We start from the raw sequence: 60,948 nt of genomic DNA on the forward strand, positions 1-60,948 counted from the left end.
TCACTGGTGTGAGGCGGTATCTCATTGTGGTTTTGATTTGTATTTCCCTGATGGCCAGTGATGCGGAGCATTTTCTCATGTGCGTGTTGGCCATGTCCTATGTCTTTCTCTGTGAGATTTCTCTTCATGTCTTTTGCCCATTTCATGATTGGATTGTTTGTTTATTTGGTGTTGAGTTTTAAGGAGTTCTTTATAGATCTTGGAAACTAGCCCTTCATCTGATACGTCTTTTGCAAATATCTTCTCCCATTCTGTAGGTTGTCTTTTAGTTTTGTTGACTGTATCCTTTGCTGTGCAAAAGCTTCTTATCTTGATGAAGTCCCAATAGTTCATTTTTTGCTTTTGTTTCTTTTGCCTTCGTGGATGTATCTTGCAAGAAGTTACTGTGGCTGAGTTCAAAAAGGGTGTTGCCTGTGTTCTCCTCTAGGATTTTGATGGAATCTTGTCTCACATTTAGATCTTTCATCCATTTTGAGTTTATCTTTGTGTATGGTGAAAGAGAGTGGTCTAGTTTCATTCCCTTTCACTATTAATAAAATGTTATTATTAATTGGAATGAAGACCTTCTCTCTTTTCTGGAGGTTAGCCTTTAAGGCAGTAGAAATTCCAGATATTCTGTACAAATCCAGCAACTCTTATATAATCAAATAAAACTCCAAAACTGCATTAAGGGATCAGCAGAGGCACCTCAGCTGGGCCCAGCTGGGTGTTTGGATCCTTCCTCCAGAACAGTTGGACACAGGAGCACCAACTGCCAGGAGACGGGGTAGCCTCAGTCTCACCTCCATTCCTTCCTTGCCATCACCACCACAACAAATCGGTTCCTGTTTTGTTTCCTACATGAGCTCCCAATTGAGGCAAAACTAGTGCGTGATGTGTCCCAAGGAAAGATCTTGTCTAGTGTCTAGACCCACATGGCACCATATGTCATGGAGGATAGGCCAGGAAAATTTTTCTGATTCTTTCCAGCTTCCCTCTTCTCGGTAGATTAATATTGCTTTTGGTACAAATGAAAGGGTTAAAATAAAGCCACTCATTTTTATTGCCTTTACGTTGCATTGAATGCAGAGGGCACTGTCTACAGCTACTGAATCTTGGCTACACCAGTGTCTTCTAAGTCTACAGTGTTGTTTACCTGGTGATGACAGTATCCAGTGACAGCCCCACTGCCAGACAGACCACACACACTGTGACTTATGACTTACATGGTAACCCTGACAACTGGCTGCAAGCAGATGAGATGCTAACCCTGTGGTCCATTGATGACCACATCAACGATCCTGTGGGACCAGGATCAAAAAGAATCTCTGGGAGATCTGCTCTGAGGAAAGAATATTCTCCCGCTCCATCCCCAGTCCTACCTGGATGCCTCTCACATCAGTACTGGCTCAGTCTCGCTACCCCCCCTGTGCTGAGAGTTAAAATAACCTCCCGTTCACATGTATTTAAAAATATATATGACCTATATCGCAGAACTACGTGTGTGTACACTAATTCATATCCTCAACATCACTCTAGAAGATGTAGGTTATTTACACTCCTTTGTAGTAAAGGCTGAACCAATAGCCCTCTTGTATCTTTCAGAAAGAACATGCTGGAAAGCGTCTTATGTCAGAAAAAATCTATAATTAAATAGAATGAGATTAAACCACATGAACTGGGCAGCACGGGTGGCTTAGCGGTTTAGCAACCGCCTTCGGCCCAGAGCCTGATCCTGGAGACCCAGGATCAAGTCCCACATCGGGCCCCCTGCATGGAGCCTGCTTCTCCCCCTGCCTGTGTCTCAGCCTCTGTGTGTGTGTGTGTGTGTGTCTCTCTCTCTGCCTCTCATGAATAAATAGATAGAATCTTTTAAAAAAAATAAACCACATGAATTAATCTTAAACGTCATCACACAAAAAAATGTGTTGCCATAGCACCAGGAAATCCTAACCTTTCTCTCAGGAAATGAAAATGAGGTTTTCATGTTCTATGTTCTTGTCCTCATGATTTCCTATTGTTAAAGAAAGTGAACTTGAAACAGAGGTGAAACGTGACATGGACGGTCCGTCCCTACCCACACTGTGAAACTCAGTCTTTCCCAAACTGCTCCATGATGCTGGTAATCCCACCACTGAAAGGAATTCATATGCTAGATGTTTGGATTCCTCCTCCAGTATTGTAATATAAAGGCAAAAAACATATTTAAAATCCAAATTGGCTTTCAGGGCTCTTTCTTGTGGCTACTGGCAGATTTCATATTGGGGGTAAAGAAATCTCTATACTGATGTTAACCCTCCCAGAGACTAGAAGGAAAAGTTGAAATGAATAACATTTTAAGAAATCTGCCAAGTCTCCTCAGCTGTAAAGATGCTCATTTAGGGGTAAGGAGTACTGTATATTATGGGGGGGTAGGGGTGGGGAATGGTAAGTAGAAGGGCAGAAAAGAGGGAAGAGACCTTTGGGAAGAAGAAGATGAGACATCCTCAGCCCTCCTCCCCCAAAGACTGGTTGCACCAGGTGCCTTGTGTATATGATGCCTGGTGGTGGAGTGAGGGGAGCAGGAGCCACATGAGTGACACAAGCCCAATTCTTCTATAATGTCTCTTATAACAGACAGAAAGGAGAAGGTGAAGATAGTAAGACAAAGACCTAAGTCACTCCCTCTACCTCCAGAATCGTCACAGCTTGGAAAAGGGATGAGGACCCCAGAGCACAGGGACCTGTTGATTTTACCGTGCCTCAGCCAAATTCTACTTAATTAAACCAGGTCCCAATATATAGGCAATCAGAAGATCATCCCTAGGAGGAAATATCACTCTACCTTCTAGTTACAGAAGTTGGAGTCCAGTGTGGGGAGCACTTTTTCAGCAGATTTGGTAAGGCCAATAACAACCTCTTACGTGTTCCTAGTATGTATGAAGCATTCAACACAAGCTACATCCCCTTTGTTAACACTTTTGATCTTCAAAACAGAAAAGGAAAACAGGGTAGAGGCTAGTTAGCAACCCAAATCAAGGATACAGAGGCAATGAGCCTGGAAAGTTACTCACAGATAGAGGAGCACCAGGCTGATAGCCAGAAGAAGCCAGGTTTCTGTGGAAAAGCTTGGGATCAAGTCCATGACCACTCGTCCTCTGTGAATTCTCTGTACTTTCACTCAGCGGTGTGTGCTAGTCTTTGCTGGCCTTTTGTGCAGAGCTTCATTCCCACTTGTGGGGATTCAGTGAGACTGGAATATATATATACAGAAAGGGGGCAGGGCTGGAGCTACAGCCACCAGAAGGGTGACATGTGCTCCACCAGCAGGCAACCCCCCAGCCATGAGCATTGGCAAAGTAAGGTAAACAATTCCATTTTGATCTCCCATGAGTTCATACTCTGTGGAAATCAATAAACAACTCAGTGTCATCAGTAATCTCAAAGGTTACAGAAACTCATTAAAATCACTGTCCTTAACCCTCTAACCTGTCCTTGTCACCATGGTTCCCTGCACCCCTAAATATTTGAAATCCTTCAAACAAGCTAGGTCTACACATCTTTACCCATGTACTTTCCTCTGCCTACAAATGCTCCTGTGCCCCCTACAAGGATCCTACTCATCCTCCCACCCGGTTCCAATGGAATCCCCTCTGTTAGAGTCCTTCGTCACCAACTTACTTGAACAGACATAAGCACTTCCTTCTCTGGGAAATTCCTATTACCCCAACCCCAGTTCTATTGCTACCCTTTCTACCTTTGAGCCCCATTATGGTCTCACACCTATTTGCTTTACAGATAGAGAGCTTCTCAAGGGTGCAGTCTGGGTGTTCATCGACATTATGTCCCTAGTCACCTGCAAAGTGCTGTATGCTCAGAAGTTACCCAGAAAAGTTGGTAGAGTTGAGTTGGTAGAGGTGAAACTGCTAGGTTCCCTGTGTCCTTTCCATGTGGATCATTGGTGACCAGGCCACATTCCTGATGGGAGAGATCTGAGAACATAGCATCTGGAAATTGCACCTGCTCATTATCATCACTCTGACCCATGTTCTGTGTCTGCATGGCCTGAGAAACTGTGGATTATGTGGCATGACTCTGGAATCCCTGGGACAACACAGCCCTACAAATAGATAATTAAGAAAGAAGTGGCTGCAAGCTTGAATAGTAACAATGGGACCCAGGAAAAGTAGGAGAGAAAGTCCCAGGAATTCTGAAATATTTCTGCCCCTTTTGGTGCCTTCACTGGGCACCATTCAATAGGGTCATGATATTCCCTGTTTATAGATGTGGCAACTGAGACTCAGTGACTGCAATGAGCTTTCCAACAACCCATTGATCACAAGAACAAATTGTAAATAAGCAAACATGAAGAGAGACTGGAAAGTCTCCTGGGCTCTGAAACATCAGTATTCAATGCTTGCCCTTCCCTGGTAAGGGTCACTACATAAATAGTGAGATCCAGGCTGCAACAGCAAAGTGGTTAAATTTGTGTTCCTACCTCCACGGTGACCTGAACAGCAGCTATCTTGTGGGTCTTCCAGGACAAAGGACTCCGCCTCACATCAGCAGGAAAGACAGATGCTAGTCAAGATGGTAGTAAGGGTATTGTTGGGTGGGATCTGCCTCCCTATGTTCCCCAGCAGAGTACACAGAATACATGCAAACAAGGGAAGATTCCTGTCATCTGATAATCTGGACAACTTAATTCCTTCACATAAGCACAAAGCCTTTCTTATTTTACTTGGAAACCAAACCTCTGCGGAAACTAATATGCTCCAAAACCCATGCTCCACTATGATGATTTGTAACTAAGCCTAATATGAGCATCTACCTGCCCTATTTACCTCTGGTTCTGATCTAGCTGCTTGGAACCTGTCCCTGCAGTGATATGCTCGTCATTGCTAGGGACTAAAATTCAGCTGGCACTGAACCAATGCATATGCCCTTGTCTACACGGGGAAATAATAGAAGCATGAACTTTGTGTCCCATTCTTCTCCAGAAGGGGACACCTGACATGATGATATTTGCATTCTCAGAGCCCTGCAGAATGTGTGAAGGAAGACACTGTGTGTTGGAAGAATACCCCACGCACCCCGTGGCTGTCATCTACTCCTTCCTATACTAATACTCTCATCATGTACTTTCCATACTCTGCTCTAAATTCATGGGGTAGGGGGCACCTGCGTGGCTCAGTGGTTGAGCACCTGCCTTTGGCTCAGGTCATGATCCCGGGGTCTTGAGATCGAGTCCCCCATCAGGCTCCTCGCAGGGAGCTTGCATCTCCCTCTGCCTATGGCTCTGTCTCTCACTCTATGTCTCTCATGAATAAATTAATAAAATCTTCTAAAAAATAACATAATAAATTCATGGGTAAACATATAACTAAGACCCAGACATCATTCAGGTTGAAATTAGAAGAATCTAACATAATTATAGTACAGCCAAGGAAAAATAACTATCCTCCCTCCTTAACAGTGAAGGATTTATCTGCTTTCTCAGTTTCCCTAGGTACTGGACAAAACTGAATCTCAAATACCACTCAGAGAAATCTTAGGGCCCTGGCCATCTAATATTCCCATCCCTTTATATCTTGAGCCCATGCGGCACCTCTTCTCAGAATCTGGACCTGATTTCTACTGACCAAAAGAGAACTGCTCACAGCACAGGAGCCAGTGTTGCTCTGGAATGATTTGTGCATTAAATTCAAATTGCACAGATCATAATCTTGAGTGTGCAAAATGTGCAAAAAAGAAAGATTCTGTGTCTGTTCTTAAGCTGTCAAGCTCCCATTCTTCCCAGTAAGGCCAAACTTGACTTTGTCAATTTTCGATACCTAGGTGGTATCTGAGTTTTGGTGGCTGGGTCCTGTACTTTGGTGTGGAAGTGGTGATCTGTGGACAGTCCCAGCATTGGAGGAGGTGGGCTCCATTGTCATTAGATGTTGATTGGGCTCTACATCTGCTGCAGTAAATCCATGGGCCCAGCACTAAATGTTAAAAAGTCAAAATTCTTGTCTAATAAACCCAACACTCTAAAAGGATGAGAGACACTAAACAAATAACCACACAACTACTGAGCTATAAATCAAAACCTGCTATAAAGTAATGGTATTTGTGGGCAGCCCAGGTGGCTCAGCAGTTTAGTACCACCTTCGGCCTGGGGCATGATCCTGGATACCCAGGATCAAGTCCCACATTGGGCTCCCTGCAGGGAGCCTGCTTCTCCTTCTGCCTGTGTCTCTGCCTCTCTCTCTCTCTCTCTCTCTCTCTCTCTGTCTCTCTTTGTCTCTCAAGAATAAATAAATAAAATCTTTTAAAAAAAAAAAGTAATGGTATTTGTTATATTGGTGACTTTGTCCAGCCAAATACCTGACCCTCACTGGCCCTTTAGAAATGTTCATTCAGTATGAACTCATAAACAGTTCAACACATGGCTGACAGAGGACAAGAGTTATAGAGTAACCCTAAATTATGCAATGTAGTCTGTTTCAGCAGGAAGAGGTGACATGAGTTCAAGTTTTAGTTCAAACATAATAAAAGGTTTAGAGTTTGCTGGATGTGGACTGCTTACTCTTTTCCTTCTTAGTGGTTGTGCTTAAATGGTTCTTACCTCTTGTCTATGAGAGGTATTGAGGTTGTATATGTTTAGAGACTTCATCATGGATTCTAATTGGAGCCTGCAGTGTTTATCCAGCTGTGTAAACAGGGAGAGGAACAGGACCATCACACCTCACTTCTCTCTACCCTCATGGGATATAACACCATAGGATGAGAACTCACTTGTCCTCCTTCTGGTGGGAAGAATTTGTCTCTAAATGGTTCCCTAAGTAGAGTAGAGTGCGTTATAGTTCAATAAAAGCTAAAACCCTAAAAAAACAAACAGCAGCAGTAAGGAGAGCTCATATCTTCCTTACAAATACAATGTGTTTATAAAATTTAGTTGGGACTTCCAGGTAGAATCAGGACAAGAGAGGAGAGTGAAGCATTCCACTTGAGGGCCAAATTGCCAAAATCTAACTAATCATATATATGATACACTTGATTTGAATACAATATTTTTAAAGTCAATATTAAATCAATAAGGGTTAAAATACCAACATTTTAAATAAAGACACGTTTACTAGGTGAACTTAATGTGAGTATTTCAGTACAAAAAAACAACGAGAGGGAGAAACCTAGGGAATAATTCCAGGAGTTCCACCAATAGGAGTTAGTGACCAATAGCAGTTTCCAGACAAAGAATAGAAACAATGAGAACACGGGACGCCTAAGTGACTCTGACTGTTAGTGTCCGACTTGATTTTGGCTCAGGTCATGATCTCAGTGTTGTGAGATCAAGCCCCATGTCTGGCTCCCCGATGGCATGGACCCTGCTTGGGATTATCTCTCAGCCTCCCTCTGCCCCTCCCCTTACTGCTTGCATGCATGTTCTATCTTTGTCTCTCAAAAAGAGAAAGAAAAAGAAAGAAAGAAAGAAAGAAAGAAAGAAAGAAAGAAAGAAAGAAAGAAAGAAAGAAAGAAAGAAAAAAGAAAGGAGGGAGGGAGGGAGGAGGAAGTATGAAGGAAGCATAAGTGGTGAAGCGCATTCCTTCCTCACCGCCCTCCTCCCTACCTCTCCTCCCCTCCCCTCCCTCCCTACCTCCCTCCCTCCTCCCTCCTCCGCTCCCCCTCCTTCCCCCTCCCCCTTCCCTCTCCCTCCCTCCCCCCCCCTCCCTCCCTCCCTCCTCCCTCCCTCCCCTCCTCCTCCCTCCCTCCCTCCCTCCCGCCCTCCCTCCTCCTCCTTCCTTCCCTCTCCTCCTCCCTCCCTCTCCCTCCCTCCCTCCCTCCCTCCCTCCCTCCTCCCTCCCTCTCCCTCCCTCCCTCCTCCCTCCCTCCCCCTCCTCCTCCTTCCTTCCTCTCCCTCCCCTCCCTCCCTCCTCCTCCTCCTCCTCCTCCTCCTCCTCCCTCTCCTCCCCTCCTCCTCTCCTCCCTTCCCCTCCCTCTCTCCTCCCTCCCTCCCTCCCTCTCTCCCCATCCTCAGAAAGAAAAACACAAAAATTAAAAGTAGGAGACAAGAAAATATCTCTGGACTCAAGCAACAGTCTCCAGAAAGAAAGGTCAATATACAGCGTTGTCCAATATACAGCTCCAGGACACATGGGGCAAATTACATTTAGATATAAATTTGTTAAAACTATATAAAATCAGAAATGCAGTTCCTCAACCACACTGGCCACATTTCAAGTGTGCCATAGCCTCATGTAGCTGGAGGCAAGCATATTGGATAAGACACATAGAGAACATTGCATCATTGCAGAAAGGCCTCTTGTGAGCCCCTGGATGGCTCAGTCAATTCAGTTTCTGACTCTTGGTTTTGGCTCAGTTGCCATCTCAGGGTCGTGGAACTGAGCCCTCAGTCAAGCCTGGCACTCAGCAGGGAGTTTGCTTGGGATTCTCTTTCTCACTCTCTTTCTCTCTCTGAAAAAAAAATGTATTAATTAAAAAAAAACTCTTTGATAGCTCTGCCTAGAATAATGCATGACAGGAGAAACACGAAGGCACACCTCATGAACTTTCAGAACACCAAGGACAAAAAGAAGATTCCAAATGTTTGCAGAGAGAGTGAGGAGAGCAAGACACAGGTCCCATGCAAAGAATCAGAAACCAGAAGGGCACTGATCTTCTCAACAGTGATACTAGATACAAGTCTCTATGTCTTCAAGTTCACAGAGAAAATTCCAGCCCACCTAAAAGTCTATACTCAAATCATCCATCAAGTAAGTGAGTAGAGCAGAGATATATTCAGACATGCACATACTTAGGAAAAACTTACTTCTCTGCATCATTCTTCTGAAAACAACAGGAAGTCTCTGCCAAAATGAGGGAGAACATCAGAAAGAGATCAGAAAGAGTGAGGCACCACTAGTTTTTTTTATAACCACTGTAGTTAGTACTGTACAACTCTCTAAAGCATGTACATCTATACATTTGATTTTTAAAAATAAATTTTTAGCCTCAGACCAGGTATCAGCTCCTCTCAACCCTCTTTGGTGACAAGTGTTCCTTCTCTGTACTCTCAAAGCATCATGCCTGACCTTCCACCATACTGAAACTGTCTATTCCTGGGTCTGAATTTTCCCCACCAACAGGGCCCATTTGGACCTGATCTGGAGCACTAAGTAAAAAATGTTTGTGGATCTAAACAAAAGCCGGAGCAAGAACCTTCCTGGTGACCTCTAAGGCATGTTTGAGGTTCAGATGATCTTTAGATAGCCGGTATTGGGAAATGCCCAAGTGACAAAATGATAGAGCTACTTGGTGAAGTCCATGTGCTGTTTCCAATATATGTTTCACAAACAGTCACAATGTTTTACTGAAGGCCAACTATGAGTTCAGCAGTGTGTAGTCTCCTCGAGGATAGTTGTGGGGTCAACATTAGTCACAAAGCCATCCCTATCCTTTGGGGGCCTATGGGCTCCAGCCCAGCATTGGAACTAATGAGCTTGTCTGAAAGCAGCTCAACCTAGTGAGTGAGGCCACAGGTCAGACGGCTCCATCATTCCCATTCTCTTACCTTGAGCATGTCATTAACTTCTCCATGCCTCAGGTTTTTCAGAGGGTTGTTAGGAGGATTAAATAATAAATCTGTAAAATTAAGGCCTTGGACTCAAATAGTGAGAGTCTTTCCAGCTCTCTGATTCTTTCATCTTTGTTAATCAATCAAGTGTGTTATGGTTCCAACTGCAGAAATGAAAGACACACTGCTTCTGAAAACAAACAGATACTGAAAGAAAATGTAACCTTTTAACTTTTCATCTTTGACATTATTGTCCCCACGAGATGTTTCCTGTGGTGACAGTGGGGAGGGAGATTTCTTGTTCCCATAAAACAACTTCTTGGTCTCACTTAGGTAATGAGATTTTCCAAGTTCAGTCTTTCTGATCTTATCCCCCACTGCCCTTTCCCTGCTCCTCCCAGAATGAGCTCAGGATGTTCCTGGCTGGGAAGGTGGGCCTCAGAACCTCTCTCTGCCCTGGGCCTTACAGTGACACTTGCTTCCTGCTCTGGTTCTACAAAGGTCCTTATGATCTGTGACTATATCCGTGGTTCTATCAGTCCTGGGAGTTGCCCCCGCTGACCTGGGCCCTTCTCACTGGCACCCAGGATCCAGCCCCACCCTCCACCCAGCTTTGATGAGAGTGCAGGATCACTGCTGTAGGTCTCTTTGTCCTCCTGTGGTGGTCATGTACCGGCTCACAGACTCTCCCCATAGATCCTGGTGTAAGCTGAATTGTGTCCCCTCCCAATCTGTATGTTGATGTCTAACTCCCAGCAATTCAAAATGTGACTGCAGTTGGAGATGTGGCCTTTAAGAAGGAAATCAAAGTTAAATGAGATCTCTAGCATGGGCCCTAATCCAACATGAAGAGATAAGAACACAGACATCCACAGAGGGCAGACCATGTGAAGACACAGGAAGAGGATGGCCATCTGCAAGCCATGGAGAGAGGCTTTGGAAGGAGCCAAACTTGCTGAACCCATAATCTTGGACTTTCAGCCTCCAGAAATGTGACAGAATAAATTTCCATTTTTGGAGCTCCCCAGTTGGTGGTACTTTTTACAATAGGCCAACAAACTAAAACTGATCCATTCTTCTCTCGTGGGCTAGAGCAGGGGGCATGAGGCTCACTGGTTGTACAGTAATTATGTTTCAGTCTCTCGAATTAATTTATGAGATCCTCCTGGGTAGGAATCACAACTTCCTCATTTCTATATTCTTGGGGCCTAAGAGTGCTGTAACTGGCATGGTAATTTCAAAGGCAAAAGATGGAATAATCTTTTTTTGCACAATCACCTTCAAATATCAGTAAAATGGAGAGTACAGAAGTCACATACTCTGTAAACAGACCCACTAATTAACCATCAGTACCAGTTCTGGTTGCATAACAGAAAGGGTCATGAGGCTTAAAGATGTTATCCCCTTGCAAGTCACTGGAATAGGGAAGGTCAAGCTTTGGCCCATGTGGCCACAGCCTTGACAACATTGATACCTAGAGTTGATGACTTCAAGCCAGTACTTCCCTCTGGCTCTTAATTCAAGATGAGTCAATTCACCAAAACTGAAAGACATTAAGATCTAGCATACTCTATCACTCTCATTTTTCTGTTAGAGATAGAGGCATAACTCCACAGAAATGGAGAAAACACTAAAGTGGCCTTTTGGAAAAGCCTGCCAAAGCACTAATTATGCCCACAGAATGGGGGCAGTGGAGTGGGCCAAGAAAGGACAATGCAGGGGTTAGTTAGGTGTCAGGGCAGGATATAAGCCCTGATTTAAAATAGTAAAGTGCGTTTACAGAAATATCCTTCTTCATATCACAGAGGTAAGAGGTGGGGGAAAAACTGAAATACCAGAAACTATCCTCAGGAATCCAGTGACTGAGTCATTCAGCAAATGTTGATCTGTGCTAAACTGGGTGACTTCAGGGCAGCCCAGGTAGCTCAGCAGTTTAGCGCTGCCTTCAGCCCAGGGCATGATCCTGGAGACCCAGGATCAAGTCCCACGTCGGGCTCCCTGCATGTGTCTCTGCCTCTCTTTCTCTCTGTGTCTCTCATGAATACATAAATAAAATTTTAAAAATAAAAATAAAAAATAAACTGGGTGACTTCATTTGCTTCTGTAACTCACAAGAGCCTGCTCAGGAAATGTGAATCTCAGGGACAACGGACAGCAGTGTTAGTAGCTTGCCTCATGCCTGGAATCCCATCAGAGCATCATCTGCATTAATACCTTCAGTCCTCACAAGTTCCCCCAATAGGTGTTATTATCATCTCTGCATCACAGATAGGGAAACTGAGGCTCCCCAGGTGGAATAACTAGATCTTCCAGCTCTTTTTGGCAGAACTGGCTAATGAATCCAAGAAGAGTCTGCCCCTCAACCAGCAGAGTCTACGGGTGGCGGGAATCTTCATCCTCCCAACAGAATAGCTGCTTTAACCTTAACCCTTTATGTGTATATACAAAAACCCCATATATACACACACACAAACACACCCATACACACAACACACTCCCCTGTACACACACATCTTGTACATACAAATGCACACAATCCTGTAGACAGATACACAAACCTATACACACACACACACACCTGTACATATACACTCACCTGGACACACACACATACAAACCACCACCACCACTTCTGTCCCTGCCCAGCAAGCCCAATTGACAGTCAACCCTGGACAGTCTGCAGAGTTCTTTGCTGTGGCATCCAAGAGTTCCCAATTCCTCTGTTTCTGTATCAGTCATTACGCTGAAACAAACATGTGGTGTGTGTGTGTGTATAATGAGTGCAATGACAGCTCAGAATATATTCACAATGATCTTGCTGACTTCAATGATGTTGAAAGCAGAATAAATATAAATCCAGAATAAATATATATAAATATATATTAAATAAATATAAATTGTATACACACACACACACACACACACACACACAATGGAATATTACCCAGCCATTAGAAAGGACGAATAACCTACCATTTGCTTCAACGTGGATGGAACTGGAGAGTATTATGCTGAGTGAAGTAGGTCAATAGGAAAAGGACAAACATGTGGTTTCACTGATATAGGGAATATAAAAAATAATGAAAAGGATTATAGGGGAAACGAGAGAAAATGAGTGGGAAAAATCAGGGAGGATGACAGAACATGAGAGACTCCTAACTCTGGAAAATGAACAAGAGGTAGTGGAAGGGTGGTGGGCGGGGGGATGGGGTAACTGGGTGACAGACACTGAGGAGGGCACTGGATGGGATGAGCACTGGATGTTATACTATATGTTGGCAAATTGAACTCCAATAAAAAATATACAAAAAAATAAATTAATTTAAAAAATAAATAACTGAGTGGAATAAATCAATGATTTTATCTCAGAATCTTTTGGTGAGGAATTCAGAAGTGACTTGGTTGAGTAGTTCTGACCAGAGTCTTTAAAGCCATAATCTGCATGCTGGACCGAGCTGGAACCCACTTCAAGGGTAACTCACTTATGGGCCTGGCAGGTCAGCACCAACCATGGCAGGATATCTCCAGTGCATGGTATGTGGTTGTGACTATCCTCACAACATGGCAGCTGGCTTTCCAGAGCAAGTGACCAAATAGGGCAAGGTGGAAGCATCTTTGTCCCTTATGAATTAGCCACAGTCACACTCTGATATGTCCACAGTATCCCCCCGATTACCAGGCCAGCCCTGTTCATGGGGTGGAGAATATATACCATGAGGAAAGAGACACTGGCATGCTCTTCAAAGCTGGCTACGCCTACAACCACAATGTTGCTCTACTGAGAGGTAAGCTGGGGGCACAAAGCCTTGATATGAAGGAGACCCTGCACTTAACAGGTGCCCAGTAAAGTCGGCCCTCTCCCTTCTTCCTTTTGACCTGATCCATGAGACTTTAAGGGCCACCCCTGCTTAGACACCAACACTCCTTTCTCTGACCTCACCCACAACCCCACTGCTACCCCCATGACTTACAGGAAATAAAAGGTGATAACTTCCAGTTTCCCACAGTTGGCAACTCTCTTCTGGGTCCTATACATCTGGCTGCACTGAAATGAAGGAGGGCTATTCCAGTGATTTAATGTGGCATAATAACCACCCAAAGGATTGGATAATCTTTTATTTTACTTACGAATCTGGGGTTGACTGGACTCAGTGGGGCAGCCCTTACTTGGAGTCTCAGGTGTTTGCAGAAAGACGAGGGCTGAGGTCATCCTGAAAGCTCTCTTCACAAGTCCCAGTTGGATAGATTCAAACAGCTGGGCCTGGAATGCCTCGAGCTCCCCAGATATTTGTCTTACTAGATACATACAAAGATGATAGGTGGGTAGATAGATAGACAGATAGTTAGAGATAGACATGACAGATAAAAGGGTGAATATGGATAGATGATAAAGAGATAGAGATAGGTAACTAGATGATAGATATGGAATCCTATATACTTACATAGAGACTTCCACTAAAACACTTACAAAAAAGGATTTGCATCTTCAAACAAGATTCTATAGAGAGGACAATTATTGACTCTCTTCTTCTGCTGGGTGTAGGAACTTTCTTTAAAAATAAATTTGTTTTTATTGGTGTTCAATTTACCAACATACAGAATAACACCCAGTGCTCATCCCGTCAAGTGCCCCCCTCAGTGCCCGTCACCCATTCACCCCCACCCCCGCCCTCCTCCCCTTCCATCACCCCTAGTTCATTTCCCAGAGTTAGCAGTCTTTATGTTCTGTCTCCCTTTCTGATATTTCCCACACATTTCTTCTCCCTTCCCTTATATTCCCTTTCACTATTATTTATATTCCCCAAATGAATGAGAACATAAACTGTTTGTCCTCCGATTGACTGACTTCACTCAGCATAATACCCTCCAGTTCCATCCACGTTGAAGCAAATGGTGGGTATTTGTCGTTTCTAATGGCTGAGTAATATTCCGTTGTATACATAAACCACATCTTCTTTATCCACTCATCTTTCGATGGACACCGAGGCTCCTTCAATAGTTTGGCTATTGTGGACATTGCTGCTAGAAACATCGCGGTGCAGGTAACCCGGCATTTCATTGCATCTGAATCTTTGGGGTAAATCCCCAACAGTGCAATTGCCTGGTCATAGGGAAGGTCTATGTTTAACTCTTTGAGGAACCTCCACACAGTTTTCCAGAGTGGCTGAACCAGTTCACATTCCCACCAACAGTGCAAGAGGGTTCCCCTTTCTCTGCATCCTCTCCAACATTTGTGGTTTCCTGCCTTGTTAATGTTCCCCATTCTCACTGGTGTGAGGTGGTATCTCATTGTGGTTTTGATTTGTATTTCCTTGATGGCCAGTGATGCAGAGCATTTTCTCATGTGCATGTTGGCCATGTCTATGTCTTCCTCTGTGAGATTTCTCTTCATGTCTCTTGCCCATTTCATGATTGGATTGTTTCTTTCGTGTTGAGTTTAAGAAGTTCTTTATAGATCTTGGAAACTAGCCCTTTCTCTGATACGTCATTTGCAAATATCTTCTCCCATTCTGTAGGTTGTCTTTTTGTTTTGTTGACTGTATCCTTTGCTGTGCAGAAGCTTATTAATCTTGATGAAGTCCCAATAGTTCATTTTTGCTTTTGTATCTTGCAAGAAGTTACTGTGGCTGCATTCAAAAAGGGTGTTGCCTGTGTTCTCCTCTAGGATTTTGATGGAATCTTGTCTCACATTTAGATCTTTCATCCATTTTGAGTTTATCTTTGTGTATGGTGAAAGAGAGTGGTCTAGTTTCATTCTTCTGCATGTGGATGTCCAATTTTCCCAGCACCATTTATTGAAGAGACTGTCTTTCTTCCAATGGATAGTCTTTCCTCCTTTATTGAATTTATCTGTTTATCTGTTTTTGTGTCAGTACCACACTGTCTTGATGACCACATCTTTGTAGTACACCCTGAAATCCGACATCGTGATGCCCCCAGCTACGGTTTTCTTTTTTAATATTCCCCTAGCTATTCGGGGTCTTTTCTGATTCCACACAAATCTTTAGATGATCTGTTCCAACTCTCTGAAGAAAGTCCATGGTATTTTGATAGGGATTGCATTAAATGTGTAAATTGCCCTGGGTAGCATTGACATTTTCACAATATTAATTCTGCCAATCCACGAGCTTGGAATATTTTTCCATCTCTTTGTGTCTTCCTCAATTTCTTTCAGAAGTGTTCTGTAGTTTTTAGGGTATAGATCCTTTACCTCTTTGGTTAGGTTTATTCCTAGGTATCTTATGCTTTTGGGTTCAATTGTAAATGGGATTGACTCCTTAATTTCTCTTTCTTCAGTCTCATTGTTAGTGTAGAGAAATGCCACTGACTTCTGGGCATTGATTTTGTATCCTGCCACACTGCTGAATTGCTGTATGAGTTCTAGCAATCTTGGGGTGGAAGCTTTTGGGTTTTCTGTGGACAGTGTCATGTCATCTGTGAAGAGGGAGAGTTTGACTTCTTCTTTGCCAATTTCAATGCCTTATATTTCTTTTTGTTGTCTGACTGCTGAGGCTAGGACTTCTAATACTATGTTGAAGAACAGTGGTGAGAGTGGACATCCCTGTCTTGTTCATGATCTTAGGGGAAAGGCTCCCAGTGTTTCCCCATTGAGAATGATATTTGCTGTGGGCTTTTTGTAGTTGTCTTTTAAGATGCTGAGGAATGTTCCCTCTATCCCTACACTCTGAAGAGTTTTGATCAGAAATGGATGCTGTATTTTGTCAAATGCTTTCTCTGCATCTATTGAGAGGATCATATGGTTCTTGTTTTTTCTCTTGATGATATGATGAATCACACTGATTGTTTTACAAGTGTTGAACCAGCCTTGCAATCCAGGGATAACCCTACTTGGTCATGGTGAATAATCTTCTTAATGTATTGTTGTATCCTATTGGCTAGTATCTTGTTGAGAATTTTTGCATCCGTATTCATCAGGGATATTGGTCTATAATTCTCCTTTTTGGTGGGGTCTTTGTCTGGTTTGGGAATTAAGGTGATGCTGGCCTCATAGAAGGAGTTTGGAAGTATTCCATCTCTTTCTTTCTTTCTTTCTTTCTTTCTTTCTTTCTTTCTTTCTTTCTTCTTTCTTTTTCTTTCTTTCTTTCTTTCTTTCTTTCTTTCTTTCTTTCTTTCTTTCTTTCTTTCTTTCTTTCTTTCTTTCTTTCTTTCTTCTTTCTCTCTATCTTTCCAAACACCTTTAGTAGATTGGTATGGTTTCTTTAAACGTTTGATAGAATTCCCCTGGGAAGCCATCTGGCCCTGGAATTTTGTGTCTTGGGAGGTTTTTGATGACTGCCTCAATTTCCTCCCTGGTTATTGGCCTTTTCAGGTTTTCTATTTCTTCCTGTTCCAGTCTTGGTAGTTTGTGGCTTTCCAGAAATGCATCCATTTCTTCTAGGTTGCCTAATTTATTGACATATAGCTGCTCATAATATGTTTTTAAAATCGTTTGTATTTCCATGGTGTTGGTGGTGATCTCTCCTTTCTCATTCATGATTTTATTAGAGTCTTTTCTCTCTTCTTTTTAAGAAGGCTGGTTAATGGTTTATCTATCTTCTAATTCTTTCAAAGAACCAACTACTGGTTTTGTAGATCTGTTCCACAGTTCTTCTGGTCTCTAGTTCATTGAGTTCTGCTCAAATCTTTACTAATTCTCTTCTTCTGCTGGGTGCAGGATCTATTTGCTGTTTTTTTCTCCAGCTCCTTTAGGTGCAAGGTTAGCTTTTGTATTTGAGTTCCTTCCAGTTTTTGGATGGATGCCTGTATTGTGATATATTTCCCCCTCGGGACTGCTTTTGCTGCATCCCAAAGATTTTGAATGGTTGTATCTTCATTCTCATTAGTTTCTATGAATCTTTTTAATTCTTCCTTAATTTCCTGGTTGACCCTTTCATCTTTTAGCAGGGTGGTCCTTAACCTCCACGTGCTTGAAATCCTTCCAAACTTCTTCTTGTGATTTAGTTCTAATTTCAAAGCATTATGGTCTGAGAATATGCAGGGGACGATCTCAATCTTTTGGTATCGGTTAAGACCTGATTTGTGACCCAGTATGTGGTCTATTCTGGAGAAAGTTCCATGTGCACTGGAGAAGAAGGTGTATTCAGTAGCGTTTGGATGTAAAGTTCTATAAATATCTGTGAAATCCATCTGGTCCAGTGTATCATTTAAAGCTCTTGTTTCTTTGGAGATGTTATGCTTAGAAGACCTGTCGATTGTAGAAAGCGCTAGATTGAAGTCACCAGGTATAAGTGTATTATTATCTAAGTATGTCTTAACTTTGGTTATTAATTGATTGATATACTTGGCAGCTCCCACGTTCAGGGCATAAATATTCATGATTGTTAGGTCCTCTTGTTGGATAGATCCTTTAAGTATGATATAGTGTCCCTCTTCATCTCTTACTACAGTCTTCGGGATAAACTTTAGTTTATCTGATATAAGGATGGCTACCCCTGCTTTCTTTTGAGGGCCATTTGAATGGTAAATGGTTCTCCAACCTTTATTTTCAGGCTGTAAGTGTCCTTCTGTCTAAAATGAGTCTCTTGTAGACAGCAAATAGATGGGTCTTGTTTTTTTTATCCAGTCTGAAACCCTGCACCTTTTGATGGGGTCATTAAGCCCATTCATGTTCAGAGTTACTATTGAAAAATACGAATTTAGCGTCATCATGATACTGATTCAGTCCCTGTTCTTGAGGATTGATCCCTTGGACTTCTTTCTTTTACGGAGTCCCCTTAATATTTCTTGGAGAACTGGTTTGGTGGTCACATATTCTTTCTGTTTCTGCCTATCTTGGAAGCTCTTCTATTCTAAATGAGAGCCTTGCTGGATAAAGTATTCTTGGCTGCATGTTCTTCTCATTTAGATGCTGAATATACCCTGCCAGCTCTTTCTGGCCTGCCAGGTCTCTGTGGAAAGGTCTGCTATTAATCTATTATTTCTCCCCATAAAAGTTAGAGATTTCTTGTCTCTTGCTGCTTTAAGGATTTTCTCTTTATCTTTGGAATTTGCAAGCTTCACTATTAAATGTCGAGGTGTTGAGCGGTTTTTATTGATTTTGGGGGGGGATCTCTCTATTTCCTGGATCTAAATGCCTGTTTCCCTTCCCAGATTAGGAAAGTTTTCAGCTATGATTTGTTCAAATACATATTCTGGACCTCTGTCCCTTTCGGCGCCCTCAGGAACCCCAATTAAAAGTAGATTTTTCCTTCTGAGGCTGTCATTTATTTCCCTTAACCTATCCTCATGATCTCTTGTTTTTCTCTTTTTCCTCAGTTTCCCTCTTTGTCATCAACTTGTCTTCTACGTCACTCACTTGTTCTTCTACCTCGTTAACCCTCGTCGTTAGGACCTCTAGTTTAGATTGCATCTCATTTAATTTATTTTTTATTTCTGCCTGATTAGATTTAAATTCTGCAGTCATGAAGTCTCTTGAGTCCTTTATGCTTTTTTCTAGAGCCACCAGTAGCTTTATAATTGTGCTTCTAAATTGGCTTTCTTACATTAAATTGTAATCCAAATTTTGTAACTCTGTGGGAAAGAGGACTGTTTCTGATTCTCTCTTTTGAGGTGAGTTTTTCCTTCTAGTCATTTTGTTCAGTGCAGAGTGGCCAAAAACAAGTTGTACTGGAAAAAGGAGAAAAGGAGAGAAAGAAAAAAAAGAAAAACAAAGGCGGAGGGGGGGCAAACAGAAAACAAAAAACAAGGGGGAGTATCCTCTGATTCTATATACTGTAAATCCCTCGACTCCCCTGGAACTTTCCAGTATTGCTTGGTCAATAACTTGCTTTTCCCCTGTCCTTCCAGCTGGTCTTCTGAGGGAGGGGCCTGCTGTGCTGATTCTCAGGTGTGAGCACTTGGGGGAGCTGCTCAGCCCCCTGCCTGGTGCAGGGCTCAGTGGGAGTTGTTTATCCTGTGAGGCCCCAGGAGGAACAACAACAGTGGCAGCGGCCAGCTCTCCAGCTCTGGAGTCAGCTCCAGCAGTAACTACCGCAGCTCTCAGTGTGCAGAGGCCTGGATGCTCCACGGGTGGGGGCAGGGGCGCTGATCTGCACGGCTCAGAGCCGCCCAGCAGCAGGAGCGTCCTGGCTGTTCTGTGCTCTCCCAGCCTCTGCCTATTCCGGGGGAGCGCCGGATCCTGGGCTGTGGCCCCCCACGCCCTGGGCTCCGGGGCCTGCGCTGCTGGAATCGAGCTGCTGGGGCCCCGCAGCCCCCTCCGCGTGGAGCCACGCCTCCGGAGCTGCTCCCGGGCTCCACCTTGTACACGCTGCAGGCCTTAAGGGAGCTCGGCCGCAGTGTGTGGCGTGCTCTCCTCCCGGGGCACAGGAGCTCTCTTAGTGTCCCTGGGAGCCTGAGGGCATCTCCGCCCCTCCTGGGGTCCTGCTCCAACTCCCTGCAAGCACCTTTCCGACCGGGAAGATTGGTGAAGCTTCTGCTCTCCGGTCGGGGCTTTCCTGTCCTGGGGACATTTGCCCCACAGCCTTAGCCTACTCCTCGCGGGGCCCCTCCCCCTTGGATGCTTTTTATTTCTTTATTTTTTTCCCCATTTTCTTACCTTCATAGAAGCGCGAATTCTTCTCACTGTAGCATTCCAGCTGTTCTCTCTTTAAATCTCAGGCCGAATTTGTAGGTTTTCAGGATGAATTGGTGGGGACAGGTGACTTGGGGACTCTACTCCTCCGCCATCTTGCCCCTCCTCCCCACGTGTCCTCCTTAATGACTGTCACCCAGTTATCCCATTCCCCCACCCACCTCCCCTTCAGCAACCCTCAGTTTGTTTCCCAGATTTAAGAGTCTCTCAGAGTTTGTCTTCCTCTCTGACTTTGCCCTATTCAGTTCCCCCTTCTCTTATGGTCCCTTGCATTATTTTTTTATATTCCATATATGAGTGAAACCATATTACATATATATATAATATATATCATATATAATTATATATTATTATATATTATATCATACTATATCATTATATGATATAATAATTACATCATTATACATTATATCATATATAATTATATATTATATCATATATAATTATCATTTTTTTAATTTTCAATTGACTTATTTCACTCCACTTCCATCCACATCAGTGTAAATGGTAAGTATTCATCCTTTGTAATGACTGAGTAGTATTCCATATATATAATACTATATATATAATTTTTATCCATTTATCTGTTGAAGGACATCTCAGTTCCTTCCACAGTTTGGCTATTGTGGACATTGCTTCTATGAACATTGGGGTGTAGATGCCCCTTTGTTTCACTACATCTGTATCTTTGGTTTAAATACCCAGTGGTGCAATTGCTGGGTCATAAGGTAACTGTATTTTTAACTTCTTGAGGAAGCTCCATAATGTTTTCCAAAGTGGCTATACCAGCTTGCGTTCTCAGAGTGAGAGGGTGCCCCTTTCTCCACATCCTTGCTAACATTTGCTGTTTCCTCTCTTGTTAATTTCAGCCATTTGACTGGTGTAAAGTGGTATCTCATTGTGGTTTTGATTTGTATTTCCCTGATGACAAATGATATGGAGTATTTTTTCATGTGCCTATTGGCCATTTGTATGTCTTCTTTGGAGAAATGTCTGTTCATGTCTTCTGCTCATTTCTTGACTGGATCGTTTGTTTTTTAGGTGTTGAATTTGATAAGTTCTTTATAGATATTGGATAATAGCCCTTTATCTAATATATCATTTGCAAATATCTTCTCCCATTCCATGGATTGCCTTTTAATTTTGTTGACTGTTTCCTTAGCTGTGCAAAAGCTTTTGATCTTGATGAAGTCCCAATAGTTCGTTTTTGCTTTTGTTTCCTTTGTCTTTGAAGACATATCTAACAAGAAGTTGCTGTAGTCGAGGTCAAAGAGGTTGCTGCCTATGTTCTCTTCTAGGATTTTTATGAATTCCTGACTCACATGTAAGTCTTTCATCCATTTTGAGTTTATCTTTGTGTATGGTGTAAGAGAATGGTATAGTTTCATTCTTCTCATGTGCCTGTCCAATTTTCCCAACACCATTTATTGAAGAGACTGCCTTTTTTCTTTTGGACATTCCTTTCCGCTTTGTCAAAGATTAGTTGATCATAGAGATGAAAGTCCATTTCCGGGTTCTCTATTCTGTTCCATTGATCTATGTATCTGTTTTGTGCCAGTATCATGCTGTCTTGATGTTCACAGCTTTGTAATATAGCTTGAAATCAGGCATTGTGATGCCCCCAGTTTTGGTTTTCTTTTTCAACATTCCTCTGGCTATTCAGGGTCTTTTCTGGTTCCGTATACATTTTAGGATTATTTGTTCCAGCTCTGTGAAAAATGTCAGTGGTATTTTGATAGGGATTGCATTAAATATGTAGAATGTACTGGGTAGCATAGACATTTTCACAATATTTATTCTTCCAATCCATGAATATGGAATGTTTATCAATCTCTTTGTGTCTTCCTCAATTTCTTTCATAAGTGTTCTGTAGTTTTAGAGTACCAATTCTTTGCCTCTTTGGTTAGGTTATCTATCATAGTTATCTTATGGTTATTGGCTATAGTTATCTTATGGTTTTTGGTACAGTTGTAATTGGGATCAATTCCTTAATTTCTCTTTCTTCTCTCTCATTGTTAATGTATAGAAATGCAACTGATTTCTGTGCATTGATTTTATATCCTGCCACATTGCTGAATTGCTGTATGAGAACTAGCCATTTTGGGATGGAGTCTTATGGGTTTTCCACATTAAGTATCATGCCAGATGCACTCTGAGAAGGTCACCTTCCAGGGATAGCTTGAACCTAATAATTAGGTGTTGTTTGCTGTGAGGTAGGTTTGGGGGTAAGTGACTCCAATCCTGACTTGTTTTTTCTTTTTTATAACTTTAAGAACCTTGACTTTGTAGAAGAATACACACCAGCTACAGATTAGGAGTAGGTATTCCTCAACTTCAGTTTGTCTGACTTTTTTCAGGATTTCTTTCAGGTTTGCCTCCTTGGCAAGCATATCCCAGAGGTGCCACTGAGTTTTTCTCACTGCATCTTATAGGGTGATTTGCCATCATTTCCTCCTGTTCCTGATGATGCTTACTGGTCAACTAGGGCTCCACTGTATGAGTTGCTCTTTCCTTTTGGTAACTCGTGAGTGTTTCAGCATTAGTACTCTGAAACTGTGTGAGTGTCCTCATCAATTGTAATCTATCTCTGTATTTATCTCCACCTTTGTGTATTTGTTTTCCTATTTTATTCAAGGGGTTATAATCTCTTCTTATTGTTAGTTATCATGATACCCAAATCATGCTTTATGGGTGGGTGAAGCCCCTCAAGCTGGCTCTGCATTCCTTGGACATGTCCCTATCACTGTGTAGCACAACCTGCTCCAAGTTCATCATGTGCTGTCTCAGAGTGGAATCAGCCATGTATCTGAGAAGCTCTAGTTCTTTTTAGTGGAAAATGACATTTATAAGCCAAGGTTTGGATACAAGGTGTTCTTAAGGCTCTTACAAAGTCACCATTTCTAAGAACTATCTGTGGAGAGAGGTAGGGGAAATGTGTTTTTACACACAGAGACAAACATTTCTACCAATCTATCATCTATCTATAGAAAAGCAGGACTTTACATTGACACACTCACTTTCAATCTCTGACTATATAGGCTTCTTTTGGTTTTCTCCCTTTCCAAATCAATGACTCCCTACTCTTACGGTAAAAAACTCCTGAAACCATTTATCATTAATATATTTACTTATTTGATAAATCCCCCTCCATGTAACTAATCCCTACTCCATCCCTCAACACTCATGAATACCCCCACAATTTTACTTGGGTTCTATACACTGTATTTAGGCTCTGGGGGCTCTTACCAGCCACACCTCCATATGGACACCCTTCTCACCTAGCTTGGGCTCCCACAGCCATGCCAGAATGCTCCATGTGGACACACTCCATGTGGACCCCCTCCCCACCCTACTCAGTCTCTAACTTGGAGTCAGGTCACTGTGACTCGCTTCTCTGTCCCTGACCTCCAATGTGAGGCTACCCTCTCGCCTGTGCCCCACCTATGGCTTAAGGACTGAATTATCTAGGAAGGAAAACAAAGGAAAAGGAGAGGAGAAGCGAAAGAAGGGGCTGGAAGGGAGAGTTGGAAAGGAAGAATCCTATTCATCTTCTGATACCAGCTGAAACAGACAAATGCTTTTAGCCTTTCTTCCCAAACAACTGGACAACCAACCGTCTCTTATTTGATGTTCATTGTGTCAGGACACTTGGGAGCTGAGGCTGGAACACAAAGACAAATATGTTCGCTGCCTACCAGAACAGCAGGGAAGAGGACACGAAAATATTAAATCAAAACTAATAATATAATACTAAGTGCCTCAATCAAGAGATATAAAAAAAACATGTGATCCAAAACCTGTAGAATTAAACTAGAAATATACATTCTGAGCAATAGGCAAAGTCACAGTAGATTAACTCTCACCTATCTTAACTGAGCACATTGGAGTTCTGAACAAGCTCCATTCACCCAGGGACTGTAATGGTCAAAGCATTCATTCACTGGCTCTCACTCATCAGTTCTATAGATTCCCCCTTAATGTGGATGAAACCATGTTAATACTTTTGTAAAGAGATGTTGATTGACTTGCTAAGTGTAATATTCAATGTAGAATATTCCAAATAAGACATGTGATATAAATGTCATTACCACCACCACCACAATAATTCCTGTTTCCATTAAAGTTTGTTGATAAAGTTTTATTCTAGATCAACACTCAGGGTAGTAGATGGTACAAACTGGGGGTAGTCTGTGTGAAACAGATAAACTGTGTCTACATGTCTGGCACTTATGAGCTACTTCCTTTATTCCCCATAATATATAATGCTCTACACAGATACCAGAGAAAGCTAAATGAATGTGTGGAATCCCTAGTCATCTGTCACAGGTTGTACATGAAGCCCACCTTCATTTCTGTTCTGTTTTTTTTTACGATAGTCACAGGGAGAGAGAGAGAGAGAGAGAGAGAGAGAGAGAGGCAGACACAGGCAGAGGGAGAAGCAGGCTCCGTGCACCAGGAGCCTGACATGGGATTCGATTCCGGGTCTCTAGGATCGCGCCCTGGGCCAAAGGCAGGCGCCAAACCGCTGCGCCACCCAGGGATCATTTCTGGGGTTTTTAATATATTTTTTATTGAAGTTTGATTTGCCAACATACATTGTAACACCCAGTGCTCATCCCGTCAAGTGCCCTCCTCAGTGCCCGTCAGTCACCCCATCCCCCCACCTGCCTCCCCTTCCACTATCCCTTGTACATTTCCCAGAGTTAAGAGTTTCTCATTCTGTGTCACCCTCTCTAATTTTTCCCACTCATTTTCCCTTCTTTCCCCTACAACCCCTTTCACTATTTCTTATATTCCCTACATGAGTGAAACCACATAATCAAAGGAAATTGAGGTCTCTGGTGTTCTGGGATAGTTTCTTGAAGAACAAAAGGAAGTCCTTAGGGAAAGTCAGGCTCCATTTACACTCCCATCTCTTGGCTCAACCTTGAGAACAATGGGCTTTTCAGGTTGAATAATCCCTTGAGCATTTAATTTCAGGGGGATCTGCAACAGTTAAACAAGTATATGAGAAACGACCATGAAAATCCAGCTAACAACAGAAGCAAAGCAGGCAAGTTATATGAAGGACAATAATGCATTACAAATATATAAATACTACTTATAGATTCATATATCTCTGATTCTTTAAAATTATTCTGTAAGTTGTCAAGACTGGAGTATGTAAGCATTCATCCATCACTCATTCAACAGAGTATCTACTGACCACCCACTCAGTACCAGGCTGGAGACAAACTCATATTGGTTTATATACTTTTATATTTAAATTTTAAGTAAAAAGGATGAGTATTTAAATTTAAGACAGATTCTTACCCATTATGGCAAACAATTTTGAAAAGTGAGAGAGATAATTTTGTATACGTTGAAGCTTGTAGGCCATCCTGAGTGTTTATTACACATTTTATCATATGAACATCTACACTGATAAACATCCTGTACTCTCTCCCATGGAAACATCCATCCATGATAACAGACTAGCATGGAAAGGGAGCACAGCCTGACTGGAGAAGGTGGAGCCAAGTAGCTAGGATGGCCTGGACCATGGGACTCCTTCACATCAGTCAGGCATGTTTCACACCAGTGACACTCAACCTTGCTTGCACTTGAGAATCAGTGGGGACACATTTAAAGCCATTCTCTGGGTGAATTATGTTAGAATATAGGATTTTTAATGAACCCACTGACTTCAGAGTAAAACCAAGGTTGAGAACCATGGTCACAATAGTGTCTATAAATTGTAGTGGAGAAGAGCATCATTCAAAAGTCACATCATGGTTATCACCACATTGCACATCATGATTGTGCACAACGTGTTCCTTTCCTTTCAGTGGACTTGAAAGAGATTTAAAACACTGCTCAAGATCAAAGGACTGTGCATAATAATTTCATGTGAACTATACTGACAGATGACCCTTATGGTTGGGCGGTTATGAATCACAGATGTGGCACTCAAGAGCTAAAGGACCCTTCAAGGCCACAGATGACTCTAATAGATTACTGGGCTGATAGAACAAATTACTAAGGATAAATGAGCACATTCGCTCACAAACACACACACACACACACACACACACACACATCTATTTCATATCTCTTAGTTAAAAAAAAAACCAATAAAACACTATTTATGCAGAACGTTATCTCTCTGACCTGTGTTTCTTTACAAGGTTTGAAGGAGAAGTTCTGCAGGACCCTAACAAGGGCAAGTTTCATGTTCATGATCGCAAACCTCATTCCAATGCAGTTTCGGGGTCCAGTTCCAAAAGGCAGGTATGTATAAGGATTTATGCTGTCCTTGTTCTTCCTACTGAACCTGGCTCCACAATGGAAGTGGAAAACAAGTTTAGTTAATCATAAAGACCACAAGAAGTACATGTTTGGGGTTCTCAACCAGGAGTATATAGGAAACTTTGATGGGTTGTTTACTGTAATCCTGCTATGCTTATTCTGCTATGACAATTGTAAGCTACAGGTCGTTGGATTCCCCTTGCCCTATGGGAGCATTCAGTCTTGCTGAGGACATGACATAAAGCTGTTGAAAAGATTTACCTTAGACACTAGAATTATATTGAGGGTGGTGTGATGTTCACACTTTGAAAGGCAAGCAGGAAATGAGCCTGACTGGAGGAAAGGTAGGTTGATGCCTCCATTCCCACTTATGTTGGTCACATGCTCATAGAAAAAGGAAGTAGAGAAATGCCTCCTATGTTTTACCATTGTTATTTTTCCCTTCACATCCCTACACTCCCTGCTAGGACCATTCCCAACCACTTACACGGAAAAGATTTTCACATGATTTACATGGGCACGTGACGCTACTCCACTATAATGATACTTAGATCTATGTATAATCATTATAATCATTGAGTTTTTGTCTATCTGTTCTAAGACACTATAAATTCCTTTGGGGTTAGACCTATGCTTCATTCAAAATTCATTCCTTGGGATCCCTGGGTGGCTCAGCGGTTTAGCGCCTGCCTTTGGCCCAGGGCGTGATCCTGGAGTCCAGGGATTGAGCCCCACATCGGGCTTCTCTCTGACTGTGCTTTTCTCTCTGCCTGTGTCTCTGCCTTTCTCTCTCTCTGTACACACTTCCATGAATAAATAAATAAAATCTTTTTTAAAAATTCATTCCTTAATACTTATAGTCAGGAAACATGTGGATTTGGGAAAATGATAATGGCATTTAGGTGAGGTATTATTTAAACTCCTTTTATCATGAAGAACATACTGAAATGTTTACATGATATGCCTTAAAATAATATGGAAAACAGTAAAAGAATTATAATGGTGTGTGGATGGAGTAGCTGATATGGGTTAGTAGTTACTAGGCAGGTGGTGGGCATATATAAATTCATTAAAAGTATTTCATAGACTTGTGTCTATATAATGTTTGTGCATGTGTCAAAAATTCTCTGCAATAGGGGAGACTGGGTGGCTCAGATGGTTAAGCATCTGCCTTTGGCTCAGGGAATGATCTTCACGTCCTGTAATCAAGCCCCATATTGGGGCTTCTCCTTCTCCCTCTGCTCCTCCCCCTGCTTATGCTTGCTTTCTCTCAAACAAATAAAATCTTTTTAAAAAATTATCCATAAGGGGTACCTGGGTGGCTCAGTTGGTTAAGTGTCTGCCTTTGGCTCAGGTCATGATATTAGGGTACTCCAGTGGAGCCCCACATCAAGTTCCCTGCCCAACAGGGATCCTGCTTCTCCTTCTGTCCCTCCCCCCTGCTTGTGCTCTCTCTCTCTCACTCTCTCACTCACTCTCTGCCTATCTGAAATAATAAATAAAATCTTTTTTAATTATTCATAATTGATATTTTTAATACATGGATTTCACTACCTGGCACAGTTCCTAACACACGTAGGTAAGCACTTCCTCTCATGGCTGAATGAATCATAAACAAGTACAGGAGTGATCACTGGTTTCTGTTTGAGAAGCTATAGGAGACTGAACAGCTGAACTTGTGGGAGCCAACAGGTCTCCTGGTCCAGAAAACAGATGACTTGGTCAACTCTAAGTTCTTTCAGCAAGTACTATGTGTAGACGCATTGCTAGCACTAGGGACACCATGCGACCAGAAAAGAGCTCTGTTAACAGGGACTTTGAGTCGGGGGCTAAACATCTAGGTCTCTAAGAACTCATCCAAATTTTGCCCACCAATACAATAAACAGGAAAGCATGGACTTTTGCAGAATTCAGGCTTACCCAAAGCCAGACTCTGCTCTGAATTCCCAGAAGAGAAAACTCAAGACCCCTCCAAGGAGGATGTCTAAATGGCTAGAGAACAGATGACCTCACTTTGGATAAATCCCAGATACTAGAGAGATGAGAGATGCTTAGAACTGCAACCACAGACAGCACAGGACCTATCAGGTCTCCAGCACACTCTGTCCTCAGGCTGCTGCTCCTCCTGCCAGGGATGTGAACTCTCAGCACCACAGCCACTGTCCTCACACTATACCTAGCAGACATGGTGGCGCAGGGTTACAAACACAGAATGCGAAAATCTAAGGAGTAAATCCAGAGACCTAAAGAGGACAGAAACACTAAAGTAACAAAAAGTCCCATTTTCTTAATTAAGATAATGGTTAAGTATATTATGTATATACATATAATCACAAACACAATTATGGTACGTTGTTTATACTTTACTGTTACATTAACTCAGTACCTCAAAAATATATAATGCCATCTTAACTTTTAAGCTTCTATATATGCATAGAAAAACATCCACAAGGACATACATCACATGATTAATAATCCTGATATATTGTGACTGGTGATGATGTTAATTTTCTCTATTCTCAACTAGAGTTTGTAAAATTTGGACAATAATGTTCATTTTGTAACAAGAAAAATACTTCTAAGAATAAAAAAATGTACAAATAAATCATTGTACCACCACACGATTGTCATCTATACTAAGAAAATACAGAATATCCTCCAATATGAGGGTGGGTTCCCCTTTGCAGGGTTCCCTGTACCTTTCAGGTCGGAATTCCTCAGGCTCTGGCCAGAGACTCTGGTCTCGATGAAGAGTAAAGGTTGGCACCATCACCACTGTCCCTTTGGGAATGAACACACCACTGATTTCCACATCTTTCTTACAGACCCTCTCAAGTCTACCAGCGATTGGGTATAATCGGAGAGTTTCATTCAACACCATGTCCAGATATTCCATCTGCACAAGGGCATCGTAAGTGGGCAATGCCTGGAAGGAAAGAAACAGATTTTGATAAATTGAGATTTGGGGGCAGCCCGGGTGGTTCAGCTGTTTAGCACCACCTTCAGCGTAGGGTGTGATCCTTGAGACCCGGGATCAAGTCCTGCGTCAGGCTCCCTGCATGGAGCCTGCTTCTCCCTCTGCCTGTGTCTCTACCTTCTCTCTCTCTCTCTCTCTCAAATAAATAAATAAATAAATAAATAAAATCTTTTTAAAAATTGAGATTTGGGATCAAAGTTCAATGCACTGTATATACTACTACTGAAGTATTAGGAACACCTAAGAATCATGTATTTTGGTAAAGGGTATTTGTGGACATTTGAATGTCTAGCATGTCCTTTGATCTACTCAATGGCTCACTGACATGTGAGTCATAGACGTAAGCAGCAATAGTAATGACTGGGGGAGACCACTATGACGATCTCCTACACAGGGCCTGAAATCCTTCCCACTACCAGGTAATGGTTTTTCTTCCTTGTGTGAACAAAAGTGACTAATAGAGTGTGACCCTTGACCTTTTTTCTACATTTTTTGTTTAAATTTATTTTATTAACATATAGTGTATTATTAGTTTCAGAGGAAGAATTAGAATTAGAACTGACTGCTCAGTTCATGTAATACCCAGCGCTCATTACATCAAGTGCCTTCCTTAATGCCCATTACCCTACTACCCTAACCCCTCTTCCACCTCCTCTCCAGCAACCCTCATTTGTTTCGTATACTTAAGAGTCTCTTATGGCTTGTCTCTCTCTGTTTTTTTTTTTCATTTGTTTTTATTGAAGTTCTATTGGCCAACATATAGTATAACACCCAGTACTCATCTCATCAAGTGCCCTCCTCAGTGCCCATCACCCAGAATCCCAACTCCTTCTCTGTTTTAATCATATTTTCCCTTCCCTATGGCCCTTAATCTTAAATGAAATCTGTTGAAGTCTTTTGTTCCTTTCAAAACAGGGGCGACACATCTGTATCATGAAAGGAGAATGTGCCACAGAAAACTCCCCTCTTCCTCATAAACTGTCCTAGTTGAAATATCCTGCCTTCCTAGTTTTTCAATTCTATTTACAATATTTGGAGAAAAACACTAAATAATTTGGGGAGACACTACTTTCTTTCAACGCAAAAGGGGCAAGAGAAGGCTACAATTGGATGCTACCAATTGTGGGCACACAATTTCAGTTCTAGGAAAAGTAATACAGGGGATCAGAACCCTGTTCTAAGCCCCACCCTCTGTTGCTGGAAGGGTCTCCTAGTTGTCACTTTGGAGTCTCACTGTTTGCCAAACAGGCCACTCCAGACCCAGGGGTCAGGTCTCTTCATAAGAAGGGAACTTCAGGATGGGCAGAGATCTGAAAACAGTGTGGGCAATATATGTCTATCACTTGCTGCTTTGTGTAAGTCCCAACATTGTACAGATTAGAGGTCAATCAGGATCCAAGCACTTGGCTCCTAGCTTGAATTCTACACTACTAGTTATGTGATAGTTTAAGAATGTCATATTGTCTCTCTATAGCTCAGTTTCCTGACTTGTTAAATGGAAATAATAGAGTTGACACTTCATAGGGTGTGTAGTAGAAAGTAGTAGAATCATACACTGCTCACCCAGGATCATGGAGACCCCCATATTTCCTAGCTCACATGAACTTACGGGAAACCATTTTGCAAATGAGGGGTGAACTGATGAGATGTATGTAAGTCTGGAGCCAAACATTTGAAAATCAAGTGAGTAACACATAGTTCCTTATTACCAAGCAAACAATAAGTCCCCAGGTTCTAGATAACGCAGGTATAAGAAAATGGAGCCTCTTTACCTGGTATCACCAATAACTGTATGGAGCAGAGACTCACTCCCAACTTCTGCTAAGGCCCATATCTGACATGCGAATGTGGAAATAGGAGTAAACCTTTTTATGAAAACCTACTAGGTTTGAGGGCTAATCCGTTACTGAGACATAACCAAACCTACACTGACTCCCTTCTTCAGGTATAACCCCCTCACCTTATTGGGGAAAGTCGCATCAATCTCCTCCTGCAGTTTCTGCTGGACATCAGGGTGAGTGGCTAATTCATACATAAGGAAGGAAAGAGAAGTGCTAGTGGTCTCATAGCCAGCAAAAATAAAGATAATAGATTGGGCCACCAGCTCCAAATCAGATAGAGCTAAAAGGAGAAGAAACACATTTTAGCTATAGCAGGTGAATGTAAAAAAAAAACACACACACACACTTTAGATAATGAGAAGTCCATTTGAAACTCCCAATTCCCTTGGGGAAAATGTAAAAGCAATTCAGAATCAAACTCAGAGTGGTTTGCACTCTGATGTCTATCTTACAGAGCCAGAAAAGCCAGAAGTTATCTTGATCTGGTTCTTCCTATGGTCTATACTATTCTTGGCCATCTGCTCCTGCTAGTGCCACCCTCCGCACCAACACAGATAGGTAATTTCAGGAGATGGCATTTCTGTCTAACGTACATGGTGTTATCAGCATGACCTTTGGAGGATCCTAAAAGTACTTCAGTCGTAAGTAACATGGGATACCATTCTCCCCCAGGAAAATTTATATTCTTCTAGCTAAAAGAGAACTTAAATTTATTTAGAGAGTTTGTGATACTAAGACTCAATTGTCAGGACAAAATGAATGATCTTTCATCCAAACATATTTGTGGAAAGTGAAGAGAACAATATTGTCTACTGATAAATTCTTGTTGCTCAAAGAGCGATCCATGGACCATCAGCATCTGCAGCATCTGGGAGTTTATTAGAAATGCAGAATCTCAAACCTCACCCTAGAACTATCGAATCAAAGTCTGAGCTTTCATGAGATGTGGTGATTTGTGTGAACAACCTAGCTTGAGAAGCATGGATTATACCTTTCAGAGGTCTCAGCTAGTAGAAGACCTGGCACACAACTTCGCAAGTGCATGATCTCCAATATGTACAGAAACTACAACAGACAAAAAGCTAGAAGAGTGGTGATGGAACTAGGATAAGTAATGCCACCATTGAGCAGAAGAAAGAATGTGTCAATAGCAGGGTATAGGCCAGCATGAAATTTAGACAAACTGAATCCAGTGAATGGAATTAGCAATACTTATTCAATCATGGTCTGAATGTCACCTTCCTTAATGAATGGCCCCACTATGAAGATGTTGGCATATCCTTTGATTTTCTCCTGGCAGAAACTCAGCATGGTCATGCTCTAATCTCTTTAATCAGAACTGTATTAGGACATTTAGATACTAAGAGCACTGACCTACCACAAACACATAACTCAAAACTAAAAATAATATAAAAAGTACAAGAAAAATATACAAAATTCTGATTTCCCAGTCATACTTTGTTATGCTGCCCTAGATAATTCAACCATCAGATTCTTGCCCTCCATTTCCATGGATCCCATGATAATAAATGTTTAGGGCTGTGATGTCCAATTGGTAGCTTCTTGCCGGATATGGCTATTTATATTTAAATTTTAATTAGATATATTAAATACAGTATAAGATTCAGATCTCAGGGTGCTTGGGTGCCTCAGTCAGTTGAGCATCTGCCTTTGGCTCATGGCTCAGGTCAAGATCTCCGGGTCCTGAGAACGAGCCCCACATTGGGCTCCCTGCTCATCAGAGAGCCTGCTTCTCCCTCTCCCTCTGCCTGCCACTCCCCCTGCTTTTGCCCTCGCTTTCTGTCAAATAAATAAATGAAATCTTAAAAAAAAAGATTCAGATCTCAGTGACACTACCCACATGTCACATACTGAATAATCACATGAAGTGGTTCTGTACAGGACCAAGCATATATAAAATATTTCCTTCATCACAGAAAATAGTAGAACTACATAGATAGATAGATAGATGATAGATAGATAGATAGATAGATAGAGACATTAGTTATACATATATATATATATATATTAGTGGTATGATAGAGTAAGCCCATCCTTTTTCTCTAGAATCAACTGTTATATTCAAGAATTTTGTGAGATGACTGTCAAACCATAGATAGCTTGAATTTAACCAAATGGAAATATATCTGTCATAAAAACAACTATAAATCAAGCCTCCTCTTTTCTTTCAAACACAGAGATCATAATTAAATTACTGGTTATGGATAGATATACAAATGTTTATGTTGGTCAGTCCTGTGTAAATATATTTGATGTTCTTAACTTGGCTCACTGAGAGGAAATAGAAACAAAGAAACCCTAGTAGCAATGAGTACTGGGGGATCCCAGATTTTGGTTTCTAAATACTATTCTCACTAAAAAAAAAATCAGAGTTTCTCGGAGAAATGGCTGATTCCAAGGCTCGTCAGGGGAAACAAAAGAGAAATCTGGAATGTCTCACACCAGAATGCAAGGAAATGCTCAGAAAATAATATGGGAAAAGGATACAGATACTCTATGTGCTATAATGGTGGTTACACATCATTATACATATGTCAAAGCCCATAAAATGTACAACTTTAGGGGTAAACTGTAATGTAAACTATGGATTTTGGGTGGTAATAATGTGTCATTGTAGGTATATCGATTACGACAAAATTACCATATTGTGTGGACTTTTGATAATGGGGGATGCTGTATGTAGATGGGGCAAGAGGAATATGGGATAAATCTCTATGTCTTTCAGTCAATTTTGCAGTGAACCTAAACTGCTATAAAAAAATAAAGTCTATTGGAAACATAAAGAAAGAAGAAAGAAAAAAGGACACAGGAACCCACTAAAAAGGACTTCCAGAGGAAAAATCTGAGAGAATTGGAGATCTAAATAAAAAACGATGTAAGAGGGATCCCTGGGTGGCTCAGCAGTTTAGCGCCTGCTTTTGGCCCAGGGCGCAATCCTGGAGTCCCAGGATCAAGTCCCACGTCGGGCTCCCGGCATGGAGCCTACTTCTCTCTCCTCCTGTGTCTCTGCCTCTCTCTCTCTCTCTCTCTCTCTCTCTCTCTCTCTATGTCTATCATAAATAAATAAATAAATAAATAAATAAATAAATAAATAAATAAATCTTAAAAAAAAAACGATGTAAGAGACTAAGTTAGTAATATAAGAGATCATACTGACATATATAAATAAACAAATACAATAAGGAATGGAAAGCTCACCCTAACAATGGACTATCACTCAGAATGTAGAAGAATGGTGGAAGTAGAAAATCATTATTTTGTGACCATCATAGTAATAATGGTTATAGTCAAAGATCATCTGTGGATGATAAAAGTAGTAGGGAACAGTTTAAGAGAAACACAATATGCACAAAGTCACAAAAGCATCCTGCACCAGTTACTACCTAATTACGAAAAGGAAAAAAAAAAAAAAAACTTCCAGTAGACTAAGCCAGTGAACACAAATTTAACCAAGTGTGTCAAGTTAAGGTCACCAACACTGGGGCCATGTGCCTCCTGATGTAATGAATCCTGATGTGAATTTCCAGGCAGAGGTTCTGATTAACTGGATCTGGATTAGGCTGCAGGATTGACATTAAAAACAAACTCCCTGGGGATCCCTGGGTGGCTCAGCGGTTTACCGCCTGCCTTTGGCCCAGAGCGTGATCCTGGAATCCCGGGATCGAGTCCCACATCAGGCTCCCTGCATGGAGCCTGCTTCTCCCTCTGCCTGTGTCTCTGCCTCTCTCTCTCTCTCTCTCTCTCTCTCTCTGTCTGTCTCTCATAAATAAATAAAATCTTAAAAAAAAAAAAGAAAGAAAAAAACAAGCTCCCTGTGGGAGACCACTGATTGTTTGCCTATCATTGCCCTTCAAGCTTTGAAAAAACTTGTGGACTTGTTTTCCTGGAAAATGCTCTGACTACCATTTGTATCTGAACATGTGTCTTTATTTGACAAAATTTCATCTGCTAAAAATCATCCTCCACACCTCAGAATCACACCCATCTCTCTGAGCCACCCCATCAATGGCCCTCTGAAGCTCTCCTTGCCTACCTTTATGAGTGTCTGTTTCTTTAGAATTCTGGGAGTTAATCATCAGCTGAAGAAAGTCCACTCGATGCTAAAAACAGAAAGATAAATTTCAATGACAAAAAATCACTTGTGAAGTCAGAAATAAATCAGAGGTACAATACATAACATCTTTCCTGAGAATATGGCCCTTTACCTCTAAAAATTTCCAGAAGTTTGACTAGTGTTGTCAGAGAACAAAATGTCCAGCTATAAATCTTGGAGAGCAGGATGTTTCCCTGACAGGAATCCAGCCATTATGTTCCATTGCTTTTTGGATCTTGCTTTCTCTGATCCTCAGCTTCTCTGACTTTTGAACATACCTTCTTGGCCCAAGAGTTGCCTGATCCCTCTCCTGTCACATCTACTAGCTAAGGAGAAAGTACCTGACTTCAGTCCTTTCTTCCAGCCTTAATTCTTAATGAATAGCCACATAGACCAATCCCTGACCTCTGCAGAGTCCATAAGCAGCTTCTGTGTCAGCATCTTCCAATGTCCCACTCTCCCAGACCTCTGCACAATATTCAGTGATATCAGCCCTGTCTCCTTGTCCTACACACATCCTAGTGCTGGCCATCAGGCCTCATGAAGGCAAAGCTGGCTTAGCCAGCTTGCAGCTTCAGTGTCCAGAGAAGACTTCTACCCATTCCAGACTATGACAGGCTCAAATTTAACACAGACTATATTCCACCAGGTGCCTGATGGGACTTTCCCCTGGAGAACAGTAGGATAAAAGCGTTTGAATTGAAGGGATTCTTTGCCAATGTAAGATTTGGCAAAATTACACTACCAGGAAAATGATTTTAAAAATAATTCTTATGTTTTGCCAATTTATTGAAGGGAAGTGGTAGTTTTTCTCTCACTAAAGTTTATGCAGTGACATACTAGTTGCTATGTTTATTATTAAATTTTAAACATTGTCTCTGACTCATCTTATCTCCTTCCCTGACCTTCACCTTTTTCATTCTCCCTAAAATTGTAGTCTTCTGCTCTAAATCCTATAGTTCTCTACCTACCATAAAAATATACTTAGAAGTGTGCACATTGGATGTATACAGCTCAATAAAAGATCAAAAGTGAACACCCACACATAACCACCATGGGATTTACCTTTTGTTTATCTTTGAGGCGATTTTCCTTCATTCTTTTTACAGATTTTGTGAAAAAATCAGTAACACTTTTTGGAAAGAGCCAGATATTTAATACTTCAAAAACTGGGGTAAGGAATGGAAACAGTACTGTAAAGGGGAAAAAAAAAAACAGTTGAAATTACAATGAAAATGCAAAATTTCCCTGGAAAATTATAACTTTGTCTTCCAATCAGAGGATTAAAAGACACCAGGAGTCATTCATATCAGGAGTTATTCCCTCTATGATTTTTCCTCGAATTTTCAAGCCAATGGCTGAGCCACAGCAAGTCAGACATAGGGACCACCACTAGCGCAGTCAGATCAGTGTTTCCTGCCACATCTCTGGAGTGACCAAAGGAACAGGACTACATCCCTGAATATCTTAGCCTTTTATTTTTGGACTAGAGCCTATTTGGAAACACTAGACCATAATATGCTACTTTAATTAATCATGCTGTTTAAGAAATTGTTGTCAAAATGAAAATAATACACAGTAGCCCTTTTACCACAATGGAATATAATTAGAAATCAAGAACACAAACAACATTGGGAAACTCACAAATCTGTAGAAATTATACATGCATTCCTATACAGCCAGTGGGCAAAGAAGAAATCAAATGGGCACTTTAGAATCATTTAGAGATTATGAAAATGAAGAAATCACATACCAAAGCTCATGGGATATCATAAAAGCAATGACCAAAAAGAAATTTATCATTATATACACCTGCCTATCAAAAAGAACCAAGATCTCAAAGCAATGAGCTTTCTGTCAAAAACATGCCAAAAATACAAGAGCACACTAAAACTAAAGCAAGCAGAAGGAAGCATATAGCACAGACAAAAGGTGAAACTTATGAAATAAGAATTTTAAAAAAAGAGAAAATTCAATAAAAGCAAAGCTGAATCTTTCAAAAGACCTTTAGGTAGGCTGACCAAGAAAAAAAGGAGAAAAGATTCAAATTACTATCATCAGAAATGAAAGAGAAGATTACTGCCAACATTACAAAAATAATAAGGAATATAGGGAATACTATGAACAACTATACACCAATAAAATAGATGAAATGGAAAAATCCTAGAAAAAGACAAACTAGAAATTGATATTTAAAAAAAAAACCTACAGGCAATCTGAAAGACAAATAAAAAGACTGAATTTGTAGTGAAGATACTACTAACAAAAAGAAGCTTAGCTCCGTATGTTTCACAATTAAGTTCTAGCAAACATTTAAAGTAGAATCAATGCAAATTTTGTACAAATTCTTCCAAAAAACAGAAGAGGTAGGAATACTACCAAACTCATTTTATGAGGTCACTATTACTCTAATACTAAAACCAAACAAAAAAATAAAATAGAATAAGACTACCAACCAACATATCTTATGACATGTCATCTTATGACATCACAAATCTGCAACAAAATACTAGCCAAGTGAACCCAGCAATGAATCAAAAGAAGGATATAACATAACCAAGAGGGGTTTACTCCAGTGATGCCAGAGTATACAATACAATAATAAATTTTTTTTAAAAACCACATGGTCTTCTCAATACAGGCAGAAAAAGTATTTAACAAAAATCCAACACATTTAACAATAAAAACACTCAACAGAAGGGAATATCCTCAACCTGACAAAGGGCATCTACAAAAAACTCATAGCTGATACCACAATTAATATAAACTGGACACTTCCTGCTAAGATTAAACAAAACAAGGATGCCTTTATAGTCACTTCCCTTTTTAAATATTTATTTATTTATTCATGAGAGACACAGAGAGAGGCAGAGACATAGGCAGAGGAAGAAGTAGGTTCCCCATGGGAAGCCCACTGTGAGACTCGATCTCAGGACCCCAGGATCACGCTCTGACCCAAAGGCAGACACTCAACCACTGAGCCACCCAGTGTCCCTCTATAGCCACTTCTATTCAACATTGCCCTAGACATCCCAACCAAGAATTTGAATACATATTTATCTAAAGAAGTTATGAAATAGGCAACAAGCATATAAAAAGTTGCTCAACTTCACTAGCCACAGGAAATGCGAAACAAAATCACAATGGGATACCCTTCACACCCATTCAGATGGCCATGATCAAAAAGATAGACAAGTGTAGACCAAATGTTGGCAAGGATGGGCAGAAACTAGAACCTTCATGCTGTACTAGTGGGAATGTACAATGATATCATTATTAGTGGAAATGGTGGAAAACAGTTTGGCAGTTCCTCATTGAATTAAACATACTATATCTTAGTAACTTAGCAAGTTACAATGTAAAACGTTGTACAAATATAGCAAAGTTATTTTACAATTCCACCTCTGAGTACATACCCAAAGGAATTGAAAACAAGTATTTAAACAAAAACTTGTGCATATACGTGGATAGCAGCACTATTCACAAATGCCAAGAGTTGGAAACACCCAAATGTCCATCAAATAAAGGAAGGATAAACGAAATGCAATATGTCTATTCAATGCAATATTGTTCTGCCATAAAAAGAAGATTCTGATGCATGCTGCAACATGGATGAATCTTGAAAACATTATGCTAATGAAAGAAGGCAGCCACAAAAATCAGATGTTATATGACTCTCTGTATGAAGAGTCCAGAAGAAACAAATCTGTTAAGACAAAAGTAGATTAGTGGTTGCTTAGAACTAAGGAAAGTGGGAAGTAATAGTAAAAAAAAGTACATGATTTCTGGGTTGAAAACAATATTCCAACAATGGACAGCAGTAAAAGTTACACACATCTTTGAATGCACAAGAAGAATTTTCAGTTTCATTGAGTTATAATAGACATATTGTACTATAGAAGTTAAGGTGTACTGCATATACTTGACACACATATATAATGAAATGATACACAATAAGATTAATTAATATCTATCTTCTCCTTTAGTTATAAAAACAAAATTATCCACCATTATGATGAGAACTTCTACAAACTACTCTCTTGGCAAATTACAAATACATCATACAACAGTGTCTTTTTGTTTTGTTTTGTTTTGTTTTGTTTAAGATTTTATTCATTTATTCATGAGAGAGGCAGAGGCATAGTCAGAGAGAGAAGCAGACTTCCCGTGGGAAACCTGATGGGGGACTCAATCCCAGGACCCCACGATCATGCCCTGAGCCAAAGGCAGATGCTCTACAGCTGAGCTACCTAGGCATCCCTAGCAGTGTTAACTACAGTCATCAAGTTGTATTTATCAGTTTGATACTTATCTTAGAGCTGAAAGTTTGTACCTTTGGTCACCTTCATTCAAGTACTATTCCCAGCCTCTGCCTCTGGAACCATAGATCTGATCTCCTTTTTATATTTTTTTTTATTCCACACGCAATTGAAGTCATACAGTATTTGTCTTTCCCTGTCTGACTTATTTCATTTATCATAATGCCCTCAGGATCTATCATGTTGTCCAAGTACAGGATTTTCTTCCATTTTTATGACTGAATAAGATTCCATGGTATACACATATCACATTTTCTTAATTCATTCCTTGGTTGATGAACACTCAAGACTGTAAAAATTGAATTGTACATTTTCAAAGGGGGACTTACATGTTATATGAAGTTATATCTCAATAAAATTGTTGTTGAAATTAGGAAAAGAGGAAGTGAGGGAGGAAAGAAGGGGAGAAAACAGGAAGGGAGGATAAAAAGGAAAATAGCACTGTACGTACATATTGAGAAGAAAAATGGATCAAGGAAATCAAATTTTAAGAGCTTCTTGATATTTTCCACAAAGGGATCTTGTGGGTTGTTGAGGGAATCAATGTTCACTCCAAATGATGTGCTGGTAATCACATCCATGCTGTAGGCTCCAAAGATGCTGAGTAGAAAAACAAAGACATGGATGATAAAATCAGCACCTCTTTACTATTCTCAGCCAACACATTCAGCAAGAAGTGCATGTAGATTCCAATGTTCAGGCAAGACAAGAGCCATACTTCCAGAACACCCGCTGGATCATCTGAAGAATCTATATCCCATCACACTCACTCATGAGGTGCAAGTGATGCAGCTGGCCTTGTGTTGGGGGTGATGGGGATACTAGGGCAAGTTAGACACACCTCTGAGCTGAAGGAGCTCAGTCATGGAGGGATAGAGACCCCAAATCAGACAAATTACATGAATGTGTTTTGAGTATAGGCAGTAGAAGGTGGATAATCACTGTGTCTGAGCAGGAAAAATGGTGGAATAATTAAACCTTTCTCAGGGAGTCAAGAAAGCTGAAACTGAACTGGATCTTCTCTCACCACAGTCTGTATGCTCAGAGCTGATTCCTCCTTAGCACATTACCGGACACCAACACCCTACCCTGTTCTGTGCTACCAAGAACACCATCCCTTTTCTCTACACCCTTGTTAAGTCTCCTGAAAGACCCATTTTGTCTCATCTCCATTGATCTGAGATTGCCCTGAGGACTCACTTATTTCTGGAAAATGTTCAACTAAGAATGTTCCTAGTTAAAAAATATATATTAAGTCACACCAAAATTGATTTAGGGGATGCCATAGCTAAGTGATCATATACCACTAGTTTTCCTAGGACAATCCTAATATACATCTGTTCATCCTGCATAATTAAAAAATATACCAGAATATATATATAATCTCTCCCATGAGCAGGGCCTTCTCTCTTTTGAGATTGAAAGAAGGACAGATAGTCATAAGAGTTAGTATTTAGCATTTTGCAAAAAAATATATATATTTAGTATTTTGCTAATATCGGCAACAAAATCAGGAAGGGGTTTAAGTTGTTCCAAGTTCCACATGATCACTTTCTTGCCACACCCAGTTCCCAGCAATATATACCAAGTGTTCTCCCACCACCACCATTCCATACTCTCTACACTAAAAGATTTGGTACAATCATGTTTCCTTTTTTTTCAAGCACATATTTTTGTCTTCCATGATATCCAAGGTGACAATAAAGCAGATAAATTAATCCTGCCTCATGTACACAAAAGAAGACCCTCTCTCTCCTAGCTGCTCTGCCTTTTTAGATAAGCTACCTCTCCTTGGCTGGCCCACTGGGGTTGTAACACCACATGTCTACTTCAGCTTGTTCATTGGAGTAACTCAACAGTGGGAATTGGGCTTTCAACAGCTGGAAAGTGTCATGACAGAGTTAGAATCCTAGAAGCTGCACTCCTACTTACTCTTTCAAGTTGATGGATTTGCCTTTCTCTGCCTCCTTCCTCAGGTTCCTCACCAACACATCTCCATACTGGCCAATGATGGGGAACATCTACACACAAAATACAACACCATCTGAAGTTAAATCCAAGAATCAAGTCCCAGAATGACATGGCTTTCACAAACATAGAGCAGGAAAGGACATTTAATAACAAATTTTATCATGTTTCTTCCAGGACATGAAAAGACCATTTCTAGGAAGCCCAAAATCAGCAGACTAGTCCTTAGAAATGGACTACGATCTTATTTCCTACCTGTCCCCAGATGTATTCCTTAACTTTCTAATTGAACCTCTTCTTTTCTTACCTCCTTGAGCTTTCCACTGGTGAAGGTTGGGGACAGCAATGTTCGTATTCTCTTCCATTCTTCATCCTCAGACAGAGAGATGGCACTTTTCATAAATCCCACTGGACCAAAAGACTGGAGTCAAAGCAAAACACATTTTGCCCTACATAAGTTTTGAAGGCCTCAAACGTTGTGGAAAATTTGTTAAACATGCAGAAATTGTTCAACAAATATTTAGTGATTACTGACTTAGTAGCAGGCTCTATGGTAGGTGCTTAATCAATATTTATTCCAAATGCTTAGCTTCCTGTAAGGCTGAAGGAGTTATCCAGCCACATGAGTGCTTTCTAGCATTTATATTCCATCTACTTTTCAGTGTAAATGTGGTATGGAAAATTTGGCAGCAAACTACTCCTCCAGGAGAATACACAGGATTAACAGCTTGTATATTCTTCTAAACTGCAGAGTAGAATTGGATTGGTGGAAGATAGCCAGATAGCCCTGTCAAATGTATGTTGCCTCAGACCAGTTCTGCCTTTACACATATCCATATCATGAGCATCTCAAACAGATGTCTTGATAAGGTGATTTAAAAAGAAAAGTAGTTAACAATAAAAAGATTAGGAATCCATTTGCTATTGTGAAGAAATGATGTAGTTACATGGAAATCTTTCCCCCTATACTTTCCCCAAAGGAACATAAAGAAAAAGAGTTAGATAATTCTATTTCTCAGCTTGGGACTTGCCTATCAAGTCAACCAGCTTGAATGTTTCTTCCATCTTTCTAAATTATATTTTGTTTAAAGTGGATATCTCCATGGTAAAATTAACAACTCAGGAAATAACATGTGTTGGCGAGGATGCAGAGAAAGGGTAGCCTCTTTTTTTTTTTTTTTTTTTTTTTTTTTTAAAGGGTAGCCTCTTACACTGTTGATGGAAATGCAAACTGATGCAGTCACTCTGGAAAACAGTATGGAGGTTCCTCTAAAAGTTAAAAATAGAGCTACCCTCAACCCAGCCATTGCACTATGCACCCAATGTTTATAGCAGCAGTGTTCACAATTGCCAAAATATGAAAAGAACCCCGATATCGATTGACAGATGAATGGATAAAGAAGATTAATTATACATATATAATTAAATATTATTTAGCCACCACAAAGAAGGAAATCTTGCCATTTGCAACACCGTGGATGGAACTAGAGGGTATTATGCTAAGCAAAATAAGTCAGGTAGAGAAAGACAAATACCATATAATTTCACTCATATATGGAATTTAAGAAAAAAAAGCAGATGAACATAGGTGAAGGGAAGGAAAAATAAAATAACAGGAAAACAGAGAGGGAGGCAAACCACAAGACAATCTTAACTATAGGGAACAAACTGAAGGTTGCTGGTGGGGAAGTGGGGGGGATGGGGTAACTGGGTAATAGGCATTAAGGAGGGCACCTGAAGTAATGAGCACTGGGTATAGTATGCAACTGATAGATTACTGAATTCTACCTCTGAAACTAATAATACGGTATATGTTAATTAATTAAATTTTAATTTTAAAATTTTTAATTAAAACAAAATAAAAATAAAATGGATATCCCCAACACCATTTCATGATAAAAATCTCACAAACCAGGAAGACAGGAAAACTTCCACAACTTAATAACAAACATCTAAAAACTCTAAAGCCAACATCACCTCAGTGATGAAAAATTGATGTTATATCACTAAGATGATGAAATAGGACACATCAGCCTCTGTCGTCCCACAAAGGAGCAACTATTAGATGGCTATCCATAACAAAAATAAGTCTAAGAGCTTAGGAGTCAAGTTGAAGTAAGAAACTTCAACAACACAGTAGACTAAAACTCCTAAGAATAACCATACAAAAACAAGGTAAGGGAAATAAAGTCATTTTGCTTGCATCACCCCATGACCCAGGCCAGCACTGCTCAGCACAACAGGATACTCCCTGATCTGCCACAATTCCCCTTCTTGGGTAATGAGCAGAAGGATAAGCGACCATTAGCCCCAGTCCTTCAGGGCATGGCACTAGCAACTGTTTGGTTTCAAACCTTCCAGGGACTGGCATAGCTGACACATCTAGACATAGCTAGGAACAAAGAAGGGCAGGACTACCAGTATCAGCGAAGTGGCAGGAGTAAACACAGTTCCATGTACCACTCTCAGAGGACCCTAGCAGCCTTAGCTCCTGGGGAATCTACAGCCAGCACAGCACTGTGCACCCTCTAAGATTTTGCTGCAGTTAGTTTCACAGGTTTTCTCATTTGCAGATCCAGATGCCTGAGTCTGCTGTGTCCCATCTGCATTCACTTGAGTTGCCTCAGCCAGCACCACCCCCAAAATCCTGAGCCCTAGAATCTATACCACCAACCACTCTTGGCCTCTGTAACTGGGCATACATATAAAACACCATCCCAGCCCCAGTACCTTTCAGGTATCTGAAGTCATGCCTGACTCCTGTCACTACACTGCACTGCCACTGAGACTACAGCTAACCCCTGAAGTTGTAACACCCACACCCATGCCAGTCTGAACTCTAGTCATGAGTGCCTGCTGCTGTGTATGCACTACAGGCTAGCCCTGAAGCCACGTGAGTACACACAGACAGCTCAGGCATTCAAATCTACTTGTGTGCCCATAGTTGGCATAGGCCCTACCACTGGCATTAGCTCTGTTCTGGGCATAAGACTGCTTTCAGCCCCTACAGACAAGTGTGTGTAGAGCACCAACTCTTGCCACTATTCTCTTTCCCCAGTCCTATGGCACTGGATCTGGTGGTGCTGTTGAAGACCCCAACAGACACCACAGGCACAAAGAACCCTCTACTTCACTTGCTGCTAAGGATCATGCAGTTGCCAATATTGTGGCCCCCAACTGTCTGAACCAACCATGTCCTAGGGATTATTTCAAATAATTCAGTCAGAGTGGAGAAGAAAAGAAAGAATGAAAGAATGAAAGAACGAACAAACTGCGGGGGGAAAGCCTACAGGACCATCCCTTATAGGACCATCAAGTGAAACAATATTCATGTTATGGGAGTCCTAGGAAAGAGAGAAGTGGGTAGAATACTTATTTAAAGGAACAACGGCTGAAAACTTCCCAAACCTAGGGAAATGTATGGAAATCTTGGGAAATAAGCTTGAAGTCCCCAGTAAGATTGAATCTGAAAAACACTTCTCCATGAGACATTATAGTAACAATGTCAAAAATTGAACCCCCCAAAAAATCTTGAAAGCAGCAAGAGAAAAGGAGCTCATCAAAGGAACGCCATGGGACTATCAGTGGATTCCTCAGCAGAAATCTTGAAAAGCAAAATAGAGGGAGTGATTTCTTCAAAGTGCTGAAAAAAAAAAAATACCAACTAAGAATACCTTACCCAGAAAAACAAGGCTTTCAGAAAAGAGAGAGAGATAAAGACATTTCCAGACAAGCAAAAGTAGACAGAATTCATTACCACTAAGCCTGCCTTATAAGAAATACCAAAGGGAGTCCTTCAAGTTGGCAAAAAAAAAAAAAAAAAAAAAAAAAAAAAAACTTACTAGTAACATAAAATCACATGAAAGCATAAATGTAACTGATAAATATAAATACATAATTCACAACACAGTGAAATTGTAGTGATAATATGCAAATTACCTGTAACTCAAGAGAAAGCTGAAAGACAATTTTTTTAAAAAGTAACTACAGTGAAATAAGTCAATCAGAAAAGGACAAACATTATATGGTCTCATTCTTTTGGGGAACATAAAACTTAATGAAAGGGAATAAAAAGAGAGAAAATGAGTGAAAATATCAATGAGGGTGACAAAACATGACAGACACCTAACTCTGGGAAATGAACAAGGGGTAGTGGAAGGGGAGGTGGGTGGGGAGTTGGGGTGACTGGGTGATGGGCACTGAGGGGGGCACTTGGCGGGATGAGCACTGGGTGTTATGCTATATGTTGGCAAGTTGAACTCCAATTAAAAAAATTTAAAAAATTAAAATAAATAAAAAAGGAACTACAGCTAAAATAATTTGTTAGATACATGTTATAAAAATGTGTAAACTGTGATACCAAAAACATAAAATCAGTGAGGAGGATTTAAACAAATTTAAGTTCTGATCAGCTTAAAACAGACTGCTATATCTAGAGGATATTTTATGTAAGCTTCCTGATAACTCCAAAACAAAACCTAGAGTAGGCACAGAAAAGATAAAGTGAAAAAAATCAAAGCATTTTTCCCACAGTTGTGGGAAAAAACAACATGAAATTTCAATGGAAGATGGGAAGGAAGAAAAATTGATCAATTAAACAGCTGGACTAACAAAATGACAATAATAAATCATTATCAATAATTACTTTAAAATGTAAAGGGAAAGATGAATAGATACAGAAAATGAAATATTACTCAATCTTAAAAAGGAAGGAAATCTTGTCATTTCCAAGCATGGATGAGCCTGGACAACATGGACAACAGGGTAGGAGCACTAAACCAGACACAGGACAGGATTTGCACGATCTCACTTACAAGTGGAATCTAGAAAAATGAAGTCAAGCTCAGTAGTAGAGGGTAGAATGGTAGTTATCAGAGGTTGGGGAAAATGGCAGATAGAAATCACATCATACAAACTTTTGGTAATGAGATGGATAAGTTCTGGAGCCTGAATATACTGCATGGTGATTATAATTATTAATACTGTACTGTATATTCGAAATTTACTTTAAAAGTAGATCTTACGCATTCTTACCACACACACGCACATAGAGTAACTCTGGGTGGTGATAGATATGTTAATTCATTGGTCATAATCACTTCACAGTGTATATATAAATCAAAACATCACACTTAAATATATACAGTTTTCATTGTAAATATATATATATATATAAAAAATAGTTAAGTGGTGAAAAGCTGAATGTTTACCCCTAACATCAGGAACAAGGCAAAATGTTCACTCTCACCAGTCTTACCATCATACTAGAAATTTTAGCTAGTGCAGTAAGACAAAACAAAGAAATAAAGACATACAGATTGGAAAGATAAAAATAGGAGTGTCCCTATTTCAGGTGACATAATTGTCAATGTAGAAAATCTTGAGGAATATAAAAAAGAACACCTCTGCATCTTAAATAAGCTAAGCTAGGTTTTAGGAAACAAGATCAACAGAAAAATCAACCCTGTTTCTATATAATAACAAGAATATATTAAAACACACTAAAAACACAGTAAGAATTATAATCACAAAAAAGGTGAAATACTTTAAATGTATATTTAACAAAACATAAAACATATGGTTTTCCTATGCTGAGAACCAAGTGTTGGTGAAAAGAATCAAAGAAAACCTAAATAAGCTCACATTGCATCCATGCATTGAAAGATATGATTTAGTAAATATATAGATTTTCCACAAATTGATCAATACCTTTAAGTCATGTTTTACAAAATCCTGGCAAATATTATATAAACATAGATAAGCTAATTCTAAATTTGTATCGAAAGGCAAAGAAGCTAGAATACCTAAAACAATTCCAACAAAAATAAAATGAGAGAAATCACTGTTCATGATGTTGAGACTCACTATATGGCTACAGTAATCAAGACAGCCAGGACCCGGGGGAGGGATAGATACAGAGATCAATGAACAGAAAATGAGAAATAGACACATACACATAGGTCCAGGTAAATTTTGACACTGGTACAACAGCAATTCAATGGAGGAAGTACAGCCTTTTCACAAATGGTGCTGAACCAATTAGACATCCGTAGAACAAAAAGATCTTTGAACTAAACTCCACACCGAAGGAGCCTCGGTGTCCAACAAAAGATGAATGGATAAAGAAGATGTGGTTTATGTACACAATGGAATATTACTCAGCTATTAGAAATGACAAATACCCACCATTTGCTTCAACGTGGATGGAACTGGAGGGTATTATGCTGAGTGAAGTAAGTCAGTCGGAGAAGGACAAACATTATATGTTCTCATTCATTTGGGGAATATAAATAATAGTGAAAGGGAATATAAGGGAAGGGATAAGAAATGTGTGGGAAATATCAGAAAGGGAGACAGAACGTAAAGACTGCTAACTCTGGGAAACGAACTAGGGGTGGTAGAAGGGGAGGAGGGCGGGGGGTGGGAGTGAATGGGTGACGGGCACTGGGGGTTATTCTGTATGTTAGTAAATTGAACACCAATAAAAAATTTAAAAAAATAAAAATAAAAATAAATAAAAATAAAAATAAATAAATAAACTCCACACCTCACAAGTAACACTAAAAACTAATACAAAATAAACCACAGACTTACATGTAAAATATAAAACTATATATTTATATGTAAAATATAAAATAAATATTTGGAGAACTTCCTTCAGACTCAGGGCTAAGTGAAGATTTTTCAAACTTGGTGCCAAAGTCACAATCCATAAAAGGAAAAGAAGATAAACTGGCCTTACCAAAATAAAAAATGTTTGCTCTGCTGAAGACCCTGAGACAACAAAATGACTAGTTACACACCATACCTATAAAAAAAGTAGTAAGAAGGAGACTTCTAGTAGTGGAACAGCCCTGTAACATCCTTGGGGTGGTGAATACACAAATCTACATGTAATATAAATGTTCAGAGAGCAACACACACACACACACATACAAGTGAGTACATATAAAACTATTGACAACTGAGTAAGCTCTGTGGCTAGAACCAATGTCAATTTTGGCTTGGACCTTGTTATGCAGGATCTTACCTTAGAGGAAACAGCTTGAAGGTTACATGACATGGGACCTCCTGTGACAACTTCCTGTGAATCTATTCTTATTTCAAAATAAAATAAAAGTTTTATAAATAACTATGTAAATTTAAAATAGGGGATCTCTGGGTGGCTCAGCGGTTTAGTGCCTGCCTTCGGCCCAGGATGTGATCCTGGAGTCCCAGGATCGAGTCCCGCGTCGGGCTCCCGGGATGGAGCCTGCTTCTCCCTCTGCCTTTGTCTCTGCTTCTCTCTCTGTATCTCTCACAAATAAATAAATAAAATCTTTAATAAAATAAAATAATAAAATAAAATAAAATAAAATAAACCCATGCCTACCCGCCGGTTTGTGAAGACAGAATAACATTCTTTCACTAGCACTGTTTTGATCATGTCCGGATCTGTAATAGCAAGCACAGGCCGTCGCCCATCATAAAACCTGTGTTGGGAAAACAGACGTGATTATACTTAACATGTTAGTTTTTGCAGCTGCAGCCATGCCTAGCAGTCTAGACTTTTATCCTCATGGTACCTAATCCAATCTCTGAGATTAGGGTTCAGAAATAACATTAGAACGTTTATTGAGTATACATGTGTACGTGGATAAGTTCCTGGACCATTCTCCACAGTTTTTTCTATGTTTAAAATATTTCAAATATTTTAGAATTATGTCAAGCATTTAAAATAATTTATCAAATATTAAAGAGGAAGTTAAGTTGGTAAATAACTGAAAGCAAGCAAATTATCTAGGAACAGAAAAAAAAAGAAGGAGAATCCACCTACCCAGTCACTAAAAATTATAATGTTAAAGATATATCAAACACATGAAAGGCATGTGATAGAATATTAGATGAAAATTGTGCACACACTAATCACACATATGGAAGATGTGTCTACAAATGAAAAGACTTGGAATGCTCAAAAAGCGATGGCAATATTATGAATTATATCCTTGCTTTATTTTCTAAAATATGCTTCCTAGTTACATTTGAAAGGAAATATAAATTTTAAAACTTAAGAGAGGTCCTTGACAGCATTGTTAGAAAAATGTAAAACAAAAAACAAAGAGAATAAAGAAATACAAGGGAATATGCACAATTCATTTTAGATACATTTCCTTTTCATTACTTATATTTATTCTTATATGTGGGTCCCAAGTGTGAGTTCTTTGGGCTTCATGTAGGTGACATCATATAGCAACAGAGCAAGTCCAATTTTGCACATTGTCATATAAAGCTGACTCTTTATATGTGATCCATTCAATTCTAGCGTGACCTCCTGAGTGTCAGTATGACCTGTTAATAAGAATCTGTCACCAGCATGAGGTTTACTCTGGCATTTTGTTTTCCATTATAAATCATCTGCATTTTCTATTAAGAACAAAATGAAAGATTTCCCACAATTCCCCTATTCTTTCTTTAATGTCACAGAGGAGTCTCAAATGGTTTTGTGATCACATCTAAAAACGGATGAGGAGGGACGCCTGGGTGGCTCAACAGTTGAGCGTCTGCCTTTGGCTAAGGGCATGATCCTGGGGTCCAGGATCAAGTCCCACATCGGGCTCCCTGTGAGGGAGCCTAGTCTTTGCCTCTTTATATGTCTCTCATGAGTAAATAAATAAAATATTAAAAAAATAAATAAAAACAGATAAGGACACTATATGCCTATGTCTTTGCCTCTCTATATGTCTCTCATGAGTAAATAAATAAAATATTAAAAAAATAAATAAAAACAGATAAGGACACTATACTAAATGCTACCCATCTCCAAAAGTAATTCTAAAACTCAGAGATTTCAGTGGGATTCAGGTACATTTAGTGTTGAAGCAGTGATAGAAGTTACTGAAGTGGTGCTTAGGTCAACTTTCCTAGCAGCCTGATCATAATTCTTGGATGATTCCCCTTGTCCCATCATGTTCAAAAACACCTGGGTGGACAAGAGACAATGATTTTGTGTTACCCTTTATTTTCAGGATCTCACACAACCCTAATATTACTTCCACTACCAGTTAAATTCAGATTCTTGGGCCCCACCCCACATCCTTCAGATTTGGTGTTGCTGGGGGATGAGGCTCAAGAATCTGCATTTTTAACAAGCTCTTCCAGGTGGTTCTTCTCTATAGCTATGCATGAGAACCATTTGCTAAGGACAGAACTGGGCCCAGAATGTAAGGCTGGCTCCATTCTGAGCTGATAAGTACTGAATATAGGAAGGGGCAGTGAGCTGAACCAGGGTGATCCAGAGATCTGTCTTCTTTCTATTCCATCATGTTGCTTATGGGTCACACCAACACAGCAGAACCCTGCAGTTTATGAGGACTTGACCAGAGAAGATAAAGAAATGTAGGGAGAGACCACACTGGCTGTTAGCAGCCCCACACCACACTATACCACTCCAGGCTCGATTTATACTTAGACCTGTACATCTGGTGACACTTAGGATTCCAGGCAGGAGAGACTCCAGAAGCTTTACTACATTAGGCTTCATCCCAAGGGGCTCTCAACTGAGACTGTCCATACCACAGGGGCCTCATCACAACAAGCCTATCCAATAGAAAGTTCCAGAATACTCACCCCCACATTCTTCCATACTTTCTAAAACAGTTCTCATCAAAAACAGAAAAACCCTGCAAGAAGAAACAAAACATATTACTCATCTAAACATAATGAGCCCTATGTATAACAGGGACCAAAATGACTTAGATCTCATGAAATGTGGCTTACTACCCCTTACCTTATAGGAAAAAAAGAAAGGGAGAGAAAACAGAAGAGATACTAGAACAGAGAATTTCAAGTCCCTCTTGAGTTCTCTCCTAGTATTGTAGATACTGGACATCTTACCCTGTCTCTGAGGACTGTGTAACCCATGTCTATCTGATATATTTGGCTTGTGCATGTCTTTTCTTGAAATCTCAAAACCTTCTGAAATATTACCTCAGGGCCATGTGGGAAAACTGTAGCTAAGGAAAGTAAGCATGGCCTGCATACTCTGAACACCCAGTTACCACCCTGTTCATTGATCTCATAAGCCCTACGAGATTTCAGTGGATTTAGGATATTAAGACACCAGTGACCTCTTTTAATCTAGCAGTTTCACATAAGTCTAACACCTTTGTTGAGTGAATAAATGAGAGATGAATGAGTGAATGACAAGGTGGACTACCCTTCTAGTCATCCACCTCAAAAAAAAAAAAAAAAGAGGGGATAGTGCCACCACTCTGCACAAAGAACAGAGCCAATTAAAACACTTAATCTAAAAAACAAAACAAAATTTAATCTGAGTTTTCACTTCTGTCATTTAAAAAAAAAACAACTTCATGTCACTAAGTTTCAACTGTGATTTTGATGTTTTAACCATGCAAAACAAGGTTCCAGAAATGTAGGACTAGGGAAGCATGTACTAAGGAGTTGATACAGGAAAAATGGAAAAGAAATTATTGCTTTTTCAGAGGGAAAAGTCCAAGACTGTCTTAGATGATAATTGGCCACTGAGGGTCTCAGCAGGAGATAAGTGGTATCTGAGAAAAAAGTCCCAGATCTGGGAAAGGAACTTCACAGCAAAGAACAGCCTTCAGGTGAGACTGCCTGCTGGCCTTCTAGATGTAAGCTCTTAACCTTCTATCCAGGGGCTGGGCCTTGGACAAGAAATCAGAGCTGGATTAGCCATAACGTCTCCACCAACATCAATCTGTGGATCCACTAGCACACTCCATTCAGTATATTAATTTCTTAATAAATTTGTCAAAGCATTTTTTTCTAGTGACTTTGTATAAGCGGTTCTACCTTTGTATGAAAAACAACATACATACACACAATTCATTCAAAGGTTAAACTCTGAAGTCAAGGCAAGCACCATTACCCCTCACCAGAACTCCTTCCCGGTTTAACTCATCCAGAAGGTGTCTACAATGAAGATAGAGAAGTAAAGCAGAGACCTCTGGTTCAACCTCTCAAATCCCAAGAGATGTCACCATTAGCAAAAGGAGAGTTAGGGCTTGGAAATAACTGCAGAGGTTTGGCAATTCTTGAGAGAATTCAACTATGTGCAAATTCCCCAAAGGTGAATCTTGGTCTTCCCAATAAACTAAAGTTCCAGAGCTATCCCAGAAAATGAAAAGGCTACCCAGAGCTTGTACAATGAATAGAAAAGTGTGACTCTAGCATACACAGCTTAATGGACTACTAGCATGGACTCCCTTGATGCTCTTCTACTACAAATACAATGATGCCTTCCTGTGAATCTGCACCTGCCAGAAACAAAAGCCTCTTCAAAGCTCACAAGCTACAACATCAAGTCCTGTGCTGAATCAACCAAAGAGCTGGGCTGTACACCGAGGGAAAACCTGAGGCTCCTAAAAGCAGACAGCTAAAAGCATGGCCTGGGGTAGATCTGGCCATGTGTCGGATAGAACTTTTGACATCATTTCTGGGAAGTCTGAAATCTAAACAGTTCCTCCTGAGAAGGAGCATTTTTATCATGAAACTAAGCTAGGATTTACAACTGTTAGAAGCAAAAGAAGGAGCTTAGACAATACTTACCTTACGGTAGCCCAGAGCAGTTCCCACAAAAGGCAGAGGTGTTGGTCCAGGAATTCCTAGCTTCTTAAAAACCCCATGTGTGTAGGTCCCATACCTATAAAATGAAAGATAAAGCCAGGTCACAGGTGGAATAAGCACTGGGACTGCTCAGTCACTGCCGCAGAAGTGGACAGGTAAGAAGGGAGGTAACACGTAGGCAAGAAATAATAACTGCAATTCCAACAGCAATAATTACATTCACTCATCATCTGCTTTCTGACCTCCACTGTGAGACACACAAACAGTATGATGACGATTAGAGCTAAGAACAGCTGGAAACTTCACAGATGCAATGCTAAAGTGAAGATTTGATAGATGTTTCCACACTTGAGGACTTCTGAAAAGTTCATGCTGATTTCTTGAGGGAAATTCACTCATACTTATTTAGTAAATAACTCTTCCATGATTTTGGAGATTCTCATTCTGGGTGAGAAGAGGAAAAATTTTCTCTCCTCTGATGAAGAGATTTTACTTAATTGCATCCACTCAGTAGCTGAGGGTTACTGACATTCTATGGTGAAAATGTTCATACAGCTTACTCAGAGACTTTTGCATTTTCCCTTCCTTGTAGAACCTGTTGCTGTGTGGGATCTGGTCCTTCTTAAATTTATCTTCATAGGGAGGCCTTGAGCAACCACAGTATTCTCATTGCTATACAATGAAAACTATGTCTAGGGCTCCAGTGGCCTCATACAGAGTGAGAAGCTTTCAACTCCACCCAACTCTGTTGTCAGACACTCTGCTTCTCTTAAGCGGTAGAGAAGGGGGATTGACCCATAGGTGCTCTATATGATTCCATATAAAAGAATCAGTAAGGAAACAATTTCCTGACCATTCTTCCCCTTATTGTTTCTGGTCCTTCAACCTGTGATACACACAGCACACTGCCTGGTACACTAATTCTCTTCTCAAGATGGTTGCTCACAAAGCAGTTAGTTTATTTGCTCTGTGCATCAACTATTTCGGAAACCCATTACAGATGGTGCTCCCTATGGTAGGTTTGCCTACAATCATCTTTCATGTGTCATGTGTGGAATCCCACAACTGGGAGTTCTGGATTCTTGCAAACCTTCCACTTAGGTGCTGCTAAAAAATGACAGCATAGAGGAAGAAAAGAGGCTGAGGGAAGGGGCTGCCAGAAACCATTTTACCCATGAACCTGATAGACCTATAAGGCTAACCCCATAGAGGCAAATAAGGAAAGTAAGATGGGAAAGGATGCTGGGCAGAAATGGCTACATGCCCTACAGGTGCTTTCAGCTACCGATATTGGGCCTTCCAAAGTCCAGATACCTCTAATTGATAGCAGAATACATGTTATGCAACATAAAATGAGTAATGATAAAACGTTCCATAGACTGGAATGAAGACCTTGTCTCCTCATCTCTGGAGGCTAGCCTTTAAGAAAGATAGTATAGGTTCAAAATAATCTGTACAAATCTAGTAAATCTTACATAATTAAATAAAACCCCAAATTGCATAAATGGATGTGTATTGAGGGACCAGAAGAGGCCCCTAGCAAGACCTAGATGGGTGTTTGGATCCTTCCTCCAGAACAGTTGGACACAGGAGCACCAATTACCAGTATCCAGGGTAGCTTCAGTCCCACCTCCATCCCCTCTTTGCCATCACCACCACAACAAATCAAGTCCTATTTCTGAACATTCACTATGCTCCATGAACTCCCAGGTGAGGCCAAACAAGTGAGTGAAAGTATCAGCAACACTGGTCCCAAGGAAAGATCTTGTCTAGTGTCTAGACCCACATGGCTCCATATGTCATGGAGGATAGGCCAGGAAAATTTTTCTGATTCTTTCCAGCTTCCCTCTTCTTGGTAGATTAATATTGCTTTTGGTACAAATGAAGGGGTTAAAATAAAGCCATTCATTTTTATTGCCTTTACGTTGCATTGCATGCAGAGGGCACTGTCTACAGCTACTGAATCTTGGCTACACCAGTGTCTTCTAAGTCTACAGTGTTGTTTACCTGGTGATGACAGTATCCAGTGACAGCCCCACTGCCAGACAGACCACACACACTGTGACTTATGACTTACATGGTAACCCTGACAACTGGCTGCAAGCAGATGAGATGCTAACCCTGCGATCCATTGATGACCACCTGTGGAACCAGGATCAAAAAGAATCTCTGGGAGATCTGCTCTGAGGAAAGAATATTCTCCCGCTCCATCCCCAGTCCTACCTGGATGCCTCTCACATCAGTACTGGCTCAGTCTCACTACTCCCCTGTGCTGAGAGGTTAAAATAACCTCCCAGTCAATGGATTTAAAAATATATATGACCTATATCGCAGAACTATGTGTGTGTACACTAATTTCATATCCTCAACATCACTCTAGAAGATGTAGGTTATTTACACATCTTTGTAGTAAAGGCTGAACCAATAGCCCTCTTGTATCCTTCAGAAAGAACATGCTGGAAAGTCTTATCTCAGAAAAAATCTATTATTAAGTAGAATGAAATTAAACCACATGAATTAATCTTAAACGTCATCACACAAAAAAATGTGTTGCCATAAACACCTGGGAATCCTAACCTTTCTCTCAGAAAATGAAAATGAGGTTTCCATGTTCTATGTTCATGTCCTCATGATTTCCTACTGTTAAAGAAAGTGAAATTGAAACATAAGTGAAACATGACAAAAAAAAAAAAGTGAAACATGACATGGATGGTCCATTCCTACCCACACTGTGAAACTCAAGTCTTTCCCAACCTGCTCCATGATGCTAGTAATCCCACCACTGAAAGGAATTCCTATGCTAGATGTTCAGATTCCTCCTCCAGTACTGTAATATAAAGGCAAAAACATATTTAAAATCCAAATTGGCTTTCAGGGCTCTGTCTTTGTGACAGCTGGCAGATTTCATATTGGGGGTAAAGAAATCTCTATACTGATGTTAACCCTCCCAGAGACTGGAAGGAAAAGGTGAAATGAATAACATTTTAAGAAATCTGCCAAGTCTCCTCAGCTGTAAAGATGGTCATTTAGAGGTAAAGATTCTGCATATTACAGAGTGGGGAGATGGACAGGAGAGGGTCACAGAAAAGAGGGAAGAGCCTATTCTGAAGTGAAATGTGAGGCATCTCCTAGACCCTGGAAGTCTGGTTGCACGAGGTGCTTTAGGTACATGATGCCTGGTGGTGGAGGGAGGGGAGCAGGAACCACCTGAGTGACACAAGCCCAATCCTTCTACATGTGTACTGCAGCAGACACAGACCAGAAGGTAAAGAGAATGAGACAAAGACCCAAGGCACTCCCTCTACTTCCAGAATGAATCCCCATAGCTTGGGAAGGGGGTGAGGATGCCAGACCACCAGGGCCTGTTGACTTTTCTGCTTTTCCTGAATTCAGATTGATTAGTCTAGATCCCAACTGGTGGTCAATAGGAAGATCATCTCTAAGAGGAAGTAATGTCACTCTACCTCCTACCTACAGAAATTATAGTTGTGGTATGGGGGGTACTCCTTTAGTAGATCTGGTGAGATCAGTAATAACCTCTTATGTGTTCCTAGCATGTTTGAAGTACTCAACACCTGAGCTATTTACCCTTTGTTAACTCTTTTGATCCTCAAAATGGACAAGGGAAACAAGGTAGATGCTGATTAGTAACCCAAGTCAAGGTTCCAGAGGCAATGAGCCTGAACAGTTACTCACAGATAGAGGAGCACCAGGCTGGTAGCCAGGAGAAGCCAGGTTTCCATGGAAAAGCTTGGGATTAGGTCCATGGCCACTTTTCTTCTGCGTATTCTCTTTACTTTTGTTCAGCAGTGTGTGCTAGTCTTCACTGGCCTATATGTGCAGAGCTTCCCTTCCCACAGCAATGATTCAGTGAGGCTAGAATGTATATACTGAAAAGGGGGAGGAGCTGGAGCTACAACCAGTAGAAAGGCCACTCTTGCTCCACCTCCAGGTACTCCACCCATGAGTGTTGGCAAAGCAAGGTAGACACTTTCAATTTGATCTTCTTTGAGTTCACGCTCTGTGGGAAATTAATAAACAACTCAGTGTTATTAGTAATCTTAAAGGTTATAGACACAGGGAAAGCCACTCACCTTAAATCTCTAGCCTGTCCTTGTCACCATGGCTCCCTACACCCCTAAATACTCGAAATCCTTCAAACAAGCTAGGTTTACACATCTTTACCCATGTAATATCCTCTGCCTATAAATCCCCCTGTGTCCCCTACAAGGATCCTACTCATCCTCCAAGCCCATTTCAAACATAATTACTATTAGAGTCTTTCCTCAACAACCTCCTTGACATATATAACCACTGCCTTCTCTGGGAAATTTCTGTACTATTATTGGCCTCTCTACACTCTAGTCCCATTGTTGGTCTTGACACCTATCTGCCTTACACATAGCTTCTTAGAGGTGCAGTCTGTGTACTCATCAACATTACATACCTAATCCCCCAGGAAAGCACTATATTCTCAGGGGAGCATCCAGAAAAGGTTGGTGGAGTTGAGTTGGCAGAGGTGAAATTTTGGGGCTTCCTGTGTGTCCTTTTTGGGTGGACTGTAGGTGACCAGGCCACATACCCTCCAGGAGAAATCTAAGAACATAGTAGTATCCAGAAATTACACCTGCTCATTATCATCACTCTGACCCATGTACTGTGTCTGCATGGCCTGAGAAACTGTGGATTATGTGGCATACTTCTGGAATCTCTGGAACAACACAGCCCTACAAATAGATAATTAAGAAAGAAGTGGCTGCAAGCTTGAATAGTAACAATGGGCAGACATAGGAAGCTGGAAGATGATCCCCAGGAAAAGTAGGAGAGAAAGTCCCAGGAATTCTGAAATATTTCTGCCCCTTTTGGTGCCTTCACTGGGCACCATTCAATAGGGTCATGATATTCCCTGTTTATAGATGTGGCAACTGAGACTCAGTGACTGCAATGAGCTTTCCAACAACCCATTGATCACAAGAACAAATTGTAAATAAGCAAACATGAAGAGAGACTGGAAAGTCTCCTGGGCTCTGAAACATCAGTATTCAATGCTTGCCCTTCCCTGGTAAGGGTCACTACATAAATAGTGAGATCCAGGCTGCAACAGCAAAGTGGTTAAATTTGTGTTCCTACCTCCACGGTGACCTGAACAGCAGCTATCTTGTGGGTCTTCCAGGACAAAGGACTCCGCCTCACATCAGCAGGAAAGACAGATGCTAGTCAAGATGGTAGTAAGGGTATTGTTGGGTGGGATCTGCCTCCCTATGTTCCCCAGCAGAGTACACAGAATACATGCAAACAAGGGAAGATTCCTGTCATCTGATAATCTGGACAACTTAATTCCTTCACATAAGCACAAAGCCTTTCTTATTTTACTTGGAAACCAAACCTCTGTGGAAACTAATATGCTCCAAAACCCATGCTCCACTATGATGATTTGTAACTAAGCCAATAAGGGCATCCACCTGCCCTATTTACCTCAGGCCCTGCTCTAGCTGGTTAGAACCTGTCCCAGTAATGATAGGCTAGTCATTGCTAGGGACTAAAATTCAGCCAGCACCAGATCAATGCAGATGGCCTTGTCTGTAGGGGGAAATAGTAGAAGCACGAGCTTTGTGCTCCATCTTTCCTCAGGAGGTGACACCTGATATGATGAAACTCGGATCCTCAGAGTTGTGCAGAATGTATGAAGGAAGACACTGTGTTTTGGAACAACACCCCTCATCCCTCGTGGCTGTCATGTACTCCTTCCTGTACTAACATCATGTACTTTCCAAACTCTGCTCTAAATACGTGGAATAAAAATATAATTAAGACCCAGGCATATGTTCTCATTCATTTGGGGAATATAAATAATAGTGAAAGGGAATATAAGGGAAGGGAGAAGAAATGTGTGGGAAATATCAGAAAGGGAGACAGAACGTAAAGACTGCTAACTCTGGGAAACGAACTAGGGGTGGTAGAAGGGGAGGAGGGCGGGGGTGGGAGTGAATGGGTGACGGGCACTGGGGGTTATTCTGTATGTTAGTAAATTGAACACCAATAAAAAATAAATTTAAAAAAAAAGCAAAAAAATAAAATAAAATAAATAAAATAAAATAAAATAAAATAAAATGACCCAGGCATCATTCAGTTGTAGCTAGAGAAAGCGAACAAATTATAGTACAGCCAAGGAAAAGTAACTATGTGTTCTCTTCAACGGGGAATAGCTTATATGCTTTCTGTTTCTATAGACATTGGTCAAATTGAATCTCAAATAACATTCAAGAGAGCTTGAGTTTACAACCTATTCAGGTGTAATCTGAAACTGGTTCCTATATGCAGAAGCCAGGAAGAAATCCAAGTAATAGAATACCACCTCAGTTTGACAGTTTTAATATGCAAAAGGAATTTACTCACAAGTCTTGTCTTGGGTAGCTATAAGACAGTAGATCTCTACACCTGACTGCCACATCTTAAAAGTTTATACATAGACCTCAACTGGGTTCAGTCACATGTACCTTCCGGATAGTCTAAGCACCACATTACTAAATTGAGGCTGTGTCTTTGGGGCAATTTCTGGGATGGGAAAGACAGCAAAATACACATTCCAAGGACAGAGGAGAGGGTGAGTAGCCTCCAGTTGTCTGGACCAGTTCACAGGTCAGCTATCAGTTGTTCTAATTGTTGACCTCCTAGTGTGAATTGACTGATCTTGAGCAGGTAAACCTAATGCAGCAGTGATAATACACTCTGATCAAGTTGGATTTGAACCTGGAACTCAGGGGTGGTTAACAAGAAAAATAGAAATATCAATTATCACGTTAATAAATTAAGTTTTAAAAAAAGTCCTATCATCAAAATACTTTTAGAAAAAACATTTGATAATATTTTATTCCCATTTATGGGGATCCCTGGGTGGCACAGCGGTTTGGCGCCTGCCTTTGGCCCAGGGCGCTATCCTGGAGACCCGGGATCGAGTCCCACGTTGGACTCCCGGTGCATGGAGCCTGCTTCTCCCTCTGCCTGTGTCTCTGCCTCTCTCTCTCTCTCTCTCTCTCTCTCTGTGTGTGTGTGACTATCGTAGATAAATAAAAATTTTAAAAAAAACCTACAGGAAATATTATTCTTCATAGTATAAAAGCACTTTCCTCTTTTTTTTTAAAGCACTTTCCACTTATACCACTTTAATGTTTCACCTTATGCACATACAGCCTTTTGAAAAGTAGTGACTTTTCTTAAATAAGAAAATAAAAAAAATACCATCAATTAACTTTTTGCTGAAAATAGGAAAAACATAATTACTTGTTTTTGTCAGGAACCCAGCTTGGGGATTCCAGGGTAAAAAGTTCAAAAATCACAGAAAAAATTAAATATTTTTCTACTTTGTAAGACTTCCTAAACTGTTCAGCAAGGAGCAGAGGGGAAACAAGGCCAGAGGGTTCATTTGGCCAAGGTTTTCTAGGTTCACAAGCTGGAGTTCTTGACCTTTAGTTAGAAAACAGACTTCTTTGATAATCAGATAAAAGTAATGACATCTCTCCCTAGAAAATAATGAAACACTCCTCAAACATTTTTCCCTGCAGTTCCAAGGGATTCCCAAAGAGACATGAAACAATGATAGCTGCCAAGCCCATTGATTTTTTTCTAGACAGCCTGTCTCACCAAATAGCCTACTCCTGAGCCCCAGCAGGAGATTCCAGTTGGCAACATAGGTATTTCCAGGACTATGGGAACCCTTCCCTCAGTCTGAATCACTCTTCACTGTGCC

At 40.6% G+C, this 60,948-nt stretch overlaps 1 protein-coding gene across 2 annotated transcripts; it reads right to left on the minus strand.

Moving 5' to 3' along the window:
- Window positions 1-24,795: 24,795 nt before the first annotated feature.
- On the minus strand, window positions 24,796-57,222 carry CYP3A4 (cytochrome P450, family 3, subfamily A, polypeptide 4). Of its 2 annotated transcripts, XM_038539354.1 has the most exons (13): window positions 56,898-57,222; window positions 53,184-53,277; window positions 51,219-51,271; window positions 48,985-49,084; window positions 41,920-42,033; window positions 41,577-41,665; window positions 40,096-40,244; window positions 36,391-36,518; window positions 35,266-35,332; window positions 31,331-31,491; window positions 29,093-29,319; window positions 26,256-26,418; window positions 24,796-25,091 (listed from the first exon to the last, which is right to left on the minus strand). In XM_038539354.1, the coding sequence occupies exons 1-13, from the start codon at window positions 56,966-56,968 to the stop codon at window positions 24,996-24,998; spliced, it is 1,512 nt and encodes a 503-aa protein (XP_038395282.1). In that variant the 5' UTR covers window positions 56,969-57,222; the 3' UTR covers window positions 24,796-24,995. The 2 variants fall into 2 exon arrangements, with proteins under 2 accessions (XP_038395282.1, XP_038395283.1); XM_038539355.1 differs by lacking the exons at window positions 48,985-49,084; window positions 51,219-51,271; window positions 53,184-53,277; window positions 56,898-57,222 and adding an exon at window positions 48,643-48,766 and having other exon boundaries at window positions 24,823-25,091.
- Between the last annotated feature and the right edge of the window lie 3,726 nt (window positions 57,223-60,948).

This window comes from Canis lupus, chromosome 6 (genome assembly GCF_011100685.1).
Source record: "Canis lupus familiaris isolate Mischka breed German Shepherd chromosome 6, alternate assembly UU_Cfam_GSD_1.0, whole genome shotgun sequence".
Classification (NCBI taxonomy): domain Eukaryota; kingdom Metazoa; phylum Chordata; class Mammalia; order Carnivora; family Canidae; genus Canis; species Canis lupus.

What these genes read in the sequence shown, in the direction of transcription:
- CYP3A4 (XM_038539354.1), bottom strand. Translation starts at nt 56,968, where the DNA reads ATGGACCTAATCCCAAGCTTTTCCATGGAAACCTGGCTTCTCCTGGCT. An exon ending in TCCATTTTTCTTCTCAATAT is followed by an intron (nt 36,519 to 40,095) that starts GTACGTACAGTG and finishes TCCCCTTTACAG; the next exon opens with TACTGTTTCCATTCCTTACC. An exon ending in GCCTCAAAGATAAACAAAAG is followed by an intron (nt 35,333 to 36,390) that starts GTAAATCCCATG and finishes TTCTGTTTTTAG; the next exon opens with CATCGAGTGGACTTTCTTCA.